The 51,923-nt window shown below is 53.0% G+C and overlaps 1 protein-coding gene and 1 pseudogene across 2 annotated transcripts; one reads left to right on the top strand and one right to left on the bottom strand.

Moving 5' to 3' along the window:
• Window positions 1-208: 208 nt before the first annotated feature.
• LOC138837744 (nociceptin receptor) lies at window positions 209-16,762 on the top strand. 2 transcript variants are annotated; one of them, XM_070036686.1, is made up of 4 exons: window positions 209-297; window positions 733-996; window positions 14,383-14,738; window positions 14,817-16,762. In XM_070036686.1, the coding sequence occupies exons 2-4, from the start codon at window positions 764-766 to the stop codon at window positions 15,338-15,340; spliced, it is 1,113 nt and encodes a 370-aa protein (XP_069892787.1). In that variant the 5' UTR covers window positions 209-297; window positions 733-763; the 3' UTR covers window positions 15,341-16,762. The 2 variants fall into 2 exon arrangements, with proteins under 2 accessions (XP_069892787.1, XP_069892788.1); XM_070036687.1 differs by lacking the exons at window positions 209-297; window positions 733-996 and adding an exon at window positions 2,766-2,860.
• A 2,750-nt stretch (window positions 16,763-19,512) lies between these two features.
• Window positions 19,513-39,123, bottom strand: LOC138837789 (neuropeptides B/W receptor type 2-like; annotated as a pseudogene).
• Between the last annotated feature and the right edge of the window lie 12,800 nt (window positions 39,124-51,923).

Genomic DNA, 51,923 nt, shown 5'->3' with positions numbered 1-51,923 from the left:
ATCTGGTACAGGGCCCAGGTGGCCCTGGGTGGGCTGGTCCTCTTCCTCACGGCCCCCTCCCCTTGCTTGCGCAGCCTGCCTCTCCAGAGCCGCAGCCTCCGTCCCCTCCCCCAGCTCCGGGCTGCGGCACCGACTGCTGCGTCTTGTCTGGGATCTGCGAGGAGCAGCCGTGCGCAGCCTGTGCGGACCCTGTGTGCAGAAGAGGGGTGGTAGCCGGCCCGTTTTGCTCCCGCCGACCTCATCTGTCTGCACGGGGCTTGGGGTCTCCGCAGTCCGGCTCTCAAGAAGGTTTTGGAGGTAAGGACTAGTAGGAGTTGGGCTGTGGCTGCTCAGTTGGGCAGGGAGGGGCAGAAGGACATTGTGCCCAGTACCTGTGCCCTGGGCATTTCTGGGCAAGGCTCAGTCTCATGTGTGGCTGAGTAGGAGGGTGGTTTGGGCATTTCTGTGTGCATGTCTGAGTGTCTCTGAGCCCCTGTGTGTAGATCCATGTTTGTGTGTGACTGTCTCCATGCTGAGGAGTTGTGTGGTGTCCTTGTGTGTGCCTGTGTGGGCCCCCCCCCCCCCGTGTGAGTGTGTCTGTGCCCGGCAGTGCTCTCACATGGGCTTCCGTGTGTCTCAGTGGACACACGGGCTCCTGTGGAGCTCCAGCGCCTGCGGGCTGCGCACCGGCAGCCCAGCCTCCCGCAGGCTGCAGCTGGCACTGTGGTCTCTCACCTCTGTGTCCTGTCCCAGGTGCTGAGCCGGTGGCTTCGCGGGTGGTGGAATGGAGTCCCTCTTCCCTGCCCCATTCTGGGACGTCCTCTACGACAGCCACCTTCAGGGTAACCTGTCCCTCCACACCGCCAACCACAGTGAGCTGCCCCCCAGCCTGCTGCTCAATGTCAGCCACAGTGCCTTCCTGCCCCTCGGCCTCAAGGTCACCATCGTGGGGCTCTACCTGGCCGTGTGCGTCGGGGGGCTGCTGGGGAACTGCCTCGTCATGTACGTCATCCTCAGGTAGGCCCTGTCATAGCCCTTGGGGGGAGCGCTTAGGCGAGAGGCCTTTCTGGGGGACCTGCAGGTGGGGATTCCTGCTTCCTTCACTAAATTCCATCTCCTTCTGTCCAGAGCCAAGCCGACTTGAGGCCCTGGGCACTCACGCCCTCCCTCCGCCCCGTCTGCCCCAGGCTAAGCGTCATCACCTAGAGCCTTGGTCTGAGCTAAACCCGGGCTCTGCGCCAGATTGTTTGTGTGAACGACCTCATAGGGACCAGAGCAGGAGATGGCTCTTCTCAGCCAGCAGGCAGGCAGGCACGGGGCTCGGTGCTAGAAAGGGCCCAAAGCCCCTTCTCTAGGGCTCCAGGGGTCTCTGCTCATGGTTCATGTCTGACCCAGCCCACCTTCTGCTCGTGCTCAGAGATGAAAAGGCTTGGGGCCAAAGAGAAGGCCACGATGCTGGGTAGCTAGGGTGGTAGGGACCGCGTAGGGCATTGTTTAAGGGCCTCATGGTGGGGGGCATGCGGGGCAGTGTGGGGTGGGCAGGGACCCTGCACATGGAGTGTGTCCTGGGCCAGTGTGAAATGAGTGATGGATCTGTGCGCTCAGGAGGGAATTGAAGGGGGCCGGGACAGTGGAAAAGGGCTTGAAGGCCAAACTGGGGGACAATAGGTTGCTGCGGGAGGTACTTGGGCAATAACGACACAGCCAGGGTTGGCTTTCTTTCCCTTCAAAAAAAAAAAATCGCTATTGTAGCCGGGAGCCATGGCTCCCGCCTGTCATCCTAGCTACTCAGGAAGCTGAGATCTGAGGATCACGGTTCAAAGCCACCCTGGGCAGGAAAGTCTGTGAGACTCTTATCTCCAATAAACCACCAGAAAACTGGAAGTGGCATTGTGGCTCAAGTGGTAGAGTGCTCGCCTTGAGCTGAAGAGCTGAGGGACAGCACCCAGGCCCAGAGTTCAGGCCCCACAACTGACAAAAACAAAACAAAACAAAAGTTGTTATTATAAAGGTGATGTACAAAGGGGTTATAGTTACCTAAGTCAGGTAGACTACATTTCTTTTTTTTTATTTTGTCAGTCAGAGGACTTGAACTCAGGGCCTGGGTGCTGTCCCATAGCTGTTTTGCTCATGAGTAGTACTCTACTGCTTTGAGCCATAACTCCACTTCTGGATTTCTGGTGATTCATTGGAGATAAGAATCTTATGGGCTTTCCTGCCTAGCCTGGCTTTGAACCGTGATTCTCAGATCTTAGTCTCTTGAGTAGCTAGGTTTATAAGTGTGAGCCACCGGTGCCTGGCTAAGAGAACATTTCTTTTTGGACAATATCATGCCTTTGTTCCCTCTCCCAATTTCTCCCTCCTATCCATACCCTATAGTTCTTTTTTTTTGGTCAGTTGTGGGCCTGAACTCTGGGTCTGGGCGCTGTCTCTCAGCTCTTCAGCTCAAGGCGAGCGCTCTACCACTTGAGCCACAGCACAACTTCCAGCTTTCTGTTTTTATGTGGTGCTGAGGAATTGAACCCAAGGCCTCATGCATGCGAGGTAAGCGCTCTACCACTGAGCCACCTTCCCAGCCCCCTGTAGTTCATACTCACAGTGTCTAATGAGTACCACTGCTGTGTTTGTCCCACTTTGTTAATTTCTGTGGTTTCTTTTGTTATTGTTAATGTTTTAGTTCTAGTCCTGGGCTTCAACTCAGAGTAGATGCTGTTCCTGAGACTCTTTTGCTCAAGACTGACGTCTGCCACTTGAGCCACAGCTCTACTGCTGGCTTGTCTCACAGACTTTCTTGCCTGGACTGGCTTTGGATTATGCTCCTCAGATCTCAGCCTCCTGAGGAGCTAGGATGACAGATGTGAGCCACTGGTGCCTGGCCAGGGTGAGGTTTCTGAATAATTTACAATGTTCTCTCTGATCCAGAAAGGGGTGACTCTGAAGGAGGTACCCATGGTCTTCTATGACCTTCCAGATTCCAATGGAGGTGTAGGGTTAGGAGTGTGTTAGTGGAGTCAGGACAGGGTCTGCTTCCCCACATTCTCCAAGGTTCCTGAGCAAACCCTCCCATACCTCAAAGTGAGAGAAATGGACCACATAGCCATGGGTTTGCATCGTGTAGGTGCATCTCTGTGTGTGTGTGTGTGTGTGTGTGTGTGTGTGTGTGTGTGTGTGTGCACATGCATGCGTGTGGTCAGATACGGGAGTGGGAAAAGCAGCTGGCCCTCCCAGCACTAACTTACAGGGAAGGATCCTAGAAAGGCCACTCCATGACCCTTTGTGGTTGGGTGATATGCAGCAACCTCCTTCCTGTTACCAGTTGCCGCGGACCGGGTTCTGTCGGGACAACGGAGGATACCTAGGGGAGGAACCTGGAATAGGACGGGGAGATGGCAAACAGACAACTCACACACATTAGGAGTGGATGCTGAGTGCTGAGTGCTGAGTGCGATTTAATGCAGAGGATAACAAACTTTTATAGCAAAAGTCTCCATAAGAAAGGGCAAAAGGTTACATAATCTTGCTGCAGGGCTTCATTCTTGGGTGGTCACCAACTGGTCGCCTGATAGGCACTTGTTTCCAGCTTTACCTCTATTTTTAAGAAATACAATGGGTTTCGATGATTGTCACCAATTAACCACTACTTTTTTCTATAGAGGCCTTAACTGTCCCATTAAGATCTTTCCTGTTCCTTCTTTAATAGTAAACACCAAGGAGACTTAGATTTAGCAAGTCTCTTAGTAAATGAGGATGTTCTTTCTCCTAAGTAGTTATCTCAGCAATTGCCATACATTCTTTCTGTTCTAGCCGCGCCTACAACTTTTTGTAAATTTCTTACAATTCCTTCTGCTGGAGTGACTTTGTGAAACCCCCAATACTTTTACTTATAACTTGTCTACTAGCCTCCATAAGAGGGGTTTCAGGGTAGCACTGAACTCTGGTGAGTTAGTCATTTTTAAGACACTCATCAGATATTGGAGTCGTCAACACTCTTAAGAAAGAGCTTTGAATAAGGGAACGTTGACAATGAGTAAGTACAATGAGCAGTAGAAACAGTAAAAGATTAATAGGCACTCTTATGAGGAAAAGATAGGCAGAAACACATCTTTTCCAGGGGTTTTGCCAGCCTTTTCCCAGGAGTAGGCCTCTTAGAAGCCCTATTCTCTAAGGTAGACTTCGGTGAAGTCCCAAAACTTGGAGATAGGTTTCTGTAAAGCCCCATTCTCTGAGGTAGACTTCGGTGAAGTCCCAAAACTCAGAGATAGGTCTCGAGGCCCCTATCATGGTCTGATAGATGGTTTCCCATGCTAAGCAGACTCTACTGGGGTCGGCGTGGCATTTGCCCCTTTTTTTTTTTTTTTTTTTTTTTTTTTTAAATTTTCACCAGTCCTGACTCCGTGTATCAATTTTATACCAGCTGTACTTGTAAGCTCCAATTTTAAGACATACTCATACCATTTGCGACATACTTAAACTTTCTGACATACTTAAACTTTCTGAGGTTTGTCTTAAAGACAATCCTTACTTTTCAAATTTCCCCAATTCTCTTTCCAAGGCTTTCTTTACTTCCTTCTTTCTTTACAATCTCTTGACCATCTTTGTAGCTGTAGTTTAAAACTGCCCAATTTTCCTTTGGCTTGCGGAACCTTTATCTTAGAACAGCCTTAAGGCACCACCATGATGCAGAAGCTTGCTAGATTTTAAGGCTAAGAGTATTACCTCTGTTGATAACACACTCAAGTTATTACCATATCAGAGTCAAACTAGGCTGTGACCCTAGAGTGGATTTTCAGTCACTATGCACTGAAGTGCCTAAGACAAGCAAGCCAGTGATATCCTTGTCCCCAATATCCACTGTGGGAATAGAGAGGATTTCTGGATATCACCCAAAAGAATGTCCCACAAGATCTTAGATTTAGCAGCTTTCAACCAGGAAGCAGATTCAGGTGATGGAATCAAGCAGGAGTTCCTCCAGGTGACTGTCAGGCCGCCGTTGAACTTTACCCATTAAGGTATGCAGCAACAGCAGCAGCAGCAGCAACCGCAACAGCCGGGTCTCTCAGTGGCTCCAAGGGACTGTCACACCTCATGCTGGGCTGTAAATTCCTACACAGACTGGTTAAGGATGCAAGTAATACATAGGCTTGGCAGGCCGTGACTTCGTTGGTTTCTAAGAACATTTAGGCAATAGCCCAGGACAATTTACCAAAATAACTTTTTTACTAACCAGATTTTTTTTTTTTTTAATAGACACAGAAGGCAGTTAACACTATTTTTTATGCCCTTATTAAAAATTATTTTATCTATTTCGCCTCATTTTTCCAAAACTGACTCTGGACTCTTGATCTTAAAATGGGGGTAGAAGGGCGAAGGTCAATCTTCTGTAACTTCTTCAAGCTGACTTTAGGGGCGTTGATCTTACCTAGCCAAGAACCTATAACCTTAGCCTATTTTACAAAGAGGCTATCAGGGTTAGATGTCATTAAGAACAATATTTAACTTTTGACAACTGCACAGACCTTTTCTCTGGCTACAGCAGTGTAGCTTGTTTAGCACTCTAGTTTGCAAAAAGCATCTTTTTAGATGGCTTAGGAATGTGATCTCTAATGATCCCAAATAATGCCTAAGACAGATATCAATAAAAACACTCAGGTTTACAAACTTTTTCCTGGGCAGATGAATTTCATGTAACTAGTGTCAGCTCAATTGGAGCTGCCAATTAGAGCTTTTTGGCACATAAAGGGGTTGAGATTTAAACTATCTCCCACATTTTATAACATTAGCTTTTCACTATCACAGAGGACTGGCAAGTTCTTGTCCCTTACAAGGTAGTCATGAACATTAGGCATGCTTCCAAACTATCTTCCTATGACCTCCCGGCTCTGACCAGTTTTGAAGGGCCACGCACAAATGACTCTAGGATCTGACATTTCTGCCATCCAAGCAGTGGCTTACTGCCTCTGGATGCTCCTCCATTGCTTTCGTCCCAGGAGTGTCTTCTCTACATTGGGATAAATGCCTCATGCCTCATTGGCATTTCCCTTTAGCTGGTCGTTGGACTTGAACTCGGGGCCTGAGCACTGTCCCTCAGCTCTACAGCTCAAGGCTAGCACTCTGCCACTTTGAGTCCCAGACTCGGGGCTTGAATGCTGTCCCCTAACTTTTCAGTCCAGGGCTAGTACTCTGCCACTGTGAGTCTCCAGCTTGGGGCTTGAGTACTGTCCCCTGACTCTTCAGTCCAGGGCTAGTACTCTGCTGGCTAAATAGAGGTGACAGCCTCTCAGGGACGTTTTTCTGCCCGGGCTGGCTTTGAACCAGTTTGCAGATCACTGAGTCTTATAAAAGGCCATTTTACTCCAATTAAAAGCAACAAGGTGGTCAACATAGAAGTAGCTTTTAAGCATGCACTTACCTGACACTTATTAAGAGTCAAAGTTACATCTGACAAACTGTAAGAATCCTCTGTGCTTTGCTTTGGGCTTGCTGGAAACTTAAAAAACCTATAAGAGCAAACTAGAATAGCAATCATTTTGATAATCCTATTTTTTTTTTTTTTTTTGCACATTGAGGCCAATGTCAAGAATGATTTTACATTTAAACTATATATCCAAAAATCCATTCCCTATTTTTTTAAACCTCTTATTAATCACCTTTAATATTTTGTACTTTAGTTTTCATTTGCATTTTGAAAAGATCCCTTGAAATCTTGAGGCCAAGTGTCACTCATTGTCTCTTGGCTGCTTGTTTTAAAACAGATACACATTAAAAATTTTAAACTCAAATGACAATTTTCCTTAATGCAAGAATTACAGTCACCTTTACTATACCACAAAGCTAGATTTAACATCTTTATAACTTTTAAAAACATCCTAATTGTAGAACATAATTGAAAGTAAGCCACATTATACAAATAACTTTTTGCCCTCTTTTTAAGGCCTTCCTAATTTTAATGTTAACACATCCAAGGGAAAGTTTTTCCAGTACTAATCAGATCATCACACCACTCATTTTAACCATCATGTTTTCAGTGTCTATCTGCAGGGAAAAGAGACAGAACAGCGATGGGCCACTTGGCCCCTCCTATGGAATGGCCACACACTCAATCTGACTCTTTAGGGTTAGATGAACTGCGTTTGTGCCAGCTTGCCTCACCATGGATGGACTCCTCCCAGGGCCTGTCCCACTGCATGACCAGCTGAACTGCACTTCTGCTTGTTCACCCTTCACCTCTAAAGATAGGTCTTCTGTTGGTTTCTAAGTTTTTCCCCCGTCTCTTCTCTTGGTTCTCAAATGAAATAATACAGTTTTAGACAGACAGAACTGGTAACATCTTTGACAGTGTTAAACTAACCTTTACATTTAAATTTCTAATATTTATCCCCAAATTTTAGCCAAGGGAATTAGACCCCAAACAGCCAATGCATTTTTGTTAAGCCAGATAACTTGATTACAGTATAAACAGTCTTATGCATTTTAAAATATTAGTTTTTAAAATACCAGATTTTCTAATTTGCAAGTTAAAGAACCTTTTAAAAAGCCATTTAAAACAATGTGAAGATTTTTTAAAATTTTTTGGTAATGTCCAAACCTCATAACCTTTTGAATTTTAAATTTAAACTCACCCAATTGTTACAGCATGCTGACAATTTTTTATCTTTGAACATGTTCACAGACACACACAAAACACACAGATCTTAAAGCGCGCAAAAATAAAAATCAGTTGTACGTACATTATTTAAAGTTTTTAAACAAAAATTTAAGACAGTAGTTCTTTTAAAATAGGTACCTTTGCTGGGCTTAATTTTCCCAGAGCTTGCTTGTTAGCAAGGCAATTCACTAATTAGTCTTTTGAATCTCTGTGCTGTTCTCATTCAGCAAACTGAATCCAGAGTCTGCTGAGTGAGCCTGTCACACTCACCCAAATCTTCCCTACCTCAGAAAACATAAAACGAACACACACACTAAACAAGACAAACAAGTGGCCACAAAGACAAAATTAGGTCCCAGTGAATGGGGTGACATCTCACCACTTACCAGGGGACTAGAACCCCCTCTACTTATTCTAGAGAATTTTTCTTTTTAGATTCTTCTGAGATTTTCAATTATACTCAAATTATACCCCCTCTCTTTTACCTCTTTGAAATGATTGAGCAGGAAGTTGAGAGGAGTAAGCTTACTTTGTCCTTGCCCCATCTCTGGGACAAGGAGTGTCCAAATTAATAAAACCGAGATAAGAAAGAAAAAGAAGTTAAAATTACACACACACACACACACACACACACACACACACACACTGCTGCATACGGGGGTTGGTAATGTACGCGCACTTGGTCACGCTTTCTCTGGGGAGGTGGGTGATCTGGTCCGGGCACTCCTGTAATTCTAAAAGGGTGGAAGGGGCAATTAAGTGGGAAATGCGCACTCTTCCTCTGGTCTACGGGATCAGTAAGCCCCTCATCCACCAGCCCCAGGGCTGTGTGCCTAAGATTCAAATTAGAGTTAACAGAAGACATATACGCACACTCAAGACAGACAGCAAGCGCGTCAGACTGCTGGTCAGACAGTCTGTCCAGAAGGGCTTCCAACCAGAGAGAATCGGCCAATCGGGGGGACTCGAACCCCCTCTACCCGATCTCGAGGACAGCCCCACCCAGGGGTCCAGGGGACGTCTCCCACTGGCCCCACTGGCAGTCTTATAGCGCGTCCGCCAAGACTCTCCGCCAGCCCCAAGACCACACCTGCAGGCTTTCACCATTCCTGAAATATGAAAATTGTATCAAATGATCTAACTGTTTCTTATTCTCTTGGGGAGGGGCTGGTTGCCCCTCTGTCCGTTTTTTGTTTCCTCTCGAAGGAGGAGTTCCGTCTTTATGGAACTTAGATTTACATTCACTTTTTCAATGGTTCCCTTTTTCCGTTTTTTGTTTCCTCTCGAAGGAGGAGTTCCGTCTTTATGGAACTTAGATTTACATTCACTTTTTCAATGGTTTCCTTTTTCCTGCGGGAACCAAGGATTAGTTTGTTCTCCCACTGCTGCTGTGGAGTATATGTTTTAAAATAGAGACAAACTATCCTTATTCTTAGAAGATGAACTCCCCATTACTTACTCGTTATCTTTCTCAGTCACAACTGAGGGGCCTGCAGCACCCCAACGAGCTTCTGACTACTATTCCAGGTGAAAAGAAAAGAGAGAGAGAGAGAGATAGATGCTTACCTCCCAAGGTTCCTTGACTGAAGAAACTGCTTCTTGCCCCGCTCTGAGCCCCACGTTGGGCGCCACCTGCCGCGGACCGGGTTCTGTCGGGACAACGGAGGATACCTAGGGGAGGAACCTGGAATAGGACGGGGAGATGGCAAACAGACAACTCACACACATTAGGAGTGGATGCTGAGTGCTGAGTGCTGAGTGCGATTTAATGCAGAGGATAACAAACTTTTATAGCAAAAGTCTCCATAAGAAAGGGCAAAAGGTTACATAATCTTGCTGCAGGGCTTCATTCTTGGGTGGTCACCAACTGGTCGCCTGATAGGCACTTGTTTCCAGCTTTACCTCTATTTTTAAGAAATACAATGGGTTTCGATGATTGTCACCAATTAACCACTACTTTTTTCTATAGAGGCCTTAACTGTCCCATTAAGATCTTTCCTGTTCCTTCTTTAATAGTAAACACCAAGGAGACTTAGATTTAGCAAGTCTCTTAGTAAATGAGGATGTTCTTTCTCCTAAGTAGTTATCTCAGCAATTGCCATACATTCTTTCTGTTCTAGCCGCGCCTACAACTTTTTGTAAATTTCTTACAATTCCTTCTGCTGGAGTGACTTTGTGAAACCCCCAATACTTTTACTTATAACTTGTCTACTAGCCTCCATAAGAGGGGTTTCAGGGTAGCACTGAACTCTGGTGAGTTAGTCATTTTTAAGACACTCATCAGATATTGGAGTCGTCAACACTCTTAAGAAAGAGCTTTGAATAAGGGAACGTTGACAATGAGTAAGTACAATGAGCAGTAGAAACAGTAAAAGATTAATAGGCACTCTTATGAGGAAAAGATAGGCAGAAACACATCTTTTCCAGGGGTTTTGCCAGCCTTTTCCCAGGAGTAGGCCTCTTAGAAGCCCTATTCTCTAAGGTAGACTTCGGTGAAGTCCCAAAACTTGGAGATAGGTTTCTGTAAAGCCCCATTCTCTGAGGTAGACTTCGGTGAAGTCCCAAAACTCAGAGATAGGTCTCGAGGCCCCTATCATGGTCTGATAGATGGTTTCCCATGCTAAGCAGACTCTACTGGGGTCGGCGTGGCAACCAGTATTTCCCTTCTGTGTCTCCCCTCTGCACGGGTCTCACCTACTTCCTGGAGTACAGCCTGCAAAAAAGCCAGAGGGGCCGTGTCAGGGCTGCTGGCTACGCTGGCCTGGAGACGGCCAGGCTCAGAGACATCTGATCCAACCCTGACTCTGCTTTTGACCATCTCCAAGGCCTTAAAAAGCTACTTAGATCTACTGAGCCTGTTTTTTTCCTTCATAAACTGAAGATAAAAATAGTGCTTTTGTGGGAAAGAATGGGAGGGGGAAACTTGGGGAAAGCAAAGGAAGGGGTGACATTGCCCAAAAAAGAAGTGTACTCATTACCTGACATACAAAATGGTAACCCTCTGTACAACACCTTAATAATAATAATAGAATTATATTAACAATAGTGCCTTTGTGAGTCTCAAATAAGATTAAAGACCACGTAGAGAACTTGGCACAGAGATCTACCATTATCATGGTCATTGTTACTTGGTATAGTTAAGGCCTCTTGGTGCTTAGTCTCCCTCCCTCCCTCCCTCCCTCCCTCCCTCCCTCCCTCCCTCCCTCCCCCCCTCTCCCTCCCCCCTCCCTCCCTCCCTCCCTCCCTCCCTCCCTCCCCCCTCTCTCCCTCCCCCCTCCCTCCCTCCCTCTCTCTCCCTCTCTCTTGCTCTCCCTCCCTCCCTCCCCCTCTCTCTCCCTCCCTCTCTTTCTCCTCCTTTCTCTTTCTCCCCCTCTCTCTTTCTCTCCCCCTCCCTCCCCCTCTCTCTACCTCCCTCCCTCCTTCCCTCTCTCTTTCTCCCCCCTCTCTCTCCCTCTCTCCCCCTCTCTCTTGCTCTTGACCTCTCTTTCTCCCCCCTCCCTCCCTCCCTTCCCCTCACCTCTCTCCCTCCCTCCCCCCTCTCTCCCTCCCCCTCTCTCCCTCCCCTTCTTTCTCCCTCCCTCCCCCTCTCTCTCCCTCCCCCTCTCTCTCCCTCTTTCCCTCCCTCCCCCTCTTTCTTTCTCCCCTCTCTCCCCCTCTCTCTTTCTCTCCCTCTTCCTTTCTCCCCCTCTCTCTTTCTCCCCCTCTCTCTTTCTCCCCCTCTCTCTTTCTCCCCCTCTCTCTTTCTCCCCCCTCTCTCCCCCTCTCTCTTTCTCCCCCTCTCTCTTTCTCCCCCTCTCTCTTTCTCCCCCTCTCTCCCTCTTTCTCCCTCCCCCTCTCTCTCCCTCCTTCCCTCCCTCCCCCTCTTTCTTTCTCCCTCTCCTCCCTCTTTCTCCCCCTCTTTCTCCCCCTCTCTCTTTCTCCCCCTCTCTCTTTCTCCCCCTCTCTCTCCCTCTCTCTTTCTCCCCCTCTCTCCCTCTCTCTTTCTCCCCCCTCTCTCCCTCTCTCTTTCTCCCCCCTCTCTTTCTCTCCCTCTCCCCCTCTCTCTTTCTCCCCCCTCTCCCCCTCTCTCTTTCTCCCCCTCTCTCTTTCTCCCCCTCTCTTTCTCCCCCCTCTCTCCCTCTCTCTTTCTCCCCCCCTCTCTTTCTCCCCCGCTCTCTCCCTCTCTCTTTCTCTCCCCCTCTCTCTTTCTCCCCCCTCTCTCTCCCTCTCTCTTTCTCCCCCCTCTCTTTCTCCCCCCTCTCTTTCTCTCCCTCTCTCTTTCTCTCCCTCTCTCTTTCTCCCCCTCTCTCTTTCTCCCCCTCTCTCTTTCTCCCCCTCTCTCCCTCTCTCTTTCTCTCCCTCTCTCTTTCTCCCCCTCTCTCTTTCTCCCCCCTCTCTCTCCCCCCTCTCTCCCTCTCTCCCTCTCTCTTCCTCCCCCTCTCTCTTTCTCCCCCTCTCTCCCCCTCTCTCTTCCTCCCCCTCTCCCTCCCTCCTTCCCTCTCTGCCTCTCTCTTTCTCCCCCCTCTCTCCCTCTCTCTTTCTCCCCCTCTCTCTTTCTCCCCCCTCTCTCCCTCTCTCTTTCTCTCCCCCTCTCTTTCTCCCCCTCTCTCTTTCTCCCCCCTCTCTCTCCCTCTCTCTTTCTCCCCCTCTCTTTCTCTCCCTCTCTCCCTCTCTCTTTCTCTCCCTCTCTCTTTCTCTCCCTCTCTCTTTCTCCCCCTCTCTCTTTCTCCCTCCTCTCTCCCTCTCTTTCTCCCCCCTCTCTCCCCCTCTCTCTTTTTCCCCCCTCTCTTTCTTCCCCTCTCTCTTTCTCCCCCTCTCTTTCTCCCCCCTCTCTCTCCCTCTCTCTTTCTCCCCCGCTCTCTCCCTCTCTCTTTCTCCCCCTCTCTCTTTCTCCCCCTCTCTCTCCCTCTCTCTTCCTCCCCCTCTCCCTCCCTCCTTCCCTCTCTGCCTCTCTCTTTCTCCCCCTCTCTCTTTTTCCCCCCTCTCTCTCCCTCTCTCTTTCTCCCCCTTTCTCTTTCTCCTCCCTCTCTCCCCCTCTCTTTCTCCCCCTCTTTCTCCCCCCTCTCTCCCTCTCTCTCCCCTCTCTCTTTCTCCCCCTCTCTCCCTCTCTCTTTCTCCCCCTCTCTCTTTCTCCCCCTCTCTTTCTCCCCCCCTCTCTTTCTCTCCCTCTCTCTTTCTCCCCCTCTCTCTTTCTCCCCTCTCTTTTTCTCCCCCTCTCTTTCTCCCCCCTCTCTCTCCCTCTCTCTTTCTCCCCCTCTCTCTTTCTCCCCTCTCTTTTTCTCCCCCTCTCTTTCTCCCCTCTCTCTCTCCCTCTCTCTTTCTCCCCCCTCTCTTTCTTCCCCTCTCTCTTTCTCCCCCTCTCTCTTTCTCCCCCCTCTCTCCCCCTCTCTCTTTCTCCCCCTCTCTCCCTCTCTCTTCCTCCCCCTCTCTCTTTCTCCCCCTCTCTCTCCCTCTCTCTTCCTCCCCCTTTCCCCCTCCTTCCCTCTCTGCCTCTCTCTTTCTCTCCCTCTCTCTCCCTCTCTCTTTCTCCCCCTCTCTCTTTCTCCCTCTCTCCCTCCTCCCCTCTCTCCCCCTCTCTCTCCCTCTCTCTCCCTCCCCCTCTCCCTCCCTCCTTCCCTCTCTCCCTCTCTCTTTCTCCCCCTCTCTCTCCCTCTCTCTCCCCTCTCTCTTTCTCCCTCTCTCCCTCTCTCCCTCTCTCCCTCCTCCTCTCTCTCCCCCCCTCTCTCCCTCTCTCCCCCTCTTTCTTTTTCTCCGCCTCTCTCTTTCTCTCTCCCTCCTTTTCCCTCTCTCTCCCTCTTTCACCCTCCCTGCTCTCAGGGAACTGAACCCCAGATGTAGGATAGTATCATCTCTACTGCTGCCACCCCAGAACCACCCCACTATCCACATAACCGCCATCGTCCCACTGGCACTATCTTCATCGCCATCATTATCATAACCACAGTCATCACTGTATCACCATTATACCCCCCTCCCCTACCACTACCGGAAGCAACAATTAACACCTCCTTATCAGTCTTACAATATTCCCAGCCTTTTTTCATGTGCTTAGATCCAACCATAGCCTATCACTACCTCTCCTATTCCCATCACCTTTCCTTTTTTATTTTGGTTGGTTGCAGGGTTTGAACTCTGGGCTCTCCAGCTCAAGGCGAGTGCTCTACTGCTTGAGCCACAGCGCCACTTCGATTTTCTGGTCGTTTATTGGAGATAAGAGTCTTACAGACTTTCCTGCCTGGGCTGGCTTTGAACTGCGATCCCCAGATCTCAGTCTCCTGAGTAGCTAGGATGACAGACGTGAGCCACCGTACCCAGCCCTATCACCTTTTCATTTCCATTGTTGGATACCAGTGTGCAGTAGGAAGACCGTTGGCGTGGTTTTAAAGACTTCAGGTCCTTAGAAACCTCCAACAGTTGAATCTGAGAAGGGTCTTGAGGGGGACCCAGAGGCAGGAGTTCCTCACCACATGCAGAGTCGCAGAGTCAGGAATGCAGGCTGGTGCCCCCCATCCTGGAGACTGGCGACTAGACTTGAGGGTGTGGGACCCGTTTGTGGTGTCAGAATCACTTGAGGAGCTTCGTGAGGCTTTCTTCCCCCAGGCTCTGCCCTCCGTGTCTGACTCAGCGGGGCTCAAACCTGCCGTCCAGCACGCCTCCGTGGCTGAGGCGCTGGGAGCGGCTGTCCGTCAGGCGGGGAAGATTCGACCCTCTTCTGCCCTTGGCTTCTTGGATTCGGCCCAGTGGCCAAGTGGAGCCTTTTCCTTCCCTGTTCTCTGTAGGCACACCAAGATGAAGACCGCGACCAACATTTATATCTTCAACCTGGCCCTGGCCGACACTCTGGTCTTGCTGACGCTGCCGTTCCAGGGCACAGACATCTTGCTGGGGTTCTGGCCGTTTGGAAACGCCCTGTGCAAGGCAGTCATCGCCATCGACTACTACAACATGTTCACCAGCATCTTCACGCTGACGGCCATGAGTGTGGACCGCTATGTGGCCATCTGCCACCCGATCCGTGCCCTTGACGTCCGGACCTCCAGCAAGGCCCAGGCTGTCAACGTGGCCATCTGGGCTCTGGCCTCTGTGGTTGGTGTTCCTGTCGCCATCATGGGCTCTGCACAGGTGGAGGATGAAGGTCGGTGGGCAGCCCCCCCTCCCTGACCGGGCTCCCTGGGTTGCCAGTGGCCCCTCTGACCCTGTTTCTCTCCCGCAGAGATCGAGTGTCTGGTGGAGATCCCTGAGCCCCAGGACTACTGGGGCCCTGTATTTGCTGTCTGCATCTTCCTCTTCTCCTTTATCATCCCTGTGCTGATCATCTCGGTCTGCTATAGCCTCATGATCCGGCGGCTTCACGGCGTCCGTCTGCTCTCGGGCTCACGGGAGAAGGACCGGAACCTGCGGCGCATCACGCGGCTGGTGCTGGTGGTGGTGGCTGCGTTTGTGGGTTGCTGGGCACCTGTGCAGGTCTTTGTGCTGGTCCAAGGCCTGGGAGTTCAGCCTGGAAGTGAGATTGCTGTGGCCATTCTGCCCTTCTGCACAGCCCTGGGTTATGTCAACAGCTGTCTCAACCCCATCCTCTATGCCTTCCTGGATGAGAATTTCAAGGCCTGCTTCCGCAAGTTCTGCTGTGCATCTGCCCTGCACCGGGAGATGCACGTGTCTGAGCGTGTGCGCAGCATTGCCAGGGATGTGGCCCTGGCCTGCAAGACCTCAGAGACAGTACCACGGCCGGCATGACTAGGCGTGGATCTGCCCATGGGGCCTGTCAGTCCACAGAGCCCATCCACGCCCAACACAGAACTCACACAGGTCACTGCTCTCTAGGCTGATGTCTGGCCCCTGAGAATCTGAAGCCTTGGGTGTTTTCCCTTTGGCCCAGGGACGCCCAGTCCCAGAGGAAGTCCTAAGAGCATCATGGATGTTCCAGTCAAATCTTTAGGGCCGCTCTGTGACCTGTCTGTGACCTGTCAGCCTCAGCTGCCCTTCTGGAGTGGGCCAGAGGTCACACAAGGACACTGCTTGGAAGTCGCCACGGCGCCCGTGGACACACCTGGTGAGCCACCTGGGGTCAGCTGAGCCCTGGCTCCGGGTGGGGTCTCACCCTGGGGTTTGACTGACAGTGTGGCCGTGTGTGTACTGTGTGCTGTCTGCCGCTTGCACGGCAGGACTCTGGCTGCCTTCGACCTCGCGGTGTCTCCGCAGGCCACTGGCTGAGCTTTGTGCACCCAGGCACAGCGGGAAGCATTTCTTTGGAGTGCAGCTGGCCCTGAACTCGGAGCCGCCTGGCACACTTGCCTGCTGAGTCTGGTGCAGCAGGTCACCCTGGGCTCTCAGGTGGGGGCCTTGCACCAGTCCTGGCTGGCGGCTTTCTGAAGTCCTCCTGCTGCATTCTGCAGCCTGTGGGTATGAACCTGTCCCGGCACTACTCCCCCGAGAGCAGGGTGCCCCGGGCACCTTCCCTCAGGAGGCCCACAGAGCTGGCCCTGGAGGCTTCCCAGTGAGCTCTTTTCCTCCTGAAGTGCCGTGTTGAAACTCGACCATGTGAACGACCGTGTTCTAGACCATATGGCAAAGCTCTGCTTCCGCCTTGATGCTCATAAAGCAGAGGTCGCGTGTGCTGTCAGGCAAGGTCAGAGGCCCATGGCCTCCTGGGGCTTTTCCACACAGATGCCTTTGCTTGAGATCAGAAGCAGCAGCTGTCACTGAAGGATTCTTGGAAGCCCAAGACTTTCAACAACTCTGTTTACAAGCTCAGTGTGTCTCTGAGCTTGCAGACAGTTTGGTTTTGCACTCAGAGCTAGTGTGAGGGGTGTGGCTTGGCAGATGACCCTTGGGTCATCTGGGTTTGGGGAACCTGGGAGGAATATGTGCCTCAGGAATCGTATCTGTGATCACCAGGAAAACCAGATGGCGTTGCAAGTCCTCTTCCTGATGACAACTGACTGAACTACCTGTAACAGCCAAGAGACACTGTTCTTTCACTGAGACCGTGATCGGGTAGCCTGCCTGGCTGCAAGGTTCATTCCTTGGGAGCCACGGCTCTCTCCATGACACCGTGGTGGGAGTTGCCTGGTTATAGTATGTTTCTTGTCAAGATTGAAAACCTTGTAAATGTGTACATCTTCATATATTTATGCATGCAATAAATGTCATTCTCTATGCATGTAGCCAACCTGAACTTGTCTGTGGAGTAATGAAGGGGGCCATGGTTAGCATCTGCTCACTGACTGGGTGCTGTCCTTAGAACAGGCGTCTCTGACTCTAGTCACGTAAAGACTGGATGTTGGAGTGATCTCTCCGGGGTTGGCACCTGGCAGGTTGGGCCGTGGGCCCAGGTGGATGAGATTTTCTGCTTGTCTTGCCCTTGGTAGCAGCTCTTACAGGAGGCTCTGATTTGGGAGGGGAACTAGTTCCTGGTGTTACAGGTGGATGAGATTTTCTGCTTGTTTTGCCCTTGGTAGCAGCTCTTACAGGAGGCTCTGATTTGGGAGGGGAACTAGTTCCTGGTGTTGCAGAAGCCTCCCTTCCTGCACAAAGTCACCAAAAATCTGAGCATCCTTTCTCCTGCCCTCTGGGGGCAATGGCAGATATCCCTTCTCCTAGACTGCAGAGTTTTCAGTATAATTTTATTTTTGCCAGTCCTGGAGCTTGAACTCAGGGCCTGGCGGGCTGTCCTTGAGCTTTTGTGTTCATGGCTAGTGCCCTATCACTTTGAGCCACAGCTCCACTTTGGAGCATCATGGACTTTCCTAGCTTTGAGCCATGGTCCTCAGATCTCAGCCTCCTGAGTAGCTAGGATTACAGGTGTGAGCCACAGCACCTGGTTGTAAATAGTACTGTTCAAACAAAAATTCGGTATCAAGGGAGTTTGTCAGAGCGGGCCCCACTGTAGCAGCTACCGTGCTCTTGGGAGCCAGATAGTGTGGTCCTGGTTAGGAGGGCTCATGTGAGTGGTTTAAATGGCCAGCCCCCATGGATGTCTGCAGGAGGAGGTGAGCAAGGCAATGGAACCCTGCAGGTGAGCCTCCCCAGTGCTCCAAGACTACCCTCCCCTCCGAGTGCTCTCTGCCTCCCCGGTTGGCTCCCCTCTATATGGCTCTGCTCCTATCATCTTCTGGGCTTGGTCAAGTCCAGCTTCTCAGGGGCTTGTTTTCCTCCTTTTTGTAAAGGGAACCACAGAACTTCACAGGGTTATGGGGTAGGTAGTAGCGGGCAGGAAGAAGTCAGGGCCCCAAGGCCTCAGAAGTCTGAATTCACTGGCTGTTTGGACTTTGCCCACTAGAGGGTGCTGTGGACCTAGGGTAGGCCCAGCACAGGGCCTAGAGAGGTGGCCATGCAGGGGCCATGTCAGGGCCTCTGGGCTACTTGGTTGAGTAGTCCCGCCCTTGGGAATCAGGAGAACAAGCCAGGGAAACAGATCCTGGTGATAACTGCCTCTTACTCCGCTCCAGTCTTGCTGGCTCCTGGTTGTGCCTGCTGCTTGGTCCGTGCAGTGTCCCCGGAGGTGCTGCAGAGGGAGGGAGGGAGGTTGCTCCCATTGCTGGGTCCAGGATGAGGGCAGCAAGGGTCTGGGTGTACAGAGGAAGCTGGGTTGGCACCTACGGTGTGAAGATATCCTGGTGGGACCAGAGAGCAAGGTGGGCAGGAGGGGGCCAGGCCAGGGTTCCTAGCCTTGCTCAAGACTGGCACACACACTGGCCTATCCCCGCCCCATCATGCCCGCACCCTTCCTTCCTCGGTTCTTCTATTACATGCTCGCTACCCTGCACATCTGCGTGTCACTTTTATGCCTAGGATGCACGAGCTCTGGGGAACGCGATGGTGCTGCTGCTGGCACCCAGAAGAGGCTCGCTCTTACACAGGAACAGCAAGGGGTGGTAACTACATTTTGTTGGGGTGTAAGTAGGCTGCTGTGTGTGTGTGGGCAGCTTGTTTTCTTGGCAGAACGGTGATGCAGGTGGTAGTTTTACAGGTTTCCAGCACCTTCCATGTAGGCAGGACCCTCCTCTAATAACTGTACTGTGCAGGCCACAACGGGTGCCCAGGCTGTTTTCGCTGTCTTGGACCCCCTCCCCGCCCCCACGTCCCACACTATTAGGACACCAAAGCAGCTCTGTGGAGCGGCCGTGAGGCTGTGCCTTTTCAGAGGCCCTCTCCAGCCTCCGGAAGATGCCAGCCCTGCCAGCATCTTGCCTGAAATCCATGGGAGACTGAGCCAGAGCCACAGAATGAAGCTCCTACATTTCTAACCCTCAGTAGCCAAACATTTCTTATTCCTCAGCTTCTCAATGTGGAAAAACTTATTATACAGTAATAGGAAACTACAGAATGCTGGACCAGGGAGGGCACTGGGCAGGTGACATCTGTGACATTTTGGGCTGATGGCAGCATGGGATGGTGAGGTGCCACTGAGCTGAACTCAGGCAAAGGACTAGACACCCCTTGGAATGTCAGAACTCTGAGTCCTGAGGGCTGCAGCCAAACCGAGCACTCACCGCTGAGGCCTGCTGGGAACCAGGCCCAGAGCGGGGCCATGAATCCACACCCGCCAGATAGTCTTGGTGAACGTGCCCCTGGCCCACAACCCGGAGGCTGGTCTCGGAGCACCGTGTAGCACATAGTCTCTCCCCTGGGGCTCCAGAATGTGGCCTCTGCTGGCCACATCCAGGCCCAGGACCATCCAAGAAGGAAAGGTTTCAGATCCTGACAGAGTGGCTATCTGTCACGACACGGCTACTCCAGGCCAGGACCTGAGTTCTTTCTGTTAAGAGACAGAGACATGGCGAGGGCCACACTGTGGCTGCGTCTGCGTGGTCTGTGTCTGTGGAGAACACAGGGATGGGATTTGAACTCTCCTGACCAGGACTGTTGCTGTGCATGGAAGGGAGGAGATAAAATGGTGGTGGTGTTCAGCCCCCCTCCCCCTGCCCCCAGCACAGGACCATGGCATGGAAATTCTTGAGGAAGCCGTCATCCAGGAATGCATCCAGGAAGGGGTTGAGGCATGCATTGGCATAGCTGAGGCTGGTGATGACGTGGGAGATGCCGGCGACCAGGGGTGTCTGGGGCACATCTGGGGCCAGGTGGGATGGAGCCCAGCAAAGGACGCACGCAGCCAGCACAGCAAGGACTGGAGCAGTCACCATGTGCTTGGCCTTGCTCAGGACCTTGGCACCGGAGCGAAGCCGCATGGCTGCAGCCTACACAAGTCCACTAGAGCACACAGAGGGTACACGGGGCACCACGAGGCCCGGCACCTTGAGCCAGGCCTGCTCAGGCCTTGGAAGCTCAGCCCACAGCTGGGCACCTGCAGCTCATTGCTGTAGCCATGGGCAGAGAGAAGAAGGGCGGGACCAGGGTGGTGATGCCCAGCCAGACACATAGGCCAGCCACTTTGCCCCCCACCAGGTGTGCCTGGGCTCGCGGAGGGACCTTGCATGGCTGGCATCACCAGGTAGCGGTCCACACTCATTGCAGCCAAGAAGTAGACCCTGGAGAAGATGGTGTAGTGATCCAGGGCTAGTACCAGTCTGCAGAGTGACTCCCCAAAGGGCTGGCGCTGCAGCAGGTGCTCGGCAGTGCGGGCTGGCCACAATGCGCAGAGTCCGGTTCAGGACGGATACGTTTTCATCTTGAGCACTCTCAGGATCACATAGAGCACAGCGTTAGCTCTGTGGCGCCAATCACAGAGTACGTGGCTGACAGGAGGGCATGGAGCGGCGACGGTGGCTGCGGGAAGGTAGTGTTGGTCTGGCCGCCGCTGTGCTGGGGCAGGCCGGCACCCATGAAGACAGGAAGACGCAGCCTCTGCCATCCAGGGACTCTGAGCTGCAGCACTCTGCCCCCCGGCAGGCCTGGAGGCAGGAGACCGGGCGGGGCCCCTCGGATGGGCATTGGGAAGAACAAGCAAGAGTGTCTGGGACCTGGCTGCGGGCGCAGGGGCCACCTCGTGTTCTCTGGCGAGGCAGAGACACCTGGGGCCCCGCTACTGGTAGAGCTTCTGGATGTGAGCACCCTGGGCAGGTCAGCTCCTCTCTTCGGGTGCCCTCCTGTGAGGGCATCTGCATGCCCGCTAGGGATGATGAACTTTGGGCCTCCCCCTCCCCACGCACAATAAGCAGAAGCAGGGCCATTCTTTGAACAGCTCCCAGGTGCCTCCCAGAGCCTCCGAACCCAAGAGCTCTTCCCCCTCACGCTATGCTGACCTTCTCTGTGCTCACCTGTCTGGAGCTTTGTGGTCAGAAGTGGAGGTCTTGGTGTGCTGCAGAGATAGAGATGGTCTGTGGAGGGTGGGGGCTCCTACCACCCAGGAAGAGGCTTCTGGAACCTTCCCTGCTGGTGCCTCAGCTCTGTGGCTCTCAGCACAGTCCCAGCTTCGTGCTGAGCTGATGCTGCGGGGGAGGGAGGGAGGGGGGAGGGGGGAGGGAGGGAGGACGGAAGGGGGGAAGGAGGGAGGGAGGGGGAAGGGAGGGAGGGGGGAGGGGGGAAGGAGGGTGGAGGCGGTCACACTTGCTGAGTGAGCCCTGTGGAGGCCGGTGCTTCTCTCACCCCAGCGCTGCTCTGCAGTGCCTGTGCTTACTTGCATACAAAGGGCACACTTCCTTGTGTAAAAGTGTCTTAGTGTATCTTGGGCCTATTCCTGAGCAGGAGCATGATATGGGCCATGTGGTGTGTGTGTGTGTATTTCATGTGTGTGTTGGTATGCCACACGTGTGTGGGCCTGTGGTCCACGTGTGTGTTGGTGTGCTGCCCGTGTGTGTGGGCCTGTGGTCCACGTGTGTGTTGGTGTGCTGCCCGTGTGTGTGTGGGCCTGTGTTCTATGTGTGTGTTGGTGTGCTGCCCGTGTGTGTGGGCCTGTGGTCCACGTGTGTGTTGGTGTGCTGCCCATGTGTGGTGGGCCTGTGGTCCACGTGTGTGCTCGTGTGCTGCCCGTGTGTGTGGGCCTGTGGTCCACGCGTGTGTTGGTGTGCTGCCCGTGTGTGTATGGGCCTGTGGTCCACATGTGTGTGGGCCTGTGGTCCATGCGTGTGTTGGTGTGCTGCCCGTGTGTGTATGGGCCTGTGGTCCACATGTGTGTGGGCCTGTGGTCCACGTGTGTGTTGGTGTGCTGCCCGTGTGTGTGGGCCTGTGGTCCACGTGTGTGTGTGTGCCTGTGGTCCACGCGTGTGTTGGTGTGCTGCCTGTGTGTGTGTGGGCCTGTGTTCTATGTGTGTGTTGGTGTGCTGCCCATGTGTGTGTGGGCCTGTGGTCCACGTGTGTGTTGGTGTGCTGCCTGTGTGTGTGTGGGCCTGTGTTCTATGCGTGTGTTGGTGTGCTGCCCGTGTGTGTGTGGGCCTGTGGTCCACGTGTGTGTTGGTGTGCTGCTCGTGTGTGTGTGGGCCTGTGTTCTATGTGTGTGTTGGTGTGCTGCCCGTGTGTGTGTGGGCCTGTGTTCTATGCGTGTGTTGGTGTGCTGTCTGTGTGTGTGTGGGCCTGTGTTCTATGTGTGTGTTGGTGTGCTGCCCATGTGTGTGTGGGCCTGTGGTCCACGCGTGTGTTGGTGTGCTGCCTGTGTGTGTGTGGGCCTGTGTTCTATGTGTGTGTTGGTGTGCTGCCCATGTGTGTGTGGGCCTGTGGTCCACGCGTGTGTTGGTGTGCTGCCTGCTGCCTGTGTGTGTGTGGGCCTGTGTTCTATGCGTGTGTTGGTGTGCTGTCTGTGTGTGTGTGGGCCTGTGGTCCACGTGTGTGTTGGTGTGCTGCCCGTGTGTGTGGGCCTGTGGTCCACGTGTGTGTTGGTGTGCTGCCCGTGTGTGTGTGGGCCTGTGTTCTATGTGTGTGTTGGTGTGCTGCCCATGTGTGTGTGGGCCTGTGGTCCACGTGTGTGTTGGTGTGCTGCCTGTGTGTGTGTGGGCCTGTGTTCTATGCGTGTGTTGGTGTGCTGCCCGTGTGTGTGTGTGCCTGTGGTCCACGTGTGTGTTGGTGTGCTGCCCGTGTGTGTGGGCCTGTGGTCCACGTGTGTGTTGGTGTGCTGCTCGTGTGTGTGTGGGCCTGTGTTCTATGTGTGTGTTGGTGTGCTGCCCGTGTGTGTGTGGGCCTGTGTTCTATGCGTGTGTTGGTGTGCTGTCTGTGTGTGTGTGGGCCTGTGTTCTATGTGTGTGTTGGTGTGTTGCCCATGTGTGTGTGGGCCTGTGGTCCACGCGTGTGTTGGTGTGCTGCCTGTGTGTGTGTGGGCCTGTGGTCCACGTGTGTGTTGGTGTGCTGCCCGTGTGTGTGTGGGCCTGTGTTCTATGTGTGTGTTGGTGTGCTGCCCGTGTGTGTGTGGGCCTGTGTTCTATGTGTGTGTTGGTGTGCTGCTCGTGTGTGTGTGGGCCTGTGGTCCACGTGTGTGTTGGTGTGCTGCCCGTGTGTGTGTGGGCCTGTGTTCTATGTGTGTGTTGGTGTGCTGCCCATGTGTGTGTGGGCCTGTGGTCTACGCGTGTGTTGGTGTGCTGCCTGTGTGTGTGTGGGCCTGTGTTCTATGTGTGTGTTGGTGTGCTGCCTGTGTGTGTGTGGGCCTGTGGTCCACGCGTGTGTTGGTGTGCTGCCTGTGTGTGTGTGGGCCTGTGGTCCACGTGTGTGTTGGTGTGCTGCCCGTGTGTGTGGGTCTGTGGTCCACGTGTGTGTTGGTGTGCTGCCTGTGTGTGTGGGCCTGTGGTCCACGTGTGTGTTGGTGTGCTGCTCGTGTGTGTGTGGGCCTGTGCTCTATGTGTGTGTTGGTGTGCTGCCTGTGTGTGTGGGCCTGTGGTCCATGTGTGTGTTGGTGTGCTGCCCGTGTGTGTGGGCCTGTGGTCCACGTGTGTGTTGGTGTGCTGCTCGTGTGTGTGTGGGCCTGTGTTCTATGTGTGTGTTGGTGTGCTGCCCGTGTGTGTGGGCCTGTGGTCCACGTGTGTGCTCCTGTGCTGCCTGTGTCAGCTTGCATGGGGTTCCTGAGGTGACTGAGCCCTGCTTCTAGGAGTCCACCTGTGTTGTGGGCTGAGCATGGGGCCAGGACTGTATATCCTCATACGGGAATGGGATTTGTTGGTTACGTGGACTCACTGTCTTTACCCTAAAAGGGAGCGCAGACATGAAAAGGCTGGACAAGTCTGGAGAGGCGCTGGAGAGAGGGTTTGCTCCCAACGCCAGCTCCCGGCCCCTTCTGAGCTGTTTAGGAAGCTTCGGGGTGGGGGAGCCACACTCTGCTGGGTCTCTGTCCCATTCTCCCCGGGGCTGGGTGCAGCTGAGCTATGCTGCATTGGCACAGGCTGGCTCTGGCTTTGCTTTTGTGGCTGCTGGGGGGATGAGCAGTCTTGGGGTAGAGGGCTCCGCAGTGAGGGCTGGTGGCTGGAAGGTCTGTGTGTCTTCAGCTGGGGAGATGTTTGCCCATGGAAATGCCAATGACTGTCCTCTGGATTGCAAGGCATCACTCACACTTGAAGGCTGGCTTCTTGTGTGAGTTGCTGCGTCGGGTCTGTTGGTCCCTGGGCCCCTCTGGACAGTTGCCCTGCATACCCTGCAGGTACCAGGCCTGAGACCTCCTGGAAACCCTGTGGGTGGGCCCCAGCTCTCCCGGTAACCTTGGCTGCGCAGGCACTCAGCTCTGAAGACGCATGGATGGCGGGGTCCTAGGGACAGGGTTAGTGGTGGGTCTGTGGATGTGTAGGGGAACTCTGACTGGAGGACACTGGTTCCACGAGGTCAGGAGCTATTAATGACCATGAAGTAAGGTTGGTCAGGCTGAATTTCATGATTTGGGGGTGCTTGTGGGGGCAGAAGATCAGTTTATAGCTCCTGGAAATCAGAGACATAACAGAGGGTCAGTCTCTGAACCCTCCTTGGCCTGTGGGACCAAGGTGCTGACTGAAGTGTGGGCTAGCTCAGGCAGCAGCAGCGGGGGGGCGGGGACTGCCCTGCCTCAGCCTGGCACACGGTGCAGCTGGGGCTCGTCCAGGGACCCCCCTCCCCGTCCTGCTGGGTGGAGCAGCTCCACGCGCCCTGTGTTGCCAGCAGCAGCAGCATGGTGGGAACCCTTTGTACCCTTCCTGCTCCTGGTCCTGACTTGGAGGACCAGCCCAGGGGGTGGAGCCGCCTGGGCTCAGATCAGCAGTCACAGGTCGACCTTCCTGTGGGGATGCTGGCAGTGCCCTGCCACCTCTACTGCAAATCTGTGCTGAGGCCCGTCCTGGCTCCTTACCTAGTCTGTCACCCATTTGTCCCATCTGAAGCAACGCTGCACATAATCCTAGGGGATGTTCCAGACGGGGCTCGGAGATGGGAAGGGAGGGAGGGGATGGTGAGGCTGGAAAGCAGGAGTGTCAGACAGAGGGGCTCAGCTTGGAGGACGTAAACTGGAAAGGTGGTTGTGAGAGCGGGCTACCCTAATATGAGGTCTGTGTGTGCCAGGACCCCAGCCACACTGTTACTGCCCAGGAGTGCCCATGGTGCCTGCTGTGGCCCCCATCTGTCTGTCTGTCATCCCTCCCCTCAGACTCCCTGTCCTGCCTCTGTGTTGGAATTATCCTAAAGAAGCTGGAGTGTCACTGTGAAGCGATTTTCATGTTCAGAAATGAATTTCCATTTCAGGTTCAGCCTGTTGGGGTGGGAGGGATGGAGCCGGTGAGGAAGCCATGCACCACTCTGGCGAGTGCTCTACCACTTGAGCCACAGCGCCACTTCCAGTTTTTCTGTGGCTAATTGGAGATAAGAGTCTCATGGACTTTCCTGCTTGGGCTGACTCTGAACCGCAGTCCTCAGATCTCAGCCTCCTGAGTAGCTGGGGTCACAGGCCTGAGCCACCAGCGCGGGGCTTAGCTTTTTTTTTTTTTGTGCTGGTTTTGAACTGGGGCTTGAACTCAGGGCCTGGGTGCTGTCCTTGGGCTTTTTTTTCTGCCAAGGTTAGTGCTCTGCCACTTGAGCTACAGCTCCACTTCTGGCTTTTTTGGGTGCTTAATTGGAGATAAGAGTAGCACAGACTTTCTTGTCCCTTTCGATGTTAAACTGAAATCCTAAGAACTCAGCCTCCTGAACAGCTAGGATTATAGGCATGAGCCACCAGTGCTCAGCAAGGTAGACTTTTTAATTTTTTCTCAATATATATTTTTTTGGGCTGGGAAGGTGGCTCAGTGGTAGACCGCTAGCCTTGAGCTGGAGAGCTGAGGGACAGCGTACAGGCCCTGAGTTCAGGCCCCATGACCGACTGAAAAAAATACATTTTTTATTGTAAAGGTACTGTACTGAGGGGTTACAGTTACATGAATATGGTAATGAGTCCACATCCTATCCAGCATTGTTATACCCTCCTTTGTTTTTCCCCTACCATCCCTTCCCTCCCTACCTCCCCAACTCCTCCCCCACCCAAAGTTGTAAAGTTCATTTTCAACATACTGTCTTGTACATTGGGTCATCCTGTATCCTTATTTCAGCATTTTGTTATTTCCCTTCCCCTCCCCAAATCAGAAAAATGTATGTATATGATGTAGGACGCTGGAATCAAATACATTGACAACAGGGGTTGTAGCATGGGAGAAGAACATACAAAGAAACAAAAAAATATCACATAGTGCATTATAAGTACATTTAAAAGAACAGCAGCAACAAAGGAAGAGGTAAAAATGCTTGATAAGAAATGTACTCATTACCTTGCCCATGTAATTGTAACCCCTCTGTACGGTATTTTCACACACACACACACAAAGAACAGCAACAAAGATAAAACCTCTTGCTCTTGGCCTGGGAAGGTGGCTCAGTGGTAGAGTACTTGCTTTGTGTGCATTGAGGCCCTGGGTTCGATTCCTCAGTACCACATAAGCAGAAAAAGCCAGAAGTGGCGCTGTGGCTCAAGTGGTAGAGCGCTAGCCTTGAGCTGAAGAGCTGAGGGACAGCGCCCAGACCCAGAGTTCAGGCCCCACAACAGACAAAAAAAAAAAAAAGATAAAACTTCTTGTGTCCCTATCTTGGGGTTCATTTTGTTCAGCATCAGTGATATGGTCATGTGTACATAGCTTTTGACCTCTTCTGCTTGTCTTAGACATGTACTAGTTATGAACGCAGCCTTTGTGTATAGATTTCTCACAGGAACTGGGAAGAGGAGTCACACTGTACCCCCGGGGAACAATGAGGGTAGCTGCCAGCCGTGGCCCGACCACACAGGCAGCCCAGGCAAGCTCTGCCTGCCAGCCACGGCCCGTGGAAGCTTGATGCAGGCCGCCTTTCAGTTGGAATTAAGCAGTTCACGGCCTCCCCAGGACAGGTGGAGCTGTGTCTCTCCAAAGAGGCCGAGCGGCTGCCTTTGTGCAGCACACAGGTTCTGAACTCTCCACGCTGCCTCTACGCAGCGATCGCCAGCTGCCCAGGGGAGCCTGCTGCAGGGCTCCCTTCACCGCCTCTGTCCTCCGCAGACAGGAGCATTTCTGCTTGGGCTCAGGTTGGGGGAAGGACAACTGGGCTGTTTGGACGGGGGCTTCAGCTCCCCTGAGACCCTGAACCCTTCATTCACTCACAGATATTTGCCCATGGAATTCAACTGGTTCTAGAGGGGACAATTCCTGCCTTCAGGGACAAGCAATGGCAGAGGCTGACAGAGAACGGAGTGCAGAGGAGGGTAGAGCCTCATGCAGGTCAGAGGTTCTGTGGGGCTGGAGCGGGGAGCAGGGACTTGTCAGGGGTGCCCCTTGGGGAACGACGGGGTCCTGAGCCACCCTCTTCTGCCCTGAGCTGTGCTGTGCTGCGGGAGGCACCAGCAATGACAGAGGCCTTCGGGAAAAAGGCAGGGGTCTTCGGGCTTCTGGGAAGGGCACCGATAGCCCCCTCGGGGAGGGCTGAGGGGTACAGCTGTCAGCTGCCCCAGCCCTTCCCCTTTCCTTCCCTGGTGGGCCCGTGCGGGCAGGAGGTCCCACTGAGGGCTTCCAGCCTGACTCACAGGCGCAAACAGGAAGGAGCAATTGCTCCTCTGGGGCTTAGTATTTGTGCTCTCTGTTAGGATTGTTTCAGTCAATTACCGAAGCTCTTGTTCACGGCCTCTCTTCTGCTCACCCACAGAGGCCCCGTCCCAGCAGCGGGGTGGGAGGGACTGAATACAAGTCCAGGGGACAGTCTTGGGGGAGGACACCGCTCTTCTCAGTGCTCAGAAGCCTGCCTGTGTGCTTGCCTCCCCCCACCTTACTCCTAGAGCTTTCTGGAGGAGTCTCCATGCCTGGCTTCTGTGCATGGCCCTGGTATCTTAGTAGCATGTAGTCAGCATGGAGGGAGATGCCAGGTCCTCTGGACTGGGGAGGACTGGAGGGTCTCACCCAGCCCCCTGTTGGGGAGGGGGCAGAGCTGTGATCACTCGGACAGCAGCAGCAAGACAGGCAGGGAGTGGACAGCAGCCTTCCGGTCTCCGTGGACGGTTATCAGGCAGGCCAGTGCCTGTGGACACACACATGGGGGTCAGGACCTCTCTGCCAGTGTCTTTGCTGGTCATCCAACTCCCAGGATTGTTCCAGAGCCAATGTTGAACATTTTTCTTTCTGAATTTTTGCAGAACGAGCCTCAGAAAGGCAAGACGGATCCTGCCCTGGGGCTTTCTCTCCCTCTTTGGTCCCCGCAAGATTTTCATCTTGTGTCCTTTATTTTCATGCTTGTCTCCTGCTGTGGGGCTAGGGCCTGTGCTAACCTGGTTTGTGGGCCCAATGCTTTTCTGGGACGCTTCAGTGGCCAGACTTGTTGACCACAGAACCAGGCTCTCTTTCTGTGAGCAGATGAAGTGGGGGATTAGGTAAAATGAAGCATAGGGATCAAAAGCCAGAAAGAACCCCCCACAAAAACTCCAAACCTCCAAAACAAAAAACAAAATCCCCCAAACCCAAACCATCTATAGTAATGGAGAACTTGATTAGGAGCATGCATACCTTCTCTTGGCTGTATACGCTCTTATCCATTCTTGCGTAGATGATTATTGCAGCCTAAGAGCTGGACAAGTATCTCTGAAAGAAGATATTTACCCTGGGAAAAAACGTTTGGCAAAAATGACTTATTTGGTCACAGAAACTCTTGCAAAAAAAATCTTAAGGAAGGACACCCATCTTGAAACAGAATGAAACATTTCCTTTGCTCACAGGGACGCTCAGGCAGACGTGATATCACAATGCCTCAGATGCAGTAAGCTGACCAGACCGTCTCTTTGGACTGGATTGGTAACATCAAACGTCGTAACTACAAAAATGACTCTCGCTCATCTAAAGGAATGTTTGATTAAACCCCCTGCTGTGCTGTCCCAGCATGCGTACTCATGGTAGAAAGCTTGGACTGTCTTTTTCGAGTGTGCCTGCACTATGCCAGGGTGTGCACTGTCCTTTCCTTTGCTTTTTTTTTTAACTAAATAAATCTCTGCCGTTTCCTTGTCTTGTCTTGTGTCTTGGCCTGAGAATTTTTTTTTTGTACTGGTCCTGGGGCTTGAACTAGGGATCAGGGTGCTGAGATGCTTTTTTTCTTTTGTCAGTCGTGGGGCTTGAACTCTGGGCCTGGGCGCTGTCCCTCAGCTCTTCAGCTCAAGGCAAATGCTCTACCACTTGAGCCACAGCGCCACTTCTAGTTTTCTGGTGGTTCATTGGAGATAAGAGTCTCACGGTCTCTCCTGCCTGGGCTGGCTTTGAACCATGATCCTCAGATCTCAGCCTCCTGAGTAGCTAGGATTGTAGGCATGAGCCACTGGCACCTGGCTCTGAGCTGCTTTTGCTCAAAGTTAGTACTCTACCACTTCCACAACACCACTTCTGGATTTTCTTGAGTGGTTTATTGGCAATGAGTCTCATGGACTTTCCTTCCTGGGCTGGCTTCAAGCCACAATCCTCAGATCTCAGCCTCCTAAGTAGTTAGGATTACAGGTGTGAGCCACCAGTGCCTGGCTTCTGAGATTCTTATTTTGTGATTGGAGACTGAGAACCTCAGAGCTGAGCTGAGGGCCATCTTGTCTTCTTGAGACTGCAACTACCCTCAAGTGGGAGGCCTATCATCCCTCCCCTGGGCTTCCCGGGTGGAGAGAGAAGACGCAGGCTGGCAGCTGGCAGGCCAGGGGATGACCCACTGGGATCAGGGAGCTTTTGTCCATCTACTTCCCTTGACACTTATCTGGAGTCTACTCAATCCCCGAGGAGAGCCGCTCGTTTTAGAAGTTTCGGCTACTTTGAGGACGGTCAGTCAATCCCAGTGCTGAAGTGACCCTAGGCACCCCATGCAGTACATGTCTGAATAAAGAGCCCAGCGCATATACATCCCCACAGTCATACTTGCACATCATAGGTACACGAATTTCTCCTGCTTGATTCGGTCAGGGGAAGGCTGGCCAGCCATCTGGGTGGGCTCCAGGTGGCTGGAGGGTTGGGTGGCGTGGGGTGTGAGAGGTGGGGGGAGGTGGCAGGGCAGGGCAGAGCCCCGGATCACACACTTCTCCCCTACCTCCCATCGCACAGGGGGTGGTCTCATGCTTTGTGGTCGTATCACCTGTGGTATTTCACGGCACGTGTGCACACTCAGGACTGAGGTACTTTCTCGGGCCTGCACATGCCAGTTGCACACAATCGTACATGTCTCGTGGATGTGCCTTGAGGGGTTCCATGTGTTAAGAGCCTGGAGACACACCACCCCCGGAGGGCTCTGTCACTGACCTCTGTTCTTCCTTTGGCTGGAGAGCCTCAGGAAGGCCCCGGGTTAGCGGCACTAGATGAGCCAACCCTGAGGGTTCATCACTTGTTCTTTGTGGCATCCATGGCCAGTGACGGGGGCCCTGCTGTGGTAAGATCTGCTGCAGAGAGGTCCTGGGGTTCTGTGTGTGGACTGAGATTGGGGCTGGGACAGCCATGTGTAGGGCTTGGGATGCCACCCTGGGAACGCAGCACTTGACTTCTGCCCGTTGATCACTCTCTTCTGCATTCCTATCCTCTTCAAAGAGTTGGCATTTTCTGGCACAAACCAGGACTGGGGGAGACATTCTTAGCCCTGGGAACTCCAGCCATAGCCCTACTCTATTGGTGATGCTGTCCTTGGCTTTACCCTCACCCCTTTAGAATTATGTAATTGCTCATCAGAGTAGCAGACATCACTGTGCATCAGAGTCAAGGGTCAGGGCTCCACACTGGCTAGGACCTGTCTGGGGTGAAGGTAACACCCTGTCCGGGGAGGTTAAGACCCCTCCAGCCCAGAGAGGACTTCAGCATTGACTTTTGTCTGAGGGGTTGAGCTGGACATGTATGGACTGGGAAACAAAAACACCTGTATGAATCAGAAAGAGCTTCAGTTTCTCCAGTTTTCCTGATCTTTTTGTCCTGCCCTGCAGGACACATCTGACCTCCTTAAAGCCCTTTAGAGTCCCAGATGGGGCCCAAGTCTTCCGTGTCCCCACCTGGCATCCCAGCCCTGGTATCAGGGGAGAGAGAGGACTGTCCAGGCCTATTGTATGGGGTCTCAATGGCCCTCTTTCTCCATCCCCAGGGAAAGCAGATGGAAAAACGGGACAGGAAGAAATGATAGAAGTGTGTTTTCAAATACCGCGGTTGCCATAGTAACTGCGTTCCTGCCCAGGCAGGGTGGCTATGCAGACATGGATGTGGTGTGGATGTGCTGGTTATGTTTGGAAGCCATGTGGGAAGCTCTGGCACCGTGGGTGTAAGTGTGAGTGGCACAGTTGTGCCCCACAGACTAGTGGAGGCCTGGTGTCGGTGAGGTGTGGCGGGGGTGAGGGAGGAACGGCACCGGTGTGCCGTCCTTGGTACCGTGTGGCGTGGTCAGGGCTCGAGGTTCTGCGGCAGACCCTCCGTCTCCATTCGGCTTTGCAGTGGGTGCAGAACAGCCCAAGCTGGAGCTAACCCCTCCCTGGGTCTGAACTGGTTCTTGCTTAGTCTTCTGAGTCCTGCAAAAGAGGGGTCTGACCCCTCTGTAGTCCGGTTATAAAGGGCCCTGGGCACCGTCTGTGTATCAGGGGATGAGCTGAAGTTGATTATGGCGCCGGGAAGCTTTCTGCCCATATACTCATAATTGTAATCTTGGTCATCAATGAACAAAGCCGATATTACGGTCTGGATATGAGGTGTCCTTCAAAAGCCTGTGTGGAAGGCTTACTCTCCAGCTGCTGGGAGGTGACTGCGTCGTGAGAGTGCTGACTTCATCAATAGGGAGTTTGAATGAGGAGGCAGGGCCTGGCTGAAGGCGCACTGAGGCTGTGACTTTGAGGGACTTCCTGTCCCTCTGCTTCCGGCTGCCATGAGGAGTAACTCTGCTCGGCATGCCCCCTTTCCAGGATGCTCTTCCTTGCCACTGGCCTGGGAACAGGGGAGCCTGCCACGGGCTGAAGCCCTGAGCCCAGCACCTTGTTTAACTCAGGCGTTTTGCCACCATGATAAATGATAGCGTACAGAGTCAGCAGGAAGCAGGGTAGGGGCCTTGGCTGGGTCCTGTAGCTGTCGATGACTCTGAGCCAGGGGTCGAGAGGGTGGGCAGGCACCGCCGAGAGCTGCCGAGAGCCCCTTAGCTCTCAAGATTCTGGAATCTTGAGCTGATGAGGTTTCTGACTCACTGGGGTAACATAGCTCAATCTGCTGACCTCTTGGAGCCTGAGGACATCAGAAGCACGCCAGGGCATAGCTTTAGGCCACGACATCTCCCACTGTGTGTTTATGGGTTGATTTCAAAGAGCAGGGTGGGAGAGAAAGGGCTGGGGTGGGAGTGGTGATAGTGTTTAGTTTGAGAGTTTTTGTTGTTGTTTGTTTTTGGTTGGTCATGGGGCTTAAACACGTTGACCCTCAGCTCTTCAGCTCACGGCTAGCGCTCTACCACTTGTGCCACAGCGCCACTTCCAGCTTTTTCTGTGTATGTGGTGCTGAGGAATTGAACCCAGGGCCTCACGCATGTGAGGCAAGCGCTCTACCACTGAGCCACCTTCCCGGCGTCTAATTTGAGAGTTTTGATACGGAAGCCTAAAGAGAGGTCTGGCTCAGACTTGGCTAGCTGGGCACCAGGTGGGAGAGGTGGCTTGTGGAAGTCTGTGATCTGGGCAGGGAGGAGACCAGAGTTGCTGAGGCTCAGGCTCAGAGGGCTTCTTCGGTGGGTGCCAAGGGTTCATGGCTGTGATCTTGTAGGGTGGCGGGCAGGGGCACAAAGTACCTGGTGGCCTGGGTGTGAGAAGGTAGTGTGCAGAAGGCCAACCTGACCCACTACGAAGAGGACACCTGGAGTGGCACCTTGGCTTTACACGTTAGCCCCACAGCCACTTCCTGTGTATTGGGCACCCCTCAAGCCCTTCATCATGGCCTGCTGACCTCCTTGCTGGACGGGACAGCAGGACCCCTGGTGAGAGGAGCCTGCTGGCGTGAGGTCTGATCCACTCTGCTGGGGTGGTCGTATGGGGTTCCAGGCTCAAGTTTAGGCCCCAGGTCCTGGCAGCTAGATAGCACAGAGTTTAGAGCCCTGCGTGTTCTGGCCCCTATAGCAAGTGGAGTCTTTCCCCTCCTTCCTCATCAGCTTCTCCTTCATCACAACTGCCTTTTCACAGTCCCAGCTAGAAAAGGTTGACAAGCCTCTTGAAAGACTGAGTTAAACATCAAGAGATAGCAAGGAGAGAAGGCTGTCTTGCAGCAGCTCACAAAGTGAGCTGAACACTCTGCTCATGTGTCTAGCAGAGGAAGGGACAAGGGTGTCCACACCAATCTCCCAGTCATGTTTGCCCGTCATTGCATATGCAAATGAAAGATCATATTTGCTCCAATCGCAGGTCTCTGTTGGGCCTAAGCTGGTCTGGTCAAGCTGCTTGCCGGGCAGTGCTTTCTGAAACAGGAGTTGCCTGTTCAGTGCGCACAAGAAGGCAGTGCAGCCTAGGTACAGTCCTCTGATGAAGGCCCTGGGCACAGGTCACGTAGGGGCTGAAATCCAGCACATTTAAAGGAAAAAAATAGCACTCTTCAAAAGAGTGCATACAACAAAAGCTGACCAGTAACAGTTTTAAACTATAGTTAACAGTGCTCTAACGATGCTTAACTTCCGTCCCAGAGTCCGAAGGAGATGTGCGTTCCTACCATCTGTCTCACTAGTTTCTGAGGGCTGTTAGTTTGGGAATTATTTTTGTCAGTCCTGAGGCTTGAATTCAGGGCCTGGGCACTGTGTGAGCTTCTTTTGCTCAAGGCGAGCACTCTACCACTGGAGCCACAGTGCCACTATGTCTGGTAGGGACTGAGACCCGAGCCCCAGGCCATTCTTTGGTTATTAGAAGCCGTGGGCCTGACCCTTGAGCTGGAATTGCATGCTGCCACCCTGTTTTTAAAGGCTCAGGGCTGACTGCCACTGCTCACTGTCATTCACTCTATTCCCTGCAAATACCCTCAAAGGCTTAGAATAACTGGAGAAGCTTCTCCTCACCTACTAAAGAGCAAAAAGAACCTCAGTTAGCTGGCTTATAATGCTAGCATGTGCTTGCTGCTTCTAGGGAATCAGCCTTGTGTTGGTGTTCGGTCAAGGTGTGGTTTGGTCTGCATCTAGAACCCAGGATCCTGAGGCTCTTCATTCCTAGCCTTCTCTCTCTCTCCCTCCCTCCCTCCCTCCCTCCTTCCCTCCCTTCCTTTCTCCCTCTCTCCCCCTCTCTCTCTCTTCTTCCCCCTCCCCCTCTCTGTGTCTCCCTCCCTTTTCATTTGTATTGGTACTAGGGCTCAAACTCACGGTCTTGTGCTCTTTCTCTTGCGTTTCCACTCAAGGCTGACACTCATCATTTGAACCACTGCTGCATCTCCAGCTTTTTGGTGGCTAATTGGAGACAAGAATCTCCTGAACATTTCTTCCCCAGCTGGCTTTGAGGTGTGACCCTCAGATTTCAGCCTTCTTAGCTTAGGATAACAGGGATGAGCTGCTGGCACCTGGCTCCCCAACCTTCTCTTGAAGTTTCAGAGGCTTCTGGGAGAGGAGACGTTCCCTTCAGACTCTGCCCCACTTAGGTGTGGGCAGCCGATTGCTGACTCGGATGCCAAGGCAGCCCCAGCGTGGGGCACTGTGGGCCCAGGGTCTGTATGCACCTCGGCTGTGCCCTCTCGAGAGTGCTACTCAGCGTCCTAGTGGCCTATGAGGTCCCTCTCTGGGAGGGAGTGACCAGAAGTCCTGTTTGTCCCTGATGGTCTAAGACAGTGTTGAATGTCTTATTTCCGGTCCTGTCCTGGACAAGCTGTTTGCTGTTGGGACCTGCTCTGGGGAGCGGGAAGGATACAGGTGCTGGGGAGTCTTTGCCGGTAGGAGAGCCATGAAAGAGCCAGGCTGGCTCAGCAGGAGGGGCCCCGAACCCATATGGCCACATGTATATGGGGACTCATGTCCTCGAGACCCCCTTTCCTGAGACGCAGCTCTCTCTGGACTGTCTCTGGGAACGGCCAAGAGCAGCCTGGTGCTGGCTTCAATCTCTCTGAAGCCTGTGCCCTTCTTTAGGAACTCTGTAGGTGGTAGGTAGGACAAACTCCCACTAGGGAGACCTTAGGTCTAGTGAATTGTCTTCCTGGAGATTTCCCTGTCTACAGAGACTGTTAATCCCTACAGCCTCTCAAAGGAGATGGGTAGGGCCTTCCCAGACTCAGGCAAAGCTCTTTGCCTCCCTTCCTTGTCCTCGTGTGTGTGTGTGTGTGTGTGTGTGTGTGTGTGTGTGTGTGTGTGTGTGTGTGTGTGTGTGTGTGTGTGCCCTGCTAGCATGTGGAAAGCCTTGGGTACGGTCTGTGCTCAGGGCTCAGAGGCTGCTCCACTGTACAAACTGTACATATGGCCTGTGTCCAGGGGCTGTTGTGGAAAAGCCTGGATGAAGAGCACTACGGATCTGGGCTGACGAGGGCTGCCTTGTGGCTTAGCCTGTCTTTTGCGCTGGAAGCCCAGGTAGACAGTAGGGGGTGGTCAGTGCAGTCTGGCTTTTGCTCTGTCCTTACCTACTGTAACTTGCCTGCGTTAGCGTATGTGGACATTAGGCTGAGGCTAGGGGCCTGGCTTGGTGCTTACATCCATTGAACTAATGTGTGCTCTGCTAGAAGGACGTTCCATCGGATACTCTGGACCTTGTCTGGGATCTCACCCTGGGGGAACACTGACCTGAAGTTATCTGTGTAGGTTAGGAGGATGTGGGGCATTTTTGGAGGTGTGTGCAGAATGATTTTTGGCTTATTTAAGGACCCTGGAGGCCAGAAAGTCAGCTGCTGGTCCAGAGCATGGCTCTGTGTGTAGGGCAAGCATTTCACCACCGCCTCCTCCGGGAAGCCCTCTGAATTAGCTCTGTACTGCCTCCAAGGTCCAGCATCTTCTTCAGGCTGAGGTATGTGGGAAGTGGAATGGAGGCCAGGGGTTTGAAGGCGGCTGGGCCAGTTCAGACACAGTCCAACCCTGACCTCCAGTGGCCAGTCCTGAACATTGCTTTAGAGTTCTCATAACCAGAGGGGCTCCGGTGCTTATAGAATAACCAAGGGAAGCTCTGGTAGAGCTTTGGGATTGGACATGTAGCACACACTTGTGGGCTGGTTTGGGGGCAGGAAAGAATGGTGTCTGGGGGATTTATGTTCCCAAGGAGACTGTGGGCAGAGTTCCTGGGAAGGCTACCTCTTTTTAATTTTTTTTTTTGGGTCCAGTTGTGGGGCCTGAACTCTGGGCCTGGGCGCTGTCCCTCAGCTCTTCAGCTCAAGGCTAGTGCTCTACCACTTGAGCCACAGCGCCACTTCCGGCTTTTTTCTTTTTGCTTATGTGGTGCTGAGGAATCGAACCCAGGGCCTCATGCATGCAAGGCAAGCGCTCTACCACTGAGCCACCTTCCCAGCCCTTTAATTTTTTTTAAATTAAAGTTTTTTCTTTTGTTCCAGTTTTGGGGCTTGAACTCAGGGTCTGGACCTTTCCATGAGCTTTTGGCTCAAGGGTAGTGTTCTACTACTTGAGTCACAGCTCCATTATTGGTGGTTAATTGGTGATAAGAGTTTTGGGTTTGAATCGTGACCCTCAGATATCAGCTTCCGTAGTAGCTAGAATTACATGTGTGAGCCACGGCATGACTAAACCTCTTGAGCTGAGCTTCTCAGGCAGAGTAGGGAGAGAGGATGGAAGAGCCCTGGTGGTACTGTCAGGGGGCTGACAGAGGGCATGGTGCGTGTTTTATGATGGCTAGGGTCAGGGACGGAGGGAGGACAGGGCAAGTGGGCTGGGATGGGAGGAAGTGGCCTCAGAGGTCCCATATGGCTTCCTGTGTTTTTGGAAACAATCATTCCGGCTGCTGGAAGAAGTGAACAGTGAGAACACGGTGGCTGAGCCCTATTTTGGTCCTGAGAGGAGGATTAACTGGACACAGGGTGGGGTCCAGTTCGGAGCTGAACTATGGAGCTGTCATCAAAAGAATGGGGCTGCCAGCTCTGATGCTGCGCTACCTGGGCTAGGATGGCGTCTTGTATTTGTTGTTGCTGACTGTATGACCTCGAGTAAAACAGTTTCCTTCTTTGAGCCTCCATTTAAAATCTGTACAATAGAAAAAATGGTATCTTAGTTTTTTTTGGAGAGACTTGTCTAAGTTCACTGGAAGCAGAAGTCCTATCTGCCCATCCATTCATTCATCTACCAAACCACCCAGCCGCCTACTCCTTTACTTATCCATTCGTCCGTCTATCCATGTACTCATATACCCATCAATCTTTCCATTCATCTACCTACCCATTCCCCCACTATCCATCCACCCATCTACTTACCCAATCATTGTATTCACTTACCCACCCACTCACCCACCCAGGTGGCCTTTCCCCGCAACCCCTCTTCTCTGGGCTCTGGATCCATTTCCAATACCATCTCCACTATAGCATCCCATTTCTCAGCAGGGGGAACCTGGGAACTCTAGTTGATCCCTGCCCAGGTCTGTCAGTGATGCTTGATGAGAGCCGAGGGGGGAGTGTACTAAGGACTGGCCCAGGAGGAGCACTAGGTTTGGAGAAAGATGGCATTTCATGATGCGGGATTCTTCAGGTGAATGAAGTCTGGGGGACAGGAACGGTGTCTCTTCTGAGGAGAGGGGAAATGTGGGAGGAATCGAGAGGGGTGAAGACAGGACTCAGGTTGAGAGAGAGCTGGGAGCCAATGTCCCTACAGGGCAGAGGGCGCCCGGGAGAGCCTGTGTCCCACACGGGGGGGCGGGGCGTGGGAGTCTGTGGAGCAAACCCACGCTTGGTGAGCGTAGGGTGACATGCACAGATGCAGATTCCTGGCAGGGCACCTGCCCAAAAGAGCAAGAAAGCATGGCCCAGAGTCTTTGAAGGAGGGAGTTTCTGCCAATGCCTTGATTCTAAACCTTAGCCTTCAGAACAGTCACAGCACAAATTTCTGTTTTTTTCCTCTCTTTTTTGGGCTGGTTGCAAGGCTTGAACTTAGGGCTTGGATACTGACCCTGAACTTTCTTTTATCTTTTCTTGAGCCAAAGCTCCATTTCTGGCTTTTGGGAGTCTTAAGAACTTTCCTGCCTCAGCTGGCTTCAAACTGTTATCCTCAGATTTCAGCTTCCTGAGTATCTAAGTTTACAGGTATAAGCCACTGCTGCCCAGTTACTTTAATTGCTTTAAGCCACCTAGTTTATGGTCCTTTATAGGTTGTATGGGAAGAGCGAGCCAAGCAAGGCTTAGGGGAGATGGGGCAGCAGGAGGAGGCAGGGCAGCAGGAGGTACTGGCCACAAAGATCAATTTGGGCTTTTCCCCTATGGTGGTGGGTGACCTACAAAATGTGATATTACAGATCTGAAGATAAAGTCATGCCTTTGCATCAGTTTTAGCCCTTAGGGTCTGAAGCAGGGTTAGTGTGGCCTTGGCACCGTGACTCTAGGAAGGCTGTAGGGGACCTCACTTCTGGCAGGACCCACTGTGTGTGTGGGCACAGGTTGTATGGAGCTGAATATTGAAGGTGGCATTTCAGTGCTTTTGTTCTGGATGTTGACACTTTACCCTTCCACTTGTTACAAATCAGCCAAGGTTTTCTTTTCTTTTCTTCTTTGCCTATTCAGATAGAAATATCAAAACGGCAAAGTTCCGCTTTAGTGTTACCTGATCTCAGATCTCATTGCTATCACTCTTAGAGTTACCAGCTTAGTGGAGGATTCCTTTTCTCAATTAGAGATAAAATCATAAAAGACAAACCAATACCAGCAAAATCAGGTGTTTCTGGGGCGTACGGGGCAGCACAAGGGAGCCGCCCGAGGCTACGCCGAGCGAAGCTTGCCATTGCATGGCCGGCTTTATTCTAGCAGACGACTGCTTTGCTCTTGGCGCTTTGTTCGGGGCTTTGAACCTGGCATAGCAGTGTCGGTACTTGTGCATTGGTTTGTCTTGTTCTTGGCGCGTCGTCCGGGGCTTTGGGCGTGGCATAGCAGTGTCGGTACTCGTGCATTGGTTTGTCTTGTTCTTGGCGCGTCGTCCGGGGCTTTGAACCTGGCATAGCAGTGTCGGTACTCGTGCATTGGTTTGTCTTGTTCTTGGCGCGTCGTCGGGGCTTTGGGCGTGGCATAGCAGTGTCGGTACTCGTGCATTGGTTTACCAGCACTCAGGTGTCATGACACGGATGGGGCACTCCCTACTGCCTCTCTCTGAAATTAAGAACCTCGAGACTGGTGCTGATGGCCTCAGTGGCCGCAGCAGGAGAGGCGGTGGTGCTCCCTGGGGCTACTTTGTTGATGGTGGCCGTGTCAGCTTGCAGATGTGCTAGCCCATGGTGCCTGGCCCTCCAGGGGATGTGCTGGTCAGTAGTGTCGGACCTCAGGGGATGTGCTGGACGATGGTGTCTGACCTCTGACCTCATGGAATGTGCTGATGGTGCTGTCTGACCTCTGACCTCAGGGGATGTGCTGGAGGGTAGTGTCTGACCTCTGACCTCAGGGGATGTGCTGGACAGTGGTAGCTGACCTCTGACCTCAGGGGATGTGCTGGACAGTGGTAGCTGACCTCTGACCTCAGGGAATGTGCTGGACAGTGGTGTCTGACCTCTGACCTCAGGGGATGTGCTGGATGGTGGTGTCTGATCTCAGGGGATGTGCTGGACGGTGGGTCTGACCTCTGACCTCAGGGGATGTGCTGGACGGTGGTGTCTGACCTCTGACCTCAGGGGATGTGCTGGATGTTGGTGGATGACCTCTGACCTCAGGGGATGTGATGGATGGTGGTGGATGACCCTGACCTCGGGGGATGTGCTGGACAGTGGTGGTGTCTGATCTCAGGGAATGTGCTGAACAGTGGTGTCTGACCTCTGACCTCAGGGGATGTGCTGAACAGTGGTATCTGACCTCTGACCTCAGGGGCTGTGTTGGACGGTGGTGGTGTCTGACCTCGGGGGATGGGCTGGACAGTGGTGTCTGACCTCTGACCTCAGGGGATGTGCTGGACAGTGGTGGATGATCTCAGGGGATGTGCTGGACTTTGGAGTGGGGAGAGGAGTTGGGGAGGTGGGAGGGAAGGAATGGGAGGAGGCAACAATGCTGGATAGGAAATGTACTCATGACCTTGCTCATGGAACTGTAGCCCCTCTGTACAGCATTTTTACAATAAAAACGTATCTTAAAAAAAAAAAAAAACAGAAGCAAAAACAAGGGGACAAAAGAGTTTCACGGAGTTTCCTGCCCAGGCTGGCTTCAAACCAGGATCCTCGGATCTCAGCCGCTGAGTAGCTGGACCACAGGTGTGAGCCACTGGTGCCCTGCGTGTCTGGATAATTTTATGTTAAAAATTAAATAGTAACAGATTTGGGGATAGAATGAAGAAGTGTGTCCGGATGTGGCCCCTGGGTGGGGCCAGAGGGGGCATAGCCAGTAGGCTGGCAAAGGGAAAAGCTTTAGGCCCCGGCAGGATTTTGGAGTGGGGCAGGGGCTCCAGCCTTGCGATTCTTAGGAGCCAGGCTGGGTTGGGGGTCCAATTGAATGAGCTCTAGGGACCTGGACGAGGTGTGGACAGCAGACTTGTAGCTCAGATCAGTCACTGCCTCTTTGTGTCATGCTTGAGGGTGGTGATCTAAGGTAAATGCATGTGGAGGGGATACTGTGTAATCAGAGAGAGCATTTTCAAAGTAAACGCCACCAGACACCGTGTAGTTACGAAGAGCTGTTTCCTGTGGTTTCACTAGTTCATAATAAACACAGTTGAACTCTTATTTATGGCACCACAAACATTTTTCATCAAGCAATTGCTGTTTGCTCACTTGCCAACCAGCTCATGACCTCGCGACCTCTCTCCATGTCCCGCCTCCCTGGGGCTTCACCAGCTTCCCTGGCCGGCCCAGCCTGCCCTGCCCTCCTGGATTCTTCCGAAGTTTCCAACCTCACAGCCTTGGATGCCTTGCCTCTCCCTCCCTCTAACCCTTTTATCCCGGCCCCTTTCAGCTCGCCCAACCTCTCCAAGCAACAGGAATTTCATGAAACAAAGCTGTGTGCCTATGTGCATTCCTCCCTGAAGAAACTGTGCCTCCTGGTTCTCTTGCCTGCGGTGTGTTTGTTGGTGGCTGTTGGGCTTCTTGCTAGCTTGTGTGTCTCAAAGAGCAACAAGATAGAGCTGCTCTGTTCACATCTACATCTGCTTGTTCGTCAGACGGCAACTACCTTCTCCCATGTTCCCGACGTCTCAGCTGAAAGATCATCTGGGTGTACACAAGTCCCATCACAGCTAGTGAGGCACCTGCTTCTCCTACCCCACAAAGCCAAAGTGCTCATATGCATATTCTGTGTCTTCAGCAATATCTAATTGTGGACGTATCATTAGTGCATGTGTGTCTGTGTATTTAGGTGAGCACACACATGTGTTCATGTGTGTGAGTGGTTTGTGCATGTGCACAATACTACATACAAAGGAATACGTGTATCTGCATGGAGATGCCCAGCCATGTGCCATCTATGTGTGCATATTGCACATGTGGCATGCTCATGGGTGCCGATACGCTCTCAGTGGGCACGTGAGATTGCGTATACACATGTATATACACACACCAGTGTATATAAAGGCTGTCCATGTATGCATGCAAATACATTCATATATGCATGTGACTGACACATTCACATGCACATGCTCACCTGTATATATGCATGTGTGTTCATGCGAACACATGTAAGTTCAGTATTATAACTACACATGTATACATGCCAACATGTTTGTTTGTATGACATATGTTTGTGTATATATGAGTATGTGACTAAGCACTTACATGTGTATACTTGCGCACTAAGTATGCAGTGCAGATATATGTAAAAGTGTGTTATATATGAGTGGCATATGTGTATGTGCATCATGTATGACTGACTGACCACACACACACACACACACACACACACACACACACACACACACATACACACACACGAGAGTCTGATGGAGGTTCCTGCTAGCTCTTGAGAGGACCCACTGGGAGATATCATCAGGACTGAGCATCCCAGCTAAAAGGGTCCTCTGCGTGCTTCTTGTCCTCACCTGAGGCCAGAAAATAGCTCTGGTCACAGCCTTGGATATTGGGCTTGGGTAACATGGGGTTGCAACTCTCTGTACATATATGTACATGTATAGGTGGCTGCGTTTCCACGTGTATTGTGGTGTGTGTCATGCTGTGGTGTGAGGCAGTGTATTTATAGGCACTGATTTAGGGGTGTATCTGGGTGCCAGAATTTGCTGGGGCATGGAGGTACAAAGTTGGCATCCGGAAGTCTGAACTCAGGCAGGCTTTTGCTAGGTTCCTCTACAAGCCAGGGAAAAGACCCCTTAGGGATGGTGAATCCTGGGCCTTGATTCAGCTCTTTCTGAGAGTGACTGAATATTTTCCTGGGGTCCTCTCCAGAGGCCTTCGGTGCAGGGACAACGGTTTCCTTCCTATGAGCCCCTCAGAAGATTCCTCTCCTCCATTCTGGGCATCATGAACCTCTGCAGTGCCACACTTAGGAGCAGAACACATCTGTGCTGGGGCCGCTTCGTAGAGGGGGAAAGACCACCTCCATTCCTCCAATGCTTCGATTGTGAAGCCAGGCCCTGTGAGAGCCCTGGGATGGACTGCAGCATCCACACAGGCCACGCAAGCTTGTGTGTGGGACACCAGACACTGTGGGGTTGGTGCCTGGAGCCCACCATTCTGGGGTTTTTTTTTGGGGTCCAGTTGTGGGGCCTGAACTCTGGGCCTGGGCGCTGTCCCTCAGCTCTTCAGATCAAGGCTAGCGCTCTACCACTTGAGCCACAGCGCCACTTCTGGCTTTTTCTTTTTGCTTATGTGGTGCTGAGGAATCAAACCCAGGGCCTCAGGCATGCGAGGCAAGTGCTCTACCACTGAGCCACCTTCCCAGCCCTGAGCCCACGATTCTGGATCTGTGCCAGGCTCAAGCTGACCAGTATGGATCCCTGAGGCCCCACCCGAGGGCAGAGGCAGCAAAGACTCCTATCCCCAGGCTCAGAGCTCAGTAGGGACTCTGCAGTGGTGCCATCTGCCCGGTGCCCCTGGCTTCCCAGGAGTAGCTCCTCCTGCTGGGAGCAGAATGGGTCCTACTTTGGACAATTGGCGTGTGAGAGGAGGGAGTTTCGGGAGGACCTTGGTGGCTTGGTGCTCCTAGAGGGTTTGGAGCTGGCCTACTGAGTGGAGAATCAAAACCCCACAACAAGCTTCTGTATGGAGCTGACAAAAGTAGTCCTTACTACGCCTCCTCTCAAGGCCCAGGGGGATGAGACTTTGTCCCTCTTTGTGAGGCTCCTGGTGGGTCACAATTGCATTAGGCATGTCAGGTACACGAGGGCGGTGGCACTTGGTGCTACCTCCAGTTGCTGCCTCCATGCCATGCCTGGCGTGGGGCCTGGCTCAGAGATGGGTTGTGTCGGGACCAGTGGGCTTTTCCATCTGCTACTTGGGCTGGTCGGGGAGAGTGGGGCCGGCTGTAGACTTGGGGAGTGTAAGAGAGGCTGAAGACCCTGTTGCATCCCACAGATGGGTCCTGCTGTGTCTACCCCTGAGGCTGAACACACCATGGTTGAGCTTGGCCCTTCCTTTTGTTCTCCAGCCTGACAGGGCCTTAGCTAGGTCAAGGCCACCGCCTATTGCCTAGAACAGCCCCACCGGGTGCTCCCAACCCTGGAGGGGCCGGGCACCCTCATGGGGCGGCGGAGTTGCTCCTCAGAGAGGATCTTGAGCGTGTCAGGACAAGAAGGTACAGCGGGAACTGGCCTGTGCTTCCCCAGGGTGCTCAGCCCAGGGGGCTCTGTTTGGGCAGCCTCTGAGCCAGCTTTGGAGCTGTATCACCCCTGCTTGGGGTGAGGAGGTGACCCCTTTAGTGATGTAGACCCCTTGGCCCATCCCTGGGTGCCTCTGGGCTCTTTCATGGGGTGGGCCTCTGATGTTGCTCACATGGGCGCAGGTGCAGGAACCACTGCAAATGGAGCCCTTTGTGAAGGACCCTGTCTTCCGGCCCGCCCCTCCCCTCTCCCACAGCCTCTCAAAGAAGGCCTGTTTTCTGAGTCTCCTCAGTGACACCCCCATCTGCACAGCTTTCCTCAGATGGGGGGCTTTTAGGGACTCTTTCAACACCCTTCCTTCCGGCCCTGTCCGCAATTCCGAGCAGTTATACAACGCACACTGGGACTTCCTCCATTCAGCCACTTGCCTTGGCCTGGTACCGGGGCAGATAGTGACACACTTTGTACAACTGTAGCTATGACAAGGGCCACTGGAACATTTGAAAGGAATTCCTAGAGAGCTGCTTGGCTAGGGGCAAGAGCTGGGGCAGGAGCTAGGGAAGGGAAGGAGAGAGGGCACTGTCTGTGGAGCTCCGCGTGGGACCCACCAAGGAGAGTGCCGACTGTCAGGGCTCTGGCTCTGGCTCTGGAAAGCATGGGCCACTAGAGCCATTGTGGGCAGGTGCAAAAGTGCCTGAGCAGTCTAAGACTTGGCCTGTTCCCGGAGGGACTAAGAGATGGACTGGACACTTAGTGTTCATCCAACAAATAGTTCAGGAGCCAAGTCGATGCTGCAGGCGCAGTTGGAAAGTTTCTGTCTCCCTGGAAGAGAACACACCAGCACTATGTTATTCCCTGGTTGAAGGTGATGTTTGCTGGAGGCATCTAAGGGGATCAAAGTGTATGGAGTTTAGAGCAGGTCAGTGAGGGCTAGTCTTGTTTGAGGTGTCTAGTATCCAAGTGGAGAAGGTCAGTTTGCTGCTGGTGGCTGGTGGGGAAGGACAGGGCCTGAGGACCCAGAGTCCTGCTGGTGGCTGGAGAGAAGAAGGGCTCCGTCTTCTTCTTTGTCCGGAGGCACAGGGCTCTTCCCTCCCTGGGATTAGGTGTCTGTGTGTCTGGCTCCTCTGCCCACAGGATGCTCTGGGTTGCCAGGGAGGTTCCCATCGCACAGCCGGGCACAGCAATAGGCACTGAAATTGGAGGCAGGCAGCAATTGCAGTCTGAAATTAGAACTCAGTTCATTGGTACCCTCTGATGGTACCAAGTCTTTTTCTATGCTGTTCCTAAGGCTTGAACTCAGGGCCTTGGTGCTGTCCCTTAGCTTTGTTGCTCAAGGTAGAACTCCTACCACATGAACCACAGCTCCACTTTCGTTTTTTTTCCTCCAGTAGTTAATTGGAAACAAGAATCTCCTAGACTTGCCTTTTTCTCAACTGTGATCCTCAGATCTCAGCCTCCTGAGTAGCTAGGGTTACAGGTGTGAGCACTGGTACCCAGCTTGCTGGTGCTATTCTGCCTCTGTTTCTGTGTGGCTGAGGAGGAAGAGATTTTTGCAAACATAGGCCTGATGGGTGTTAGGACACAAAGGGAGATGGGGTGTGTTAGAACCTTGCAGGCTGCTTCCTTAGTTTGGAGCCCAGTGGGCTGTCAGGCTGTTAGAACAGTAACAGGATATTCCCATGTTTCTGGATCCCATTAAGTATCAGGAGGAGACCCCAGTCACGGGTCTGGTCATAGGGCATAGGTAGGACAGGTTTCGGACTGTGGTCAAGCCCAGACACCTTGTGTGTGTGTGCATGCGTGTGTCTCAGGTCTGCGTGTCGGATCCGCCCTCCGTGTACTCTGTGTGGTGCGGTATCGTGTTCAGCGTCGTGGTTGTAGCTCCGGTGCGTGGTGTGAGGCCTGGCATGCTCATGATGGGGCTCTCCTTCACCATACTGCTGGGCCTCAGGAAGGCCTGCTGGGTCCTCTGAGCCCACACACAGGCAAAGTCACAATGCTGGAGTGCAGTGGTGATCTCTGGGCACTGGGGGCTGTGGCCTGCTCAGTTAATGGTCACTATTCCTCTTGCTCAACTAGTCAGCATGAATACTTCATGCAAACTGGTGGGCCCCACATCATGTTTCCAAGGAAAGGCTGCAGCTGTGCAGAGACAGCGCATGAGCTCCACAGCGATGGGCCCAGGCCCATTGTGTTCTTGGCCTCAGCTTGTCAGCCGGCCCCTTCTTTAGAGTAGGGGACGCAGGCTCCCAGGCTCAGGGAGGAGCTTTGCACCTCCTCCCAGTCTTGCCTAGCCTGGGGGTGGTGTCCTGCAGCCATCCGGATCCCACAGCTGTTGTCCTAAGGGCGTGTCCCTGCCTTTCTCTCCACCACCCTGCTCAGGTCTGGTCGCTGAGCTCAGCAGCAGGCCCAGTGGGATTTGCATACAGGTGCTAGTGCAGCTGAATGTGGGGTGTGTGGTCAGCAGCCAGCCCAGGAGCTGCAGGTGGTGGGACAAAGGCTGCTCTGAACTGGGCTGGGCTCCCTGCTGCCCTGCTCCTGTGCCAGTGGTGGGAGCTGGTGGTGTGGTCTGAGGAGCCTGCTCACCATCAGCTCCCTGGAGCCTGAGCAAGGTCAGGGCCTGTTGAGCCTCAGTTCCTTGCTGTAATAAGAGCTCTGAGGGAACAGGTCTTGGTGTGCCAGTAGATGGGCAGGGAGGGCAACTGGAGGTTCCCTGGGACTGGCGTGCTAAACAGGTCTGCACAGTGGAGGCCTAGACCACGGGGAGGCTGAGGCCTCCTCCAAGGGGGTCTTTGACTCCAGCAGGATGCAAGGTTCATTTGGCAACACCCAACTACAACAATGCCCATCACCAGTTCATGATGTTCACTGGGTTTGTTTTAATTAATCCAGCAACCATACAAAGGATTGAGAATGAAATAGGTGTTGGACACTCTATGTGTTACTGATGGGAAGGGGAAGATCTCAGATTCTTGGTGTCTTCACCAAAGAATGAATGAACACACACACACACACACACACACACACACACACACACACACACGAGTGGCAAAGCAAGTTTAATAGAGAAAGCACACCGTTAAGGGAAATGGTGGCCTAAGAGACATGGCACAGAGCCGCGTGGCTTATGGGGTTTGGGAGTGTGGGAAGAGTTCATTGTAATGATGGCAGGCTATTAGGGAAATGAGGGATCATGACTTGACAGATTTTTGGAAGGGATCTGTGCATTTTCAAGGCTGCCATTTAATAGCATTAAGCATATTATGAGCTGCAGTGCAGATGTATGAAGTAGGAGTGTGTTGCACAAAAGTCAGGCTAAGCAAGCATATTTTCCCACTGTACAGGTGCCTCCATTTGGTTAGAACTGGCCCTAAGTTTTTCTACTTCAGTGGAGCCGTTCTAATCACAAACTGCTCATAAGTATCTCCAAGGGAGGTACTGGTCGGAGGAGTGGGGGTTGGTTTCAGCATTCTCTCCCCATAGCTAACCTGCTAACTGATGTTGTGAAACTGGTCGCCACATAGTCTCATGAATGAGAAAGACCTTTGTTTTCCTGATTATCCCAGTGCTGTCTGGTGCCTCCTGAAATCCCCCCTGGCATCCCCCCTAGCTCTGGACCCTGTTCCATTCTCCCCCCACACCCAGCCTGGTGGGGGCAGTCCTGTTCTGTCCGCTTTTCTTTCTCCTTCCAGTCTTAGGAAAGCCTTATGAACTTCATTTAGTGAACTTCATTTAGTGCACGCATGTGCGCGCGCGCCTGTGTGTGTGTGTGGGGGGGTGAGGTAGGGCCATGCAGGGTTCTTGGATCAAGGGATCTGATAAACCACACCTTACTATAGCTCCGGAGCTTAGCTGAACTAACACACAACATATCATTCCTGTTTGTGCATGTACGGAAGAGCCTCAAGTCTGGGGCCTAGAGAGTTCAGACTGTGTGTATGCATGTGTGTGTGTGAGACAGAGATGTGCACCCACACACATATACACACATGTGATAGGATATATATGGGTGAGCAGATGTGCATATTCAGGAGACATGCATGTGACACATGGCATGTATCATGCAAATGTGCAGGTGTTATATGTATATGCACCTTACGTGTGATGGGCACACCTGTGTGTCTATAAAACATGTGTATGTGTGCCATGAGTACTTTCACATGTCTACATACACATGTAAGAGTGTATGTGCACTGTTGGAGTCAAATCAGATGTTCACGCAAATACCAAAGCACACACACATTACACACATTTGTGATTTGGCACAGACTATATACACTTACATGTACAGGATCTAGTTATTACAGATTTTTTGTGGACATGCATGTGTGCATGTGGCACACATGTGTTGTGTGCACACACCTGTGTCTGTGTGTACTGGGGCAGGGGCCGCATGGGCTTTGAGGCTTGGAGGTTTCAAGTTGCCCTGGCCTGCAGAAGCTAGGCTCTGCCTATGGGGAACTGGTATTGGGTTGGAGCCCAGGCAGAGCTGCCGGTCCTGGTCTAAGTCAGGAGGGCTGGACAGTTGGGGGTGTCAGGCCCAAAGCTCTGGAGGCTCCTTCTTGTCCTGGTGGGTGTGCTTCTTAGGCACCTGTGCAAGGACCCTCTGCATCCCAGGGTTCTCTGCTGTCTGTGCCCTCCTTTGCTCATGATGCCTCCTGCTCCCTCCAGAGCTGGGCCCCGTCGGGCTTCCTCAGTTGAGGAAGGTGTTTCTGGGTCTCTCTCTGTTTTGATGTCAGATACCCGTGGGCTTCCGGTCCAGGTCTCCCCTTCAACCCTCTGAGCCCATGTACAAGCCAGGAACAAGCTGGGTGCGCAGCTGCCTTGGGGCTCTGAGGACAAGAGGACCAGAGCTGGCTGGTTTAGTCCCTCCTCCTCAGGGACCTAGACCTGTGGGTGGCCTGGCCACGGGGACATCGCCTGGCTCCCTTGGGAGGAGGGGGCTTTGCAGGTCTCAGAGTACTGTTGTCGCAGTGGGGCTGGCACCCGTCCCTCACCCCTTCAGAGCACTAAATGACTCTTCTCCCAGTATGGGCTATCTCCTCAGCTGTGAAGGCAGTGGAGCCTTCTGTGGTCAACTCTTTCCCTGTCCGCTCCTTCCTGCGCTTCCAGAGGTGTCCTGGGCTCCACGGTGGGGCACCATGCTGTCCCTTGGGCTTCAGTGCTGGGTGTGTCTGGTACTTCTCAGGGCTCCTGGGATGCAGCCCTGAGTCTGTCAGTCTCCATTCTAGGGATGGAGACTTGGAGGGCTAGTCTAGCACTACTCTTGCTCCAGAAGCTCAGACTGCCCACAGCCAAACTTTGTTCTCAAGATTACAAGGATTTTCCAGGAGACACACTTTCCCTTCTAAGGATCTGCTGCAGGGCACTCTCCTCCATGAGTCCATTTGACTTCTGCAGGCCTTGGTCTCTGCTAACAACAGACTCGATCAGCCCTGCCTACCATGGCAACCGCCTGCAGCTTGCTCTCTGTCCAGGCGCCCGGCGGCTTTATCTCCAAGACCATCTGTTCCGGGAGCGCAATTCCAAAGCCACTTAGAGCCTGGAGTGGGCAGCACTCTGTTCTCACATGTGTGTATGTGTGTGTGTATATGTGTGTATGTGTGTGTATGTGTGTATGTGTATGTGTGTGTATGTGTGTGTATATGTGTGTATGTGTGTATGTGTATGTGTGTGTATGTGTGTGTACATGTATGTGTGTATGTGTGTATATGTGTGTATGTGTGTATGTGTATGTGTGTGTATGTGTGTGTACATGTATGTGTGTATATGTGTGTATATGTGTGTATGTGTGTGTGTGTGTGTGTGTGTGTGTGTGTGTAATATATGTGTGTGTGTGTGTACATGCACACACAGGGGCAGGGTGATCCTGCAGGGGGGAAGGCACTGACAGGGGCTGTGAGAGGCCCCCAGTAGCAGCTCACATTTCCTACGGCCTTTGAGTGGTGTCCTGAGAAGTGCTGGTGGTCTGTCTGTGTGGGAGTCTGCCACTGTTTCTCTGTGCACATATGTCAGTGTCTAGGACTCCTGTGTGTATCTGCGTGTGTGTGTGGGTAAATGTCTCCTTTATAGCCTCTCGCTCCTTTGATTTGTTCACATGTCCATCTGTCTGGCCTTTGTCTCTTCTCTATCCCTAGGTCCTTTGTTGCCCTTCCTGCTGTGGTTTGATCTAGTCTCTGGCCTCCTTCTTGGGTATGTGTCTGTTTCTTTGGTCCTTGTCTCTGTCCACCTCATTTCTGCTGACCTCTGTCCTGGCAGTGCAGACCTCCAGGGCTGCTCCTGGGGCAGCAGGGGGTGGCCATTCCTTAGTCACCCTCTGAGCACATCCGTCTCTCTTTGGCCACTGTCCCTCAGTGTCCAGGTCACGGGCTCTCAGCCTCTGGGGCTCTATGTTCCTTCCTCCTCACCAGGGCTCCTTATCCTGAGTTCCTCACCTGAGCAGAGCCTCACCTGAGCCTTCACCCGAAGGTCTCATTTGAGACTTGTCACCTGAACCTATCACCCTGAGTCCTTCACCAGAGCCCTCCATCCTAAGACCATCCCCCTTCACCCAAGCCCTTTCTCACCTGAGCCCTGAGCCCTTCACCCGAGCCTCTTGCCTTGAACCCCTCACCGGAGCCCCTGCCCCTAAGCCCCTCACCCTGAGCTCCTCACTGGAGTCCAGTCCCACTGTCCATTAGCCATGCATTCTCTCCCAGTCACACAGGCTGTCTGCATGCTCTGCCCTCACTTGAGGCCCCTTCTGGATGGAGTCCCTTCCCCAGGAGGCCGTGGGCAGGGGGACAGGGGCAGTGTCCTGGGCAGCTCCCCTCTTCTCATCCACTTGGGTGCCTGAGCCTGGTTGAGCTGGTGCCTTGCTCAACTGTGTTCGCATATAGGCTACTCTGTTCTCAATAACACTCCACACCGGTCTCACAAGCAGGGGACAGATGGGAAGGACCTCTCTCTCCTGACTGCTTCAGTCCTTCCTGGGTCTGGCTGAGATTGCCCCTAATGCATGAGGAAACCTCCTCTCTGCTGTGGCCTTGGTGGTGTCTGGCCCTGGGTCTGGCAGCTGCCGAATCTACTGTGAGCTGCCCACAGACCCCGGGACTCTGTGTACCCCAGAGACCAGACATTATTCGCAGAGCTCTGGCTTGCCTCTTGCCCTGCCATCCTCAAGGAAAGGAGTGCCTTTCCAATGACTAGCTTATGCGGAGTGGTGGCCCTGGAAGCTCTAGGCCTTAGGAAGATAAGGCTGAGACCCAGGCAGGAAGATGTTGCCTTGGATTGCGTGGCCTGGCTGTGCCAAGGCTTTGGGGCTCTGGGTTGTGGCAGGGCTGCGGAGGAGCCCGGGGTGAAGAGCGTGCAAGGGGCCTCAAGGCTGCACTCTCACCCACCCGTGTCCGTCGCACAGCACTCTCCAGGCTGCAGTGGCCCCGGAGTCCAGAGCCGGCTGTAGGCAGGGCCCTGTTCTGGAGAGCTGCCCTCTTCAGCCTGTGTGATGCTGAGGGCAGGGTGTCTTTGTGAGCAGCAATGTGGCTGTGGGGGATGCTGAGCTTCCCTGGGGTCAGCTGAAGCTTCTGTGTGTGGTTGAGGGCAGACAGGGCAGGAGGATGCCCAGAGCCCAGACCAGGCCCGAGGTGACAGCGGCCCTGTCTTAAACAGGGTTGGCCTCTCCCAGGCTGCAGCTTGCAAGGGGGCCACGTGCCCGCGGAGCGCAAGGCAAAGGCTCCCCAGTTCTCCCGGTACGTAGGGTGCCTGGTGTTTCGGAAGCCACCGGGAGCCCGGGCCTCCAAACCCTTCCTGACGTTGGAGAACCTTGAGGGGGAGCGCCAGCTTGGTCTTTGCTGATTCTGAACCTGTCCAAGTAGTTTAATTTTGTGCTGGATTTGAGGCCGTTGGCCCTATGACGGAATCAGTACTGAGCACTCTGGATCCCCACCTCTGTCCTGGAGGGGTGGTGTCCTAGCAAGGGAGAGCACCCCACGTGCACCAGTCCCAGGCTTGGGGGTTGTGGTACGGCAGAGTCCCGAGGGTCATGTCAACGTGTCCTGGCCCTGAATGTCATTCCCCAGATTCTCACTTGATTTGTGGAGAAATTGAGAGGTTGGTAACCCATTCAAGATCACCTTCTCTAAGCACTGTGCTAACAGGAAGAGACAACAGG

The sequence above is a fragment of the Dipodomys merriami genome, unplaced genomic scaffold (genome assembly GCF_024711535.1).
Source record: "Dipodomys merriami isolate MVZ:Mamm:240054 unplaced genomic scaffold, mDipMer1.0.p SCAF_275, whole genome shotgun sequence".
In the NCBI taxonomy this organism is placed as follows: Eukaryota; Metazoa; Chordata; class Mammalia; order Rodentia; family Heteromyidae; genus Dipodomys; species Dipodomys merriami.
The sequence above is the reverse complement of the archived record's forward strand: the minus strand, read 5'-3'. Positions and strand labels throughout refer to the sequence as shown.

Bases quoted from the DNA above. Each gene is read 5' to 3' on its own strand.
- LOC138837744 (XM_070036686.1), top strand. From the start codon at position 764: ATGGAGTCCCTCTTCCCTGCCCCATTCTGGGACGTCCTCTACGACAGC. The intron at 997-14,382 runs GTAGGCCCTGTC...TGTTCTCTGTAG, and splicing joins GTCATGTACGTCATCCTCAG to GCACACCAAGATGAAGACCG. The intron at 14,739-14,816 runs GTCGGTGGGCAG...TCTCTCCCGCAG, and splicing joins TGCACAGGTGGAGGATGAAG to AGATCGAGTGTCTGGTGGAG.